General features: G+C 42.7%; 3 protein-coding genes across 6 annotated transcripts in view; 2 read left to right on the top strand and 1 right to left on the bottom strand.

Moving 5' to 3' along the window:
• The first annotated feature begins 2023 nt into the window (after positions 1–2023).
• LOC311023216 (leukocyte surface antigen CD53) lies at positions 2024–5374 on the top strand. 3 transcript variants are annotated; one of them, XM_084024920.1, is made up of 9 exons: positions 2024–2134; positions 2646–2734; positions 3242–3430; positions 3713–3787; positions 4038–4148; positions 4244–4351; positions 4436–4519; positions 4858–4944; positions 5040–5374. In XM_084024920.1, exons 2-8 carry the CDS (start codon positions 2672–2674, stop codon positions 4924–4926), a joined length of 699 nt encoding a protein of 232 aa, XP_083881046.1. In that variant the 5' UTR covers positions 2024–2134; positions 2646–2671; the 3' UTR covers positions 4927–4944; positions 5040–5374. The 3 variants fall into 3 exon arrangements, with proteins under 3 accessions (XP_083881046.1, XP_083881045.1, XP_083881047.1); XM_084024919.1 differs by having other exon boundaries at positions 4858–5374; XM_084024921.1 differs by lacking the exon at positions 2024–2134 and adding an exon at positions 2179–2562 and having other exon boundaries at positions 4858–5374.
• A 15451-nt stretch (positions 5375–20825) lies between these two features.
• On the top strand, positions 20826–45931 carry nsmfb (NMDA receptor synaptonuclear signaling and neuronal migration factor b). 2 transcript variants are annotated; one of them, XM_084024622.1, is made up of 15 exons: positions 20826–20996; positions 28533–28594; positions 29434–30198; positions 30329–30401; positions 34132–34200; positions 37839–37891; positions 38662–38751; positions 39653–39780; positions 39878–39961; positions 40337–40370; positions 40649–40719; positions 41020–41099; positions 41444–41546; positions 44853–44928; positions 45662–45931. In XM_084024622.1, exons 1-15 carry the CDS (start codon positions 20926–20928, stop codon positions 45757–45759), a joined length of 1857 nt encoding a protein of 618 aa, XP_083880748.1. In that variant the 5' UTR covers positions 20826–20925; the 3' UTR covers positions 45760–45931. The 2 variants fall into 2 exon arrangements, with proteins under 2 accessions (XP_083880748.1, XP_083880749.1); XM_084024623.1 differs by lacking the exon at positions 34132–34200 and having other exon boundaries at positions 45662–45930.
• A 15366-nt stretch (positions 45932–61297) lies between these two features.
• Positions 61298–72089, bottom strand: part of LOC311023006 (dual specificity testis-specific protein kinase 1) — a 17547-nt gene continuing 6755 nt past the window's right edge. Inside the window, exons 3-10 of the mRNA XM_084024642.1 lie at positions 69473–69666; positions 68939–69060; positions 67445–67493; positions 67079–67228; positions 63987–64160; positions 63626–63709; positions 63074–63160; positions 61298–62516 (exon numbers count right to left, since the gene is read on the bottom strand). Coding sequence (XP_083880768.1) covers positions 62412–62516; positions 63074–63160; positions 63626–63709; positions 63987–64160; positions 67079–67228; positions 67445–67493; positions 68939–69060; positions 69473–69666 — 965 coding nt within the window. The 3' untranslated portion in view covers positions 61298–62411. The remainder of the gene's footprint in view (positions 62517–63073; positions 63161–63625; positions 63710–63986; positions 64161–67078; positions 67229–67444; positions 67494–68938; positions 69061–69472; positions 69667–72089) is intronic.

The following is a 72089-nucleotide window of genomic DNA, read 5'->3' as shown; positions in this document are numbered from 1 at the left end:
TATGAATAATACATACATTCTTTATACACTCAACAAAAATATAAACGCAACACTTTTGTTTTTGCTCCCATTTTTCATGAGATGGACTTAAAGATCTAAAATTCATTCCAGATACACAATATTACCATTTCTCTCAAACATTGTTCACAAATCTGTCTAAATGTGTGATAGTGAGCACTTCTGCTTTGCTGAGATAATCCATCCCACCTCACAGGTGTGCCACATCAAGATGCTGATCTGACATCATGATTAGTGCACAGGTGTACCTTATACTGCCCACAATAAAAGGCCACTCTGAAATGTGCAGTTTTGTCTCACAGCAAAATGCCACAGATGCCACAAGCATTGAGGGAGCGTGCAATTGGCATGCTGACAGCAGGAATGTCAACCAGATCTGTTGCTCGTGCATTGAACGTTCATTTCTCCACCATAAGCCGTCTCCAAAGGCGTTTCAGAGAATATGGCAGTACATCCAACCGGCCTCTCAACCGCAGACCACGTGTAACCACACCAGCCCAGGACCTCCACATCCAGCAGGTTCACCTCCAAGATCGTCTGAGACCAGCCACTCAGACAGCTGCTGAAACAATTGGTTTGCATAACCAAACAATTTCTGCACAAACTGTCAGAAACCGTCTCAGGGAAGCTCAACTGCATGCTCGTCGTCCTCATCGGGGTCTTGACCTGACTCCAGCTCGTCGCCGTAACAGACTTGAGTGGGCAAATGCTCACATTCGATGGCGTCTGGCACGTTGGAGAGGTGTTCTCTTCACGGATGAATCTCGGTTTACATTGTTCAGGGCAGATGGCAGACAGCGTGTGTGGCGTCGTGTGGGTGAGCGCTTTGCTGATGTCAATGTTGTGGATCGAGTGGCCCATGGTGGTGGTGGGGTTATGGTATGGGCAGGCATCTGTTATGGACGAAGAACACAGGTGCATTTTATTGATGGCATTTTGAATGCACAGAGATACCGTGATGAGATCCTGAGGCCCATTGTTGTGCCATACATCCATGAACATCACCTCATGTTTCAGCAAGATAATGCACGGCCCCATGTTGCAAGGATCTGTACACAATTCTTGGAAGCTAAAAATGTCCCAGTTCTTGCATGGCCAGCATACTCACCGGACATGTCACCCATTGAGCATGTTTGGGATGTGCTTGACCGGCGTATACGACAGCGTGTACCAGTTCCCACTAATATCCAGCAACTTCGCACAGCCATTGAAGAGGAGTGGACCAACATTCCACAGGCCACAATTGACAATCTGATAAACTCTATGCGAAGAAGATGTGTTGCACTGCATGAGGCAAATGGTGGTCACACCAGATACTGACTGGTTCTATGTCCCCAGACCCCCAATAAAGCAAAAAAATGCACATTTCAGGGTGGCCTTTTATTGTGGACAGTCTAAGGCACACCTGTGCACTAATCATGATGTCAGATCAGCATCTTGATGTGGCACACCTGTGAGGTGGGATGGATTATCTCAGCAAAGCAGAAGTGCTCACTATCACACATTTAGACAGATTTGTGAACAATGTTTGAGAGAAATGGTAATATTGTGTATCTGGAATGAATTTTAGATCTTTAAGTCCATCTCATGAAAAATGGGAGCAAAAACAAAAGTGTTGCGTTTATATTTTTGTTGAGTGTATATAAAATACAAACATATGGGTCAGTTCAAGTTTCTATAGACCTATACAATGTGTGTGTGTGTGTGTGTGTGTGTGTGTGTGTGTGTGTGTGTGTGTGTGTATGATAAACTGGGATATGTACCTTCATTAGTTACAGTGTAACAGCATCTCCAACGCTAGAGGATTTGATCAGAGGAAGTAAAGCAGCCGGAGAAACTGGTGATACATTTAACACATTTATCTAGACGCTCACTTTTTAAAGCTACATTCTCATGACAAACCTGACTTCAGCTCATCTTCACTGAAGTGTGGACGCCCCTCCTCTTCAGTGTCGATCATGTAGATCTCTCTAACTGCTGGTTGGTGGACAGAAGCCACAGTTGTCTTTCCTCCTCCTCTCCTTCCTCATACCTGTCTGTCGTCAGTTAACACCGGGGATGTTAGGAACAACACCCAAACACTGCTCACTGCATCTCTGGATACAGTGTCGATAAGGTAAGCACATTGGTTCACTTTTATTGTGATGGAGGAGCTAAAACCGGCAATTACACTATGAGTGTTTGTATATAAAAAAGAACATACATAAAGAAAAATCAGTAATGAACATATGTACGATGTTGCTGGTGTTTTAAAAAGGAAGACACTTTCAAGAATATTGATCATCTAAAATACTGGTGGTTGTGTAGCAAAGTCTCAGCAGACAGAAAAAATTTACTAATCTACTTTAACAAAACACAATCTCAGATATGAAGATACAAACTTGCAACAAGTGGATCACCTGGAGATAAGAGCAAGTAATAATGATTAACCGGAGCATGAATAGGTCATTGTGCCTCATGGCTCAGTGTTGCCATATCAAACAGTGGTGTCCTGTAAACATGAGCAGCAGCAGCAGCTTCACTTGTTCTACTTCGCAGGGAAATGTCAGGGTAACATTTTGATCTGAAAATCTGTAATCCTGGATGTAATTAACTTGTATGTTAAATAAATGACTTGAGTCTTACAGATCTGGCAGGACGATCATCAGGAAGGATGAACCGCTCCTGTGTGAACCGCTTTAAAAGTCTGGTTATAATGCTCAACTTCCTGTGCTGGGTAGGTGATTAAAGTGCTGGCATTATGTGGTTAGGCTTAAATGTTGGAAAGGACTGATGGGTATCAAATAGAGACATGGCATTGGACCACATACATATTACCCAGCAATCATTGCTGTATTGAGTGGTGCAGGGACGATGACCTTTTGTAGGCTAACACAAGAAGTAAGCATCGCACTGGTTCCCTCGACAGAAAAACTGTATTTTTTCAACTCAATTTTGAAATATTATCATTTGTCAAACACGAGATTATGATACTTGCACTATTTGCTTCACAAGATAATCATATTCCCAAAGGTTATGTGAGAATTATGGGAAGACATAAACACATTTTGCTGTAAGTTGCACATATTGTCTTAAATATAATAAGAATAAAATGATTGAATCCAGATCATCTGGTTTCATTTTCATGCCAGCTTCCACTGGACATTTACAGTGCCTTAGAACTGTGCAGTTAAACCTAAACTCCCAGAATAACAACGTGACGTCTCTCCTTTGTGTGCTGGAGCTGTGCGGCGCTTTCGTGGTGGCGTTCGGGGAATTCCAGATGATCCACTCCAAATTCGCCTCCCTCATCACCTCCTTCTGGCCCATCTACCCAGCCAACACCCTGGTGGTCACCGGGACCATAGTGACCTGTGTGTGTTACCTGGGAGTGTTGGGAGGCATGAAGGAGAACCACTGCATGCTCATCAGCGTGAGTATGAGGCGTGACGTTAAGGGGTTAAGTTATTTCTGGCGGATGGAAGAAGCTGCATGTTATTGGTACATTCAGTACATTCCCTACCTCGCTCATGTTAGCAAACAAACTTACCTGAAACAAGGTGGGTTCTGCAAAGAACACCGGAAACCCCAATCTGGCCCTTTATACTGTATATATATATATATATATTATATTCAATGTCAATGTTGCGGTGATGTTCCTGTGTAGTTTAATAACATAATAATAATGTTTGAATCTGCATTTCACCGGTTCCAGTTTTTCGTGCTGCTGTTCATCCTGATGCTGGTGGAGCTCGCCATGGCCTGCGTGTTCCTGGTCTACAGCAGAGAGGTAGGGGACTTTATGTCTGATACATTATTACTACACTGTTTGCATTGTAGGTTTTAATTTGATTGATGTGGCACCCGTTTTTGCAATTTTTCAAACGGAAATTCTCCAAATAAACAAATTGAAGGTTCATGACATCAGTAGCTGATGGCACCTCTGCCGACACGTACTTCCATAAGAGGCCGCTGTCTTAACTGCACCGCAGGCAGCTGTATGTTGCAGATGTGACGTATGTTGCTCGTCTGTTGTGCAGATTGACACCTACTTTGAGAAAGACCTGATGCGAAGCCTCGAGATCTACAGACAGTCCAGTCCAAGAATCAACACGACCCTGAAGGATGACTTCGATGCTGTCCAATACCTGGTAATCGGCATTTAACAGCTGATATGTCACACCTCTGCCTGTAGATTTAAGTATTATGGCATGAAATGCATCTTCATTCTGTGGTTTGTGTACAGTTTAGGTGCTGTGGTGTTCATGGTGCGGCGGACTGGCAGGATGCCGTCCCAATCTCCTGTTGTAGGAAGGACCCCTGTAACAGCTCCCCCTTCCCCACCTGGCAAGAGGTGACTCCCCGAGTCATCAATGCATTTAATTAGCCTATGTGCTCTTCATGAATAAGGGATGACTATGCATATGTTGTCTTTTAGGGTTGTCTCGTGAAACTGAGGGATTGGTTTGCCAGTAACTATCTGAGCACGGGCGCAGGCGTTGTGACAATGTTTATCATACAGGTACAGTACCGCTTATCCGGCTTACAAGGATAATTCAACATTTAAATGTATTTTTTATCTCTTTGCATGTTTTGTCTTGTACTATAAACTGAAACAGTAAAGTTGTGGTGCGTAAAACAAAAACGCACAAAGAAAATTATTTGAGTTAAACGATGATAATAGCAGCTTTTAGATTTCACATTTGGCTAATATTCTGTAATTACCAGCTGACATTAATATATTTTGTACAGAATAATGTATGTTATACTATTTTGTTTGTCCGGTTTTATATTTTGTGTCTTTGTATAAAACATTTCATAGGAGTTGAATGATATTCTTTTTCTTGTCTTTGTTTACAGTTTATTTGTCTGTCGATCACCGTCCCCCTCTTCTGCCACTTTAGACGACATGGACTCGGTTACAAGTGAAAAAAGGCCAATAAAAGGGTATCTGCTGCTCCTCCCTCTATCAGAAGAGCTGCGTTTTGTTTTTATTACGCCGTTTCAAATGCCCCAAATGTTAACATCACTGCCATTTCCAGGAGAAATGTCTTCTTTGGCCAGAGACGAGCTGAGGATGGCTGGTCCGAACCCAGAAAGACCCTCAGACATCTGTCCCCCCCAATGAGTGCTCTCCTATGACCAGAACATCTGCTTTTCACTCACATAGTTGGAATCCAAGAACATTTTGAACCCTCAAACATAAATTCCGTAGGATTTTTCCATGTTGTCATTATCAAACCCCTCATCTATTTTGAGTTTTCAATCTTTTATTTAAAAAAAAAAAAAGATTTTATTTTTGTTTTTTCACTTGTTTTGAGCAAAAGACAGTTGAACTTGTAAATACTAATTAACTCTGCTTAATAAACCAAATTATTTAAACCAAGCGGTTTCCATTTGTCCTTTTGTTGTTACCAAGTAGGCCTACTTGTTTTTTGTCATAAGAAATTTGGAAAACCCTTTTGAATCAACCTTCAAATATGTACCTGATTTAGTCTCTGTGTAAATAAGTCCAAGGTGTTTCTGTTTCATAATAGAACAGAAGACTAGAAACCCAGGCAATGTAAGGGGACCAGGGAGGAGCATTTCAACACATTTAAATACAGTCACATTCAATCAAGTAAGCTTGAACACAACAACTAGCTTAATTATCTAAAAATTGTCTTTTTACAAATAAAAAATGGATTGTTCTTCCTCTTCAAGAACCCCAACCCTGCGTGGAATCAAAACCTCAGGTATTTAAAAAAAGTTATGAGAGCTAAACCAGTTTTTTTTTTAAACTTGGCTAAGCTAGCTAGTTAGCCTAGCACAAAACAAGTCATTAGAACATTGTTCTGCTAGCTCTATTACATATCACGAGTTACTCTAGCTAACCAAACTTATAATGTTATTAAAATAGGAATGGTAAGACTTTGTGTGGGTGAGCTAAGCTACATGTAGCTACATGCTAAATGGCAACAGTGACATGTTAGCCTTGTGTTATGGCTAACATGCTAATCCTCCATGAGCCAAGCAACTGTTCAACTATTGTACAATTGTATAATACTAGCCCCTACATCATAAAAGTCCCATCAAGTAAAGTAATGTCCTCCATAAAATCAGTTTTGAGACAAAACATTATAGAGTAACATGTTAGGTTTTATGAATACACTTATTGTTCAAATCTCAAACAGAGCTCCATTTCTAGAGAAACAGACTGAAGCAGAGGACAAGGCAGCAAAACAGGCCTGGGACGGCCACGACAAACTAACATTGTCCCAACCCGGACAACCTCATTCCCCTTTATTAGACATGAATATACTTACTGTTCATTAGCAATAGCGTCTTAAACTGGGAAATGTTGAATTTAATGCGTTGAATTTAATGCATTTTATTTTCCTGCCAATCAGAAAAACATTGAACAGCAGAGGCGGGAGAGGCATCGCCTGATCAATTAGCACAACAGACTGAAGGAAAGAGAAGCTTATTTGAATGAGCTGCATGAGTCGCTGAAAGGAACAAACCTTCATCAGGAGGATGCGAGCAGCGTGAGTAGGCATACGGGAGACATTTCTGCCGAAAACTTTTGAAGTGTGGGCCTTTTACTTCACATATCAGTCATTTGGACCATCATTGATATGAAATGATTGTTGCAAGTCCGTACTGAAAGACTCACATTATTATCTACCACTGCCTCTTAGTGTCTGGGTATATTTGACATAGTACTCCCCCATGTCCACAACTATCTCCCTCCTATCACGTTGCACACTTAAACTGTTTTGCTTCATTTTCCACTGTTAGCGTATACGACAGCTGGCGAACAGTGTTGACAAGATGAAGATGAAAATCTCAGAAGCTACGCAAATCCAGTCCACCTATCAACACATTCGTCCTGCAGCAGGTGAGCCACATTGTTGTATAAAATATACTTTATCATTGCATACTGATAAGAGGACACGGATGTTGTGAAATAAATTACCATTATTAAAATTTTTGGGCAATTGTTTATGTTTTAAAGATAGTGCTTCGAGAATCACTGATAGTGTTTTATCATTTTAATGTATTGCATAGAAATGTAACGTGTCAATAGAAAACCAGCGTCTCATTCAGATGATGTTTGTTATATGTAACATGGTTAGGAGATCCATGGTATGTACATATACCATACCAATATAAGCAGCTGCTCTCAGTATAAAAACACTTGTGTCTTGTCAGGTCTAATTTGTCTGCTTGTTGCTCATACATCATTCTGTTATTCTTCAGTGTTTGCCCGATGCATCCAGTACTGACACGGCAGGCCAACTGGAGGACATTTGTGCCGTACTACCAACAATACTGCAAAGAGCGTCGGAGCAGAAACCTGAGATCAGTGGCCAAGAGGACCAAGAGAAGGTATAAGTCTCTTATACTATTTATATGCTCAATTTCTGACCAAAACCATTTTTTAAAAAGATGGATGTGCCATTGAATAAATGTAGCATTTATTATTTTTTTACGGTATTTATTGTAGTTTTACACTTTGTTATTGTAGTTTTGAAACTGCCAACACCCAGATTTTGCACAGACTGTCAGTAACTTTAAATTAGATTAATTTCCAATAATGTCCACAAATTCTACTCTACATCACAGCAACATGAGTAGATACAGAATATCTTCTTTTTCTTCTTTAGGTTTACAGTTTGTTCGAACAACTCAACAGCATGGATTCAAGGAACGTCAAGAGACCAACCACCACTATACGAGTAGCAACCTTTTCCCACCAAAACAGCATGTAAGTGCAGCTTACTGTATATAACAATGGAAAAACACACTGAAAATAGGGGATTTATTTCCCGTTGCCAGGAGACAAGTAGGCTAAGCCTTTCTGTTTAGTTTTTTGGGTAACGTCTGGCATGAAAAAATGCGGCGGAAATCAGGGTTAGCAAACAGCGATGTCTTGTCTTCACGGTTACTTCTTTTATATAATTTCAAACTCATATCAGAGATGCTGATTGTCGGTTGTTGGTTTGGTTTTGAGAAGTGTGTTTCACAATCAGCAATGTCAATCTGGTTGCATTGACAAATGTATATGAGAGTTTCATTTTGTTTCTTGAGTGAAGCTAAAATGACTTTTGTATGAATGGAGTCTGGTGGCTTCGAGGAGAGCATGATAATAGTTTTGAGCATTAATAAATTGGTCAATTTTATTGGACAATTATAATAATTGTTGAATCTTTGTTTGGAGGACCATGCAATCGGTTGTAAGCTATATGAGTGAATGTGTAAGTGAGTGCGGACCTGTCTGTCCACGCTAATATTGCATTCTTGTATCTTGTGCCGTTATCATTCAAATTTCAACTTAGTGTTCAAAATATTCTACTGCTTTTGCACCCTTGTAGAAATAGAATAGTCAACTGTGTGTGACAATGATTTACAGGGCCTCAGAGGTTCACATCCCCCTGCAACGGCCCCTGTCCATCTTAGAAGCTACTGGAACACAGTCGATGGTTTATTTAGGGCGGATTAGGGTTAGATGTTACTATGCATAATGGTATTTGAAGGATGTACTCTTAAAACGTATACCTATGTATACCTTTAAAAATTGTATGTATCAGAAATGCATTTGATGCTGTGCGTCATTTGTTCAGATGTCTTGACTGAGAATCTGTTTCTCACAAAGACAGCTTAGTGATGATGAAGACGAGAGCTCTCTGTCCCGCGAGGACATCAAACACTGCAGTCTTAGACTGACTGAATCAGAGCAGCAGAAGTCCTCGAAGAGAACCAAGAAGTAGCCGTAGAGATACAAACCACACAGTGGGTTTGATACGGCTAATGAAATAAACAAGAGAACAGCGGGACTTTTCTGCTTCTGTTTGGTGTCACTGATCCACTGTGTACCGAATCAACAACATACTGATGAAAGAGGGATTTTGGAATTCTTTCTCTATGCTGTAAAAAAATAAATGTGGCTTGAATATCCAATAGGGAGCTTAACATTTTTATTTTAGGTGCTTAAAAGATCCTTTTAGCTGATATCCAATTGCGTACTCAATAATTTGAAATTACATTGATGTAACCGTCCTGTAGGATGAGGTTTTAATGATGAAATTAATGTGAATTATTTGGGGGCTTTAATGCCTCAATATGTCTTCGATGAATACACTTAATACCCTTCGATGAAAATGCTTCTTAAATTTAGCAAATAGCGCACCATGTAAGCGAGGCACAGAGTCAACCTTGGGTCAGAACTTGCTTAAAACAGCACCACATATATTGAGCCTCTAGGTGGGAGCATTGTGTAACCAGTTTAAATGTATGATTGCTTTGGCTTAGTTTTCTCCATAGTATTTGCAGAACTCTTGCCACAAACACAGATGCGAGACACCTCAGATCTGGCTGTTGCCATGTCACAGTAATTCCCACATTCAAACATACAAATTTAGCTTTTAATCTGACAGAGCAGATTACATGCTGACCCATGATCACGGCCACCTGAGTGTAGAAGTGGGTCAGGTTAACAAGGAGAACTGTTACTACTGGACTGCAGAAAGATAGAAATAGAAAGGTGTGCTACTGAAACACTTGGTTTTAATGTGTTCAAGACAAGATATAAGGCATCACTGCCAAGATCTCAATTGATTTCAGGGTCTACTTTATGGAAAGGTAACGTCTAAACAAAGAAACATGACTCTCCCATGACGCTCCTGTGTACTGTGATATTTTAAAGTACACATTGTTCTTCACAGACATTCTAAATAAAGTTTTTTTGCACACTTTTTGCAGTGTGGATCTAGGGCAGCGTTTCCCAAATGTGAGACCCACTTTTTAAAAAAGACAAACCATCGCGGCCCAATTGTGAGAACACCGTATTTGTGTGTAATTGAATGCTCCCTGGTCATTTTTGTACTGCCATTACCACATCACATTATCTAAAACAGCCATTTGAAATAAAAAATATACATGATCATTTTTTACATGCTCTATTTAAAACATACATGTGTTTAATACTTTATACATGTTGAATACAACTATGGAAGAAATTCTGCCAATTTATTTGGCGACCCTGATGAAATGTCCTGCGACCCACCCGTGGGTCCAGACCCAGTCTTTGGGAATGACTGATCTAGGACATGATGTGACTTATTTTCTGTAGAGACTAGTTGTTGCCAGGAGAGAGGCTGAAAAGTGGAAGGAGATGAACCAGCTTGTGGAAAAGACAGATGAAGGAAAATCAGAAAGATTGACTATTTATTTGTGTATGTGAAATATAAGCAGCTGCTCACGTTGAAGAAACTCAAAATGAAGGAAGATGAAGGCCAGATGCACAGCATACGAATATATTGATTTCATTGAATTTGTAATAGTGGCCTGCCTCCATCTGCAAATTATTTCTCATTATTTTTTATGTCAGCGCTCCTCCTCCTCCACCAGGGTTTTTGCGTCATCCATTTTTAACGTGGAGCAAAGCGGGTCACACAGGTAAGTAGGTCATTGCACAGCTGAGGTTGCGAATCCCTCTGGCTTCTGCACATGCGATGTGCTGCGCGTGTGGCCGCTCACCGAAGACATCAAACATGTGCAGACGGTTCACGTTTCTCAACAGGAAACTGGATCAATGTGCCAACAAGTGACCTGTTCCTAATCCAATCATCACAGTGGCCTTAATCCAGTTCATTTTCACGTATTGTTTTCCCGTTAACCATCACCTTGTTGAGGATTTTCACTGTAAGTAAATGTGTTGTCATTATATTACTTTTCTGGCTGCAGTTTACGTAAACTTTTTTATCTTGACCGTCCTCCTCCAAACTCTGGTCTTTTCACAGAGGACTGAAAACAAGAATCTGGATTTTGCAAAACACTTCAGCCTCTTAGTTACATGACCTGTTCATCGTGAAATTATCACGATATGATAATAGTTTAATCAACGAAAGTATGCTTTGGGTGGGGAAACATTTGCAACAGATTTACACTAATCTAATGCTTAGGGCTGTTGTGAGCTGGCCCTGGATTCATCGTGTCATGGTGGAGGATTTCATTTCAGCAAAGGACCCGGCAAGGTCCCAGTGGGAGAAACTCCAGGTGGCTGGGTCTGTTTAAGGCTAGTTTAATAATAAAGCTCAGGATATCGATGTTGAAATAATGACTAGTCCTACTGTAACTGTCTGAAAAGCGGCAACAGAGTCAATGGAACACTATGTGAATCCACTGGGAGCGTTCAGTTCAGCCATGAAGCTAAAATGCACTTTTTAAAAAGCAGAAATAATAAACTGCAGACAGCAGTGGAATATTGCGGTTATTGGTGCACTGATGGGAATGTATGGTAATTTGGTATGATTTACATAGTAATAGTCCAACTCACTGTCTGGACCCAGGGGCAGTTTAGCCAAGTTATGACTTGATTGACAGGTGGATAGAAAACAGAAGTAAACAGTCGGGGAGGTTTTTCTTTTGAGTGTTGAAGTCTCTCGTGGAGCCGCAGGGATCTTTGGTGGAGGAGCTGAATCAGTTAAATGATAAATAATTATTTATACGCAGACGAAATCATCTTGTGAGCTATACAAGTTGTTTTCATATGAATAATTGCAGATGAATTATGGATAATTGAATGTTGGCATTTACTGTAGCTTTTATATAAGAGTATATATTTCAGATTGGAGTTCCTTTCCATGTTTTTAAGTTGCTTCACGTGTTATTTTCATTTGTCTGTACTTCCCTTTCCCTTTTTGTCTCAGGAGGCATTACACCTAACCGAAATTTCAATTCTATTTCATTTTTAACACCAGTCAAAAAGGATTTTAACTTCTTGTTTTACTGGAGAGTTTACTCAGTGTCCCATTGGGGTTTCAATCATATTTCAGATATATTCCCACCAAGGACATAATAATCTCCTGGGTAGAATGCTTAAAATCAATATTGTTTAGAGCAAACCTTGTCTGTGTTCTTGGCCACTGGCAGGCACACGTAGACCTTCTGCTGTCGATGAAGGAAAATAGCTAAATCTGAGTTATAGACATATTTATAGCAGCAGATGTGAGTCTGACTATTTTAGTTCAGGCTGAGTTGAGGTGTTGGAGGGGTGATGTGCGTCACCTGCTCGTCAGACATCTAAAAACGGCACCATAAAAAATCCGTGAGCGACACCTCTAGTCTTCCGTGTGGATAATCTGAATCCTGCAGCTGTCCGGCTAATTATGATGGAACACCTCCACTCACAAGTTCAATATCACCATGCAGAAAGGATGAAAGACGGATCGCTTGAGGCCACGTGTGACGAAAGACTGCAGGACAGATGTTGTGATGAATTATGTTCTGATTCAAGATGCTCAGGGATCAGCAACTGTACTCAGAGTATCGATTATAAAGTGTGCAGGTGGACTATTTATTTTAACCTTGAAACTCTACAGAGTTTAGGAGCCACACAAGCTCATCGTTGGGGTTGAGTCCAGGTCCAAGAGGAAAAATGAATGTGAAACGATGGAGATGGGAGCGTGACTTTTGTTAAAGACTATCCAGTATTAAATGAAGCTTTAGTTTAGTCACAGACATAATAAAACAGTTTAAATCAGCAACTTCCCTCCAGTTCATTGGAGGTTGTTGAAAGTCACGAGAAGATGTAGGAGCCAGCCAGATACTTAATCCCAACATCGTTCCTGGCATGCATTCAACGTCACAGATTGATGATATGAACACATTAGTACAAGGGTATCCAAGGTGGGAATTTCCCTTTTAAAATCAATTAAATACAAATAGATTACACATGCATGCAGTCTCTTTTCAAAATAAATGTTCGGTAAGTTTACTTGATAAGAGTTGAGGCAACAACACTACTTGGTTATGTTAAGGAAAAGATGGTGTTGGGTATGCTTGTTATTTAACTGGGGTAAAGTAACAAATAACGAAACAAAACTACGTTAAAACAAGTCAACGTTGACATTTGGTTTCACCCAGACAGTGGTCTCCCGGGTGAAAGTCTATTTGTTTGAACCCATCTGAACACCCTACGGGACTCTTTATTAGTTGAAAACCCCGGTGCTCTTACAGACGCCTCGGTGCGCGGGTACCAGATGGCGAGGGGTTGGGCACAAACTTCCATTGCATATTTTGCCTTTGTGTGCAGCCAAAGAGACCCCTAATATCCTATAAGATCATCAAGGACATTATGATTTCGTCTTCTGCTCTGACCCTGCCTTCACCTGTCATGACTTGAGAAAGCTACACCCATTGCAACAACAGGCTGCCATTTGAGCGGCTATATCGGCAAATGAGTGTTGCCGAGCTGTTGTGTGATTACACCTTTAAACAACTCCAACGCATCCAGCCGCATTCGGCCTGGGGCGAGAGAGGGAGAGAGAGAGTGTGTGAGAAACCCTCTTGACATTGATGGCTCACTGACTTCCAGGCCTGCCAGAAGGCGGAGCCAATTATCCCCACTACAGTGTGAACACAATCAGTACCCGCTGGTGGGGCGGCATCCTGCATCCCGCTTCCATCAGTCTGTGCACGTGTTGTTCACGACACACACCCATCCCCCTCCCCATCCAATCACATCCCTTGGCGTGGCTGGTAAACGGTAACTAACTGTTGGGAGCACCAGGAAGTCATCGGGGCCCAATCCGTCATCGGGGCCCAATCCATCACCGGGGCGTGTCGGCTTCGGCCGGGAGGAGTGGTGGCGTTGGTGGGGAGGGAGGGGCTTGATGAGGAAGGGGATGGGGGGGAAATTGTATTTAAATGGCTGCTCAAAATGTTCTCCAAGCAGCTGACTGGAGATTGGATTGTACAGTGTGTCCTTGAGCAAGGTCAGAATTGTAACGAGCCCGGATATAAGAGCAGCTTTAATGTGCAGATGAACAGATGAAGGGGGGATCCTTCAACGTGATGTGCAGACTCTGTCTTCAGATGTCTTCTTCTTGCTTCTCCACTTTGCGTGTCATACAAGGCACTTAATAGAGCTTCTTAAATGATTATGATTATAATATCCATCGTCCACTGGTATTTGACAGTAAAAATGGATAGAAATAAATGTAATGTGTAAAACCAAAATTATCCATCATCTGTAGTCCATTACCTGTAACCATTATCCTTTAGTCGGTCAAAGGGGGGAGGGGGCAGGTGCACTTGGACCTGAACAAGTCGCCAAATACCAAGGTTGATACATTTAGAGCTTTTCGTTTGGCACTTTTAGCCACGCCACGCCGATTTGTATTTACACAATGAGCTTTAGAGCTTCCTTAAGAAAAGTGGGCGTCGATCATTTGTTGGATATAAATCGTCATTCTGCCGATCTCGTGTGATGAATGCTGGATTTCTCGGGCTTGTTTCCATTTTCTGGCAAAAGTGGCTTTTCATGATTTATTCTTGGAATGGATTACAAATCAGTGAATTACAATCAATCCTTTCAAACTCAACTTTAATAGAAACGATGACCGTTCTGGCCTCTGGCTGCGGATTTGGGGAGTGTTTCCATGTTCACTGAGCGTTGTTCCTCTGCCTGAGTGGCAGATATCAGTATGACAGGTCCCACGGGGACGACATGACAAAACACAGGACGACGAGGTCGTGACTGCAAGACAGCAGACTCCGTGGTGCATCAGGACGACGGGTAACTCAGCCCAGTTTATTGGGATTGTTCTAGATTATTAAAACACAGGGCTGTAAAATCACTTGGCTGGAGTATCAAACAGGTAGAATGCAGAAAAAAGTTGCGGTCTGCACACATTAGGACCTGCCTCTCTAGTAATCAGCCTGCAGAGGCTTCTCCTCGATGTCTCGAACCGGGGATCCGATGTGGCTCCAAGACGGGACTCCGCCTCACATTTCTCTGTTCTCGACTTTTATATTCGGGATTATAGTTTGTGTTTCATGTGCTGTAGAATAAGATACATTTTCCCCAAAGTCTTGGGGTGTTTGATGTGTGTCTGTTGTCCAGAGGGGTTTAAAAAAAATTAGAAGGCATACCTACTGATATCCATTCCTCTATATCCATCCATCCATGTTGGTTTTTTAGTGACTTAAAAAAAAGTTGTGTTTTTAATAATGAAGTTCAGTTTTGCGTTCAGATGTCGAGATATACCAGTATTGACGATCATTTTATGATTATTATATTATTTTTTAATGATGTCGTAAATAATCAAGCGCCCCTTAATACAGTTTATATGCCAAAAAGACATAAAAGTCAAAAGGTAAAGTTCACATTAATATTGTGAATTATTTTGACGGCAATATTAGTATAATGAGAGTTTGCCCTAGTTTGTGTTAGGAATGTAACAGAAAGCATAAAAACGAAGGTCACTCCACTAAGTTAATAAAAGGTTTTTATGTTGCACTTAAAACTCCTTGATTTATATTAGAGACAGGTGGATATTATTATTTTATTTTTCCATTTTTGCAGGTTGGAATGTTTATTCCAGTGTGTTCTGTTTTCTCATGTACACAGCCGATACATCCACAGGCCCTTTTCATTACTGTCCTCTCCCCCATGAGCATTACATTTTACAGCCCCATACATACATACCTTCCACAGCAGTGTGCTATATTACAGCCATAAACCCGTTTTATCATGGGAGGGTTGTTCATGGCCACAGAGTGGAAGCATGTCATTGCTTACTCCCGTGCGCTACACTCCCACATTTCCATGTATATTATGTGGCCCGGGTTAATCCATGTTGTTATGGACCGTATGGGATTTTAGATGAGGTCGTTTCCAATGTGGATGCTGTAATATGTAAGAACAGGGAACGCTCCTGCTACCCGCTTTCTTTGTATCAAAAGCAACTTTGAGCTGAACCGTTGTGCATTTGAAGACAAATATACATGTCAAATGTCATATTAAATATTTACTAAATGGCTGAAAAGCCTTGATGTAGACATTCTGTTTCACCTTTTATGTTTGTTTTATTCACAGACAGCTATAAAAAGGACTTCCTTAGTAACGAGGACATCTGACACGTGGCAGTTAAGAAGAGAAGGTCCACACACCTGGACCACGATGGAAGCAAACGTTGTTATGCTTACTCCCGATACCAGATAAAGCTCCCAGGCTACTGGGAACACCGTGTGCTGCTAATGCTGCAGTCACATACACTGGGTATCATTTTGAAATTAGGTGAGGCTGGATTGGTTGAATTTGCCCTCATGAAAGCCTGACAGCACCTTGAATCCTCCACAGTGGAGCTGGCAGCAATATAACTCTTCTAATGGTAAGAGTCCAGCCTCAACCTGGTGGGTTGTTTTGAGTTTATTGCCCATAACCATAGCACAAGTTTTATCACGCAGGAGTAGAAATTAACATTGTGGAAATGCAGAGCAGCTGTGTTCAAGGTCAAATTAAGAGAGGGATTGTGGAGTTTAAAAAAAAAAACCTGGACAAGAACATACAGCACGCTACCCAACAAGCATGATCTGGCGGTGTGGTCGAGTGAAGACCAGGCTTTTGTGGACAGGCTGATGAGGCGAGAACAGGTGACTCGTTAACTGCAGCAGGAGAAGCCACGCCTCCTCTCACTCACACGCGCTCTGCAAACAACCAACCAATCTAAATACAGAACACTGTGTATGTTCTAAGTTCACATGGGAATTTAATTTTGTATTTCACAAGGTTGATACACATTTTTTTAGGTTGAGGAATCTTTTATGTTTAACCCTGCGTAACCCTGAGGAGATTTCTGTCAGAAGCCCTGAGGGTAAACTTCTCCCATGTGCACTTGGACTGAAGATTTAGACCTGAACGTAAACCTCGCTCAAACCCAAATCCTGCTCCGGCCCTCTGCTGTCTTTTTCCCTTTCCCTAATTAATTTTTAGCTGAAAGTTACTATTCCAGTGAGTTGATGGAGGGATTCAGATCACCTGCTGTGTGGGGACCTCCTAATTAAGAATCGGGAACAGCTTGGTGCGTTTCTCCTCTCGGCCACTCGGGGTGCGACAGCGCTTTCTTTAGGACTGAAGAGAGTCGGGGCATTTCACGCCGAGGGCGTTTGGCGCCGTCCTTGACACAATGCAGACCTCATTTAAAAAATCCAGCCAGAAACTCACCTGAGACTTCTCTGCTGTCTTTACTTTTCTGATTGAGATATTTTTGAGCATTCTGAATATTAAAAAAAAAAAAAAAAACACCAGCAGGCTTTATTTTCATTGAAAACCTCTTCACACATATGTCCCTATTAAGGAGAGGAGGCATCTTTCCAGATCATCATAATCATGATTATTTATTATGGAGCTTATCTTTTATTGTGAAAGAACATGTGAGATTTGTTTCTACAAGTAAATATTTGTGCTTTATGTGGAGCTGCTTGTAATGAATCTGATGGAATCGGTAGCACCACATTATGATTTTTCCTCGTGGTTAATAAGGTTTAGTGTAGTATGGATCTATGCAAAGCATGCAGGTATCGACTTCATCCTATGTGAATAAATTACACTTTATAGATAATGATTAATAGGCAACATCACTCATTTCATAAATTAACCATAAGCATTTACTTTGTTGAATAGTTTAAAAAATGCACCATACAGTTTCTAAAATGTGTAAATTGTAGATTAATTGCCGTGGAAAATTGCATTTCAAGACCTGAAGCAGCAGCAGCTCCTGATGAATTGACACACTTGGAGTCACTTAAAGTAAACCAACTCGGCAGGCGGTTGAATATTGAATTCTACATTCATGAGTATGGATTTTTCTAATGCATGTTGATTAATTTCATAATTATCGTGGCATCGATCGGCACTCTCTGAGACACGGATCTGTTTTCACAGGAGAAACGTGGACGTATAAAGATCCCATGTTCATTCCTGGACCCAGAAGTAATAATTCTGGTTTAGCCACCATGTCAGGCTTGAGGGTCTGCCCGTCGAGGTTGAGAGTACGAAACCTTCCCGGTGGGCTCAGCCCCTGGCAACGCAGTGCTTCTGGTTATGTTTACCTGAAATCCCTGGATACTCGTGTAGCTCCAGATAAGTCGACTGCTGTGCCAGTCCGTCTGCTTCAGCTCCCTCCCCTCATTAGTCCACCTGCTCGTGGGTGGTGTGGACTACATAGATGACAGCTGATCAGTTTATCAACCTTTGCAGCCACTGCTGATGCATGATTGATACGTCCTCTCAGACGGCAACCCGTCATTTTTATTATTAGAGATTTGAAAGGATTGCGGTGTCCTTGTCAATGTTTGACTGCAGGCATTGGACGTTCCTCACATGAGAGACGCCTCTTGTCGGTATTTAAAGCAGCGTTGAGGATTTCAGCTGCAGACACACACGAAATCCTTCACTGTCTCTGCAGAGTTTCCTCTACGTTGAGCACTCTCTTTTAGCACTATAGTGGATCCTCTGTGTGTGTGTGTGTGTGTGTGTTAGTGTGTGGGAGCATGCATGTCCCTATGCGGTGATCGTGTGACTGGGTGGTGTAGAGCTGTCACCGTGGACTACCATGGGAGATGTACAGCAGCAAAGAGCAGCCGGCTGCTTAAATATTCACACAGTCGATTTGTCAACGTGCTCAGCGCTGTCCAACCGGCCTCACGTGCTGGAGGAGGGAGGGAGGCGGAGCGAGGGAAGAGCGAAGACGAGGAAGACGGCGAGATCAATAGGAGGGGAAGTTTAGGCATTGTAAGGGATGGATGGATGGATGGATGGGGGTTGAGGGATTCGGTCTCCCTGCTTCATGGAGGTCAGGTTGGCTGTTGTGCTACATTCTCCCTCTTCGGCTGTTTGCTACTGTTGTCATCAGCATGGGAACGTTGATATCTGAGTCATACCTTCACAAAGGAACACTAAAGAGGTTTATATTGTGTACACGTTTTCCTCCCGGATTGACTTTGTGGATTTGGGCTCTGAAACTAATATCACACTTCTTCAGCTGCGACTGGGAATCTGATAAAGAAGCTCCAATCACTTAAAGAGATTTATGACTCGCAGTAGTTAAATTTAATATGTATCTGTACCGTGAAGGTGGTCCAATCCCTTGGCACAAGTTAGTGCTTTCAGCGTACGCGTTAGCCTTAATTGAACTTCTATTCGATTTGTTACTGATTTTTAAAAAAAAATCTTCTCATGAGATTAGCATTGTTTTACATTAGTGTGGTTACACTAATCTCTCAAGGGTTCTCGTCGCTGTGTTATTGACGACTGTTACTGAAGAGACGGATGTGAATTCCTGAACTCAAAAACGCGATGAGCGTTGTGTATGACATGAAGCCGGTACTATGGATGTTGTATGTAAAACAACCGCTTTCATCATCCCACTAAGGTTCGGTTATAGTGTGACTAATAGGAAGAGCTGAGTGACTCTCGGGGGATTGGAAATGAAAGTCAAATGATCTCTCTTTCTAATGCAGCCGCCTCACACAGCACCATCCAATTGGCTGCACTTCACAAGTGATATCAACACTGACGGATAATAGGGTTCAGTTCAAGTACTTAAACTGCAAAGGAAGAGGGCGAGAGATGTGACCCGAAACCCGATTTTGTTTTAGACATTTAATTACACAAAAGCATTTAAACAACATGTTCTCTTGGTGCAAATCTATATCGATGTGTGCCCTGAAAAGGTGTCGGTCGATAGCCTGATGAGATTTTGTGTGTGAGGAAACATCTCTGTGACTGCCTTTGTTTTGTTGGGATTCAGATCAACCTTTTTATTCCACACGGGGGAAATTGGTTTGGTCCGGTGCTCCAGAACACGAGGACTCCATAAAGTCCACAGTAAAAACGACAAAAAAGACCACAACCTATACTCCTCTATGATTGGATGGAAAGTGATGCGTTTTTTTCCCCCAAAGCTGAATATTTTTCACATGTCGGAGAGCAGGAAAAAAAAGAAGCCAAACATGCAGCTCTCGGTAGGAAAAACACCTCGGTGGACACGACACCTTCATGTCTGCAGATGCTTCAGACGTGTTTTAAGAGCAGCCGGGGAGAGAGGTGTGAAAGTGTTTGGACCACTGAGTATAAGGCTGACTAACAAGTTTTTAAAAACACATTTAAAGACACATCACGGATAAGGGAGAAACCAAGTCACTGACATAGGCTCCTCAGCTTTCTGGTTTATTTGACTCGAAATGGACCATAGGCAAGGCAAGGCAAGGCAACTTTATTTGTATAGCACATTTCATACACAAGGCAGTCTCAAAGTGCTTCACATTATAAAAATGTCATACAATAAAGTGAATTTTTTTTTTTAAGGAATTAAAAGAAAATAAAAGCAAAATTAAAATGCATAGAAAAACCCTCATTAAAACCAGCCAATAATAAAATAAAGTTGAACATTTAATAATAATAAAATAAAATAAAAATAACCATAATTTACTAAAAGAACATCATTCTGGCTTAAAGAAGACCATAAACTCATGTTTACACTGTTTACTGAGATAATAAACCCAGTGAGGGTCATTTTCTCATAGACTTCCATCTAATCAGACTTATTTTTTGCAACCAGTGGAGTCGCCCCCTGATGGCCAGCAGAGAGAATGTCATTTTAAGGCACTTCTTCGTTGGCTTCACATTTCAGAACCTGGTTTGTCCCCAGATTCCCACCAAACTTGTTTGTTAATGTATTTATTTGTCCCACAGCGCTGCATTGTTTTAGCCTGATCACTGACGACAAGCTGCAAGATTACTTCTGGACTCAAGTGTCCACACCTCCCTGATATCCAATATACACCCATATAATGAGCCAGCGTGTTTATCATACCCTGCTAACGCACGGGAGGCGATGAGGGGGGGGGGCGTCCTTCCTTTTATGGTCTCGGTTTCCTTCCTGGAGGCTTCAGTTGGATGAGGAGAGGGAAGCAGAGCGCAGCGCAACGCACTCGGTCCGCATCCTCCAGCCGCGCCGCTGCGCTCTCATAACCGGAGAAATATTAACGTTATTACGGTCGTCCCTCGTTGGATACGGATGATTTCTCTTGTTGACTCTCGCCGACCAGTGTGTGGAATGGTCTGCGTTTTGTCCCCGGGGTCGTTTCCACTTCAGCATGGGAACTGCGGTGTCCAAAAGGAAGAATCTGAGGAGTGACGCGATATCTTCCGTGGCCGCGAAAGTCAGGTGAGTGCAGCCGGAGGAAGGTGGACCACCAAAGTAGCACCGTTTCACTGTGTTTCCAGCTTTTACGAGTAAACAGGATTCACCCTAAATGGACAAAAAAACGTTGAAGCTGGTTTTGAACACTTTTCAATGTTTTCATAAGCTATTTATCTATTGTTTTTTTGTGTGTGATAAATATGCACTTTAGTGAACATATTTTTTAAAACGACATACCAGTGGGAAAAAGGTTAATTTGGAGCTTCAGGGATTATCTGTGACACAACAAGACCTTTTGGATATTTCCCCTTGCATTCTGAGAAACCGTGATGGACATTTAAAAAAATCAAATAATATGAAGTGATATATTAACATTAGTTGTGGCCTCAGCAAAAAATAATGAAGTAACTCACTGTTTTACACCATCCAATAGTGATAGATTATACAACATTGCAAAAATTAAACGCGTGGTGTTTTATCATATTTGACATATCCTAGTTATCGTGCATGTATCCCTCTTCATAACGATGCTCTGAAGTGCACCGTTTACACTAATGGTGTGAGGAGAAGCGTTGTCCTGTTAGTGCACGCTATGTTCAGACACAGCGTGACTTCCCGTCTACAGACTTCCAGCTGCACTCGCTGGACTTTGACTAATTCTAATGGCATTTAACTCTGAGCGTATGAGTCACGCTCCTGGGTGTCAGATCAGCGTGTCGTCCGTCCGAAGGCTGCAGGGATGACTAATGTTCCTGTAGGAGATGCAGGTCTGCATCGCCCACTTGCTGACCCCCAGAAGCCACAACGCTCCTGCTCTCAGTCATGTGTGTGCGTGCAGCTGCTTCGTGATCCAGTGGACAGCCAGTCTGCAGTGAAATATGCCCGAGCTCACGCCGTGCGACCCTTTCATCGGCTCACACATTCGCCACCACGCTCCCCAAAGCAACTCCATTTGTCTCTGTCGTCCTTCTGCTGTTCATCTGTTTATCACCTCGCACTTAACTCTCCACGCACACTGGCTGGTCTACGGCACGTGGACCGCTGCCAAGGCGACGGCGTGCTCCGAGCGGATCAGCCGCCAGCTGACGAGGAGTTTAACGGCTCTCAGCGAACAATGGGCACTTCCACAGAATCCCGAGCTGAGCAGAGCCGGGATCAGCGATTGTTGCTGATCGTCTGAGAGTTTGACCTCACTAACTAATCCAATCCCACCTCTTTGTATTTGGGCGAGTGTGAATAGAAATTGAGTGGAAGGATAATCCTGGAAGTGAGCGTGATCCTCTTCTCCCAGCACTCTCCTCTCTGACCCCACAGCTGTCCCTTGGAGTATCACTCCATTCATGTTTCACTTGAAAGTACGGCAGAGATCAGCACCTCACTTTCTCAGATCCAACGCCTAAGGATCGTATGCTAAATGACAAATGGACCTACATTTACCGAAATGCTTCATATGGTGGTCTTCCCACCATGCACAGCACTTTTTACTACATGTCAGTATTCAAACACACATGCTGATATTACACTGATGCCACCTGCCCATCAGGATCTAATGCATCACAGTCACCAACACATTCTCACACCGACGGCACAGAACTTGGACCCATGGACACTTTGACATGTGGACTAGAGGAGAATCATGTTGCCAGATCCCAACCCCAAACTATGTTTATGGTGTTTTGCCAAAGAGAGAGTGGTGGAGTGAGACATAAAAAAAAGATAATGTCGTTGGATCCAAATATAAGAACCTTTCCTATGAGTATCTGCTTGTAAAACACTTGGAATCATCATAAATTTACTCTTCAAATCGACATTTCCATGAAACCAAAACTAACAACCTCTAAATACAAATTCAAAACTTAGTGTTTGTGTCACGAGTGCACTTTAAACAGTCTCCCCATGCAGAAGGGCGCTCGCTGCCCTGAGCAACTTGCGGTTAAGCCTCGTTCAGTCTCATCCCGAAGCTTTCCTTTGAATCACACACCAGCCGAGTTGGCAACGGTGAGCTGCTGCAGAGTAAACTGTCCACACCTTGCGTTTGGAAACTGGTCAGGAATCAGGCATCAAGCATGCAAACCATGCCTCTGTGCGTCCTCTGAATACTGTCATTTACCTGAAGTTAAACATGGAATTAATTGGTTCCAGTCAGGCCTTCCAGCTATTTTCCATTGTTGTGTGCCAAACCCTGGTGATGCCAGCTGCTGTCTGTATTGACTTGCTCCTTAAGTACTGTTATTATGGTAAGGATGGAGCGAGGCAAAGGTCCTAACAGATACATACATGCCGTCTTTCATCTTTGTGATCTTTTATAAACATAAATGAATAAATCTGAATGTCGTAGAAGTTACAGGAAAGAAGAATCATGTTTAACTGTACGCGTCACTGTCACGTTTTACCCAGCTGGAAAATTAGCCTATACCACAAAGATGCAATCAAATGTGTTTTCACAAGAGAGCCTGTCTCTCCCCTACGTTTTATCTCAGATATGTACCCATCTCCACCAGCTCTGTAATTACCTTCCCTTGTGCCGTCGTAGATTTGTAATACATTGTCTTTTTCCCTTTGGTCCATTATAATGGTTGAACAGTCTCGACACTGGTTCTGTTTTAAAACGCCAAGAGGATTGTGTAAAGGTTAAAAAAAGTGGATGCATTTCTTTTTTACTGTGCACTTAATTTGGATGTCTCTGTTTTGAGGGGAAGTGGGGAGAACATGAGTTTTCTTTTTCGCCCTCTCCCTGAAGCACTTACTGCTTCCCTGTCCCGTTTATGACAGGTATTTGAAGAACAGCGCACTAAAACCCCCCCTGTAGGAAGGATTACAAGCTCCGTGGGGCTACGTCACCTTTTTTTCCCCTGGATTTCAAGAATGTTTGAGTCACTTTTGAAAGTAAATGCGCAGCAGTTTCCGGGCATTAATAGATTCCACTTTGGGGAAAATGTGATTTCATGCGTCGCTTCCCATAAGACTGTGTGACCAGAAGCGACCCCGTCCTCATCACAGTACAGATTAGCTGGAGCCACGGTCCAGTGTGGCTGAACAAAACCATAACTGAGAGTTCAAACGGGACACAAGATGTTTAAACCGACGGAGTTGATAGATTATATTGAGCTTTTTTTTGCAGCACATCTTTATTATTTGATTTTGATAGAAACATTAGAGAGAGGGATGCTTATAGTTTCATACTGTTACTGTTAAAATCACACAACTTTAGAATTGTTTGTAAGGCCATTTCATTCCTTTTTTGATAGCCAGAAGAGAGAAATAGCACACCAAGAGGACCGGTTGCAAAATTGTCCAATATCAACATTTCTATCCAGCAATAGTTGGGACAAATATTCAATATTCAATTTTACAGAGATAAATGTTTTCATCAGGACAGACGGTGTTTCTCGGGCTGCTCTTAAAGCACCATAAACTCCCCATTCTAACAAGACGAATATATTTTAGGTGAGGCGTTCGGGTTTCACTTCAGATTTTCCACACTGGAGATTAAAATTGCAGCACAGCAATAACGGTACAAACAGTTATTGACATCACAATCATAGTCACATTCTCATGAGGAAGGAGTCATCTCGTCAAATAGAGCAGAGGTCTGACAACAAAACGTCTTGTGGGAAGATGACACAGGTGTGTTCGGGGACTCCGGGAGCATCTAGACCCACCAGTTGATGACGAGATTGGGGAGAATGGGATGGAGAGTGAGTTTTGAAGGTTGGAAAACTCATAACCTGCCCAAACCTCGAGAGAAATATATTATGGTCATTTACTGCTTAAGGGCAACAAAGCTGATGTAGTGTCCCTTTAATAAAAGCCCAACCAGGCGTGTCTCACACGGTCTGAACCCTGACCAATGGATCCTCGACGACGATGAGATACTGAGATACACGTATGTTTCTTCCCCTCCAGCACGGGTAATGAACCCACTTATAGCCTCTTGGGAAATATGGATAATTATGTGACTCATGGCCTTTGTTGTCAGTGGAGTGAAGCGGAGCGAGTGTCTCTTAATGAAGTCATCAGACTTTGACTAGCCAACCTTCACACGATGCTCTATAAATCTTTAAGTATATGGATGCACGATCGTTATCGATCGATGGATTGTCGGTCGATAATGTAAACTTAATTGATTTCTCTTTTCCTCTTTACGTTTACTTTTTAATTTTGTTCCAATTTGGCAATTTGACTCCTACGTTATACGTTATAATGATCCTCTCATGTTCGAAGCAGGTAGGTGACTCATTATGGTCTGTGTCACTGATCAGCCCCCGGTGGGCGGATGGAACATGGAGGGCACAGCGGGGTTAAAAACGAACCACCTCCATCAGGAGGAGCTGAGCAGACTGCACTCATCTTCGAGCCTCACTGTCACAGACTACATGATGACACTTAAAGGGGAAACCATCTGCTTTATCAACTAGTAATATATATCTGACTACGTGATACATCTGGGCTGATATTGTGTTTTTATTGAAGATCATCCATCGGTGTCGTCTACTTCTGGTGTGATTGCTTTTTGTCGCTGCAGTCAGGCAGAAACATAAACACATATTCACCTCCTGAATAATATTTCTTTTAAGTCGTCTTTGATTTAAAGGTTCTATAATGAACACGGAGCCGTCACAGTGGGGCGAATGGCCCCGATCCTCCTCCTTTTAAATAACATCCTGCATAGCTGTTTAATGAGAGGTACCCAAGACATTGTTTGCAACTGTTTCAACCGCATACAAGAGGTCAAAGTTCACTGCGTGATTTTTTTTTCTTATTAAAGCTGGCAGAGAGTTACTCCGCCCCCCAGGAATACATCACCTTTGAAATTTACATTTAAATGACTCACTGCGTGTTACCTTGAATTCCTGATGAAAACCTTGTTTTTCTCAGATGAAAATGAAGTAAATCCTTGATGTGTTCAAGTTTAATCCAAGTCGTATGTTAACGACCCTCTCAAGGTACGTGTCCACAGGCAGCGTAATTTCTACGCTTCCCATTCATTGCTTACGTGAGAAGCCGTGCGATGCATTCTGGTAGCGTCGCGGCGAGTTTTGAGAGACGCCGCGTCGTCATTTGCATAAAGTTGAGGTCGAATCTACTTTATGCAAATCAGAGGCGTCCAGCTGTTGTCGATCTAAAAAAAAGACAGATTCAGCAACTGCATAGCTTATTTCTCGCATAAAATGTTTTCAGAAACACGTTTCAGTGAACTATTTTCAAAAATAAGAGAACGTTTCCAAACGAGCTGCCATGTTGGGCTGCGTGAACTCTGGGCCACCAGTGAAAGCGTTCGTCCAATCAGGTGCAGCCAAGAAGTGTGCGCATGATTGTATGAAGTCTGAGCGCCTGTCAATCATCATCGTCCTGTGCCAGCCCACCAAGCGTGCAATACTGGCAAGCGGCGCGTCAACTAGTGTTTAAAAACGCCCCTGTGGACACGTAGCATCAGGCCGGCACAGTCATGCTGCATTTTTCCCCGTTTTTGGATCCAGGGATCATATTTCTTCTTCAACTATGAACGTCTTTGCAGGGTAGATGTTGCACAACCGCTTATCTACTCATGCTCCTTTTGTCAAAATGCCAACATTAGTAGACACATAATGGCACGCTTGAGGCAACCATGAATAGTTGGCATGTATATACGTACAAGAGCCTATACACTCTGGACACACGGGCAAAAGCACTTAGTCAGACTGGAAGAGGGCGCCTTTTTATTCCCTAGCCATTAGACGTGAGCGTTTCCCCCGGGCGTCTGAAGCCGGCATCATCCCTCACATGTACAGTCATCTCACTCGTTCACACAGAGGGAGAAGGCACATCTTCTTTCTGGATCATCTTCTCTCCGGCCCTCCGCTCCGTACTCGATACTCTTTAGTTCCTCTGCCTCCCTCCTTCATCCCACTTCCTCCTTTCTTTCTATGTTGGTCTGATAAACACATCTCCTCGATGTCACAATCTTTCTTCTTCTCCCCCTCCCCCGCCTGAAGTCACAAGGCTGAACATATGCAGAAGGAGAAAACTTGAGGCAAGAGGTCGGTCGGAGCTCAGAGGAGTCCGTCCATCATCTATAATTCATGCGTTAAACATCCCCAAGACCCGAGTGTTTTGTGTTTCAAAGTCTTTAAATGAAAGCAGTTTACAAGTGAGGCTAGCTTCAGATAGTTGAGCCTGAGGAGCATGTCCAGCCTTTGACCCCCCTTCTTATACATATGGAGGTTCTGCACACCAAGCCTTTTAAATGAGGATTAAGAAGAGTATCAGGGTAAACATGCAGACTTAATTACTTCACGGTCAAAAAGTTATTAATTTTTGAGAAAAAATATGAACAGCCGACATTCAGAGTGTCTTTCTGTTCAGCTTAATATTGATATTATATCAATATTGTGGTATAAGACTAAATATTGTCATAGATTGTGAAGTGTTTTACCTGGCTTTAAATGTTGCATTACAGTGAAGTGATGGACATTTATTAATAAGCGACTGATATTTACCTTTACCCACGTAGTCATTATTATCCCCATCGCTGATGATTATTAATCTCAATGTGTAACGTTTTGTAAAAGCATTATTGCCTCACACTGCCTCGCATTATTGCCAAGCATTCTGTCCTATTGTACTCTAAATGGGACCATAATTCACTGGATGAACATTATCATTAAAAATGCATCGTTTATCAAAGATTTATTGAACTCACATGAAGAGTTTGGGCTAAAGCTCTTTGCTTTAAACATTAGTTTAAACATTTATAAGTGACTGCAGAGTCCTTGTTTGTTTTCTGTCCTCTGAAAACAGTGACATGTACTGTCATCCCTCGCTCCCTCTCGCTCTCTTTATTGAAAGGGAAGCTCGATAAATCAGACGGTTGCATTTTCTTCCTTGTTTGCTCCCTCCCCCTCCTCACCCATCATCCACAGAAGGGAGGGGGGGGGGGGGGGGGGGGTTCACAGGGAGCGGCGCCGCTGCACGTGCCGCCTAATATTTAATTACTTAGAGTATCTTTGCAGGCGGCGTTCAGGATACAGCAACATTTCAATGCATGCAGCCCCCCTGAGATTCAGCCCTGTGTGTGTGTGTGTGTGTGTGTGTGTGTGTGTGTGTGTGTAATGTAATGTAGCCTGTTTCTTTGCGTGCTGTTCCCACATGCACTCTGACAACGTGGGCGTCTGTCTGTGTGTGTGTGTCTGTCTGTCTGTGTGTGCAGATGGCAGCAATGAAGGTTGGAGTGTGTGGGAGGTGAATGATTGTAGGCCTTGCCGTTTCTCTATAGGAATGTGTGTGTGGCCTACATCTTTCATGGTGTGTGTGTATGTGGCAGGAGAAACCTCGAGCTGAATATACAACAAGAATGTTTCAAACAGTTATAGTACATCTGGGCTCGTCTCCAGGACAGACGATACAACTGTTTCATCCTGTAGAGACTACAAACGCTGATACAAAACCCAGAGATGGTACATCCATGCCATCAATTTTTTGGCCCAAAAAGTATGATTTTGATGCAGAATGTGGAGTGAAGGTTGACTCTTTGTGAGTCACTTCTCAGGGTTAACGGCTGCACTTGTTTTGTCTCTACAGAGCAGCCAGAGCATTTGGAGAATATCTGTCTAACACCAATCCAGAGAACCGCAACGGAGCAGGTAGGTGAAGCCTTAAAACCCTCATCTAGCACCCGACACTCAACGTCATCAAGAACACCAAAACCAAAAAAAAAAAAATCTTTAAATATGAGGACGTCGATGTATGGGAACCATGGCAACCTGGGGAGAAATGGGCTACTGGAATACGACATACTTGGAGATGGAAGGATGCAGCATTCATGAACCAGACCTGCGAGTTGTCACCATGTCTTTAGCCTTTAGCCTCCAACTATGCAAGGATGCTTGGCTGAAGTTTGCTTTGCCACTTTCTGGAGTGAAACAAGCTTTTTTTGCTCCTTAAAATAAAAATAAAAAATCCCACCCAAAATAATAAACCTGCAATCAATGCAACATATCTAAGAATCTAATAAACAGAGCTCAGTTCCACTCTAACAAGCATGCCCCGTACTGTTCCACAGCTCAGCTATCATGAAAGAAAACACTTACTTGCAAGACTTCAGCATCGTAGCTGCCTACACCGAGGAGGAGCATCTCTCCTCCATGACCCCACAGGACGAGGAGGCTTTTTGTTTCTGCCAAAACCTCTCATGTACTGTAGCAGCTCATCCCTTTCTAAATCTTTCATCATTCCTCACCTGCTCTTTATTACCACTCAGCCACATCTCCACGTTCCCTTCCCATCCTCCCAGAAAGCTTTGCTGGCTCACAAATGTTTACCTCCCTGCTGCCAGAGCCGTGAATCCCAGAGCACACAAACAAACTCTCTCTGTTCCTTTTATCTCTTTAAACTACAGACGTGATATATCTGTCACTTTGTTTGTTCGTCTTGTTCCTCACTCTCCATCTTCTAACTTTTCCTCTTCTCCCTCTGTCTCCAGATCATTTACTGTCCGACTCTTTCCCCAGCCAGGACTGTGACTCCCCAGACGTCAGCCGTTTGCACAACAACAATCTGGCTCCACAGATCCGCTGCTTGCCCACAGCGAAACCCAACCAGTCCTGCTCCTCCAATCCCAGCGCTCGCCCTCAGCCTCCGCTCCATCCCCTCCAGGCCCAGGCTCCTTTGTGCCCCTCCAAGCGGCGACTCTCCGCTGAGCGCAGCCTCTCCACGGAGGACCCGCCAGGCGACGGAGGCCCGGTGGAGAGTGTGGCGGTGAAGCCGGCTAGGGTGTACACCATTACCAGGGAGGGAGGGATGACCCTGGGGGAGCGCGGCAGCGAGGAGAGCCTGGAGCTGGAGGTGCTGAAGAGCTCCAGGGAGCAGCCTCTGTCCCAGCCGCCCGCCGCGGCCAACCACAACCCGTCCTGCACCAGCCAGCCGTCGACCGCGGCCGCCCGCGGAAGCCATCACCGTAGTAGCCATCACCGCAGCAACCATCACCACGGCCACCAGCATCACGGAGGCCCGCCGTCGTCAGCGCAGCCGCTGCAGAGCTCGGGGAGCGCCAGCAACATCCGGGACTGGGGGATGAGACGAGGGGGGTCGCGGGACGAGGACACCCCGGACTGCGTCGCCTGCATCCGGGCTCCGTGTCAAAGCCAGCGCTCCCTGGACCTGGACTCCTCGCCGCTGGAGGGAGGGAAACCCCGCAAGAAACTGGAGAGGATGTACAGCGAGGACAGACCACCGACGGATGACAAGGGTAAAGACAGACGATACAGTGACTTCACACTCGTTTGACATCAGCGGCCTCCTCCTCCGCTGATTGTAAGGCCTGCACGTTTGAACGCTCTCCTCGCTGATGCCTTGCTTTGTGTTTCCTGTCTTTGTAGAGGACGTTCCTAATAGCTGGTTCCCCAAAGAGAATATGTTCAGCTTCCAGACAGCCACCACCACCATGCAGGCGTGAGTATGGCATGGAAACAACGCCTTCACTCCCACAACATGCACATCACCGCGTCCTACTGCACCATCGCCACGTTGGCAGGAAACGGCTCAGCCTTTTCCTTCCAAGATTTGCGTCTGAAATGTAATGTTCTACTATGAAATCTTAATGAGCATTCACACATTTTCACCAGTATATGAAGCCAGTACAAGTTGTCCCCTTCTGTTCTTCACGTCATGTTCATCTCTGAGGTATGGAAGGCGTTGACTGCTGATACTGAAATTACTTTTGTCACCAAATTTGATGAAGTATAATGCATTTCAAATGAAATGAGCGTTCATATTCATGTTTGAAGATGCATATTTACAAAAATGTTTAAAGAAAACTCCATTGACAAATGTTTTTCTTTGTATTCTTAACCATCAAAAGGCCATAATGGTAAAAAAGTTTCATTTAAATTCATTATTGGCACAAAATGTGAAACCATAAACTTGATATAAAAGTAAACAAAAATAAGTTGGATTATATTCACAATAAGTATACAATATTTCCCACTTCCAGAGTCAGTTATCTAGTAAATACCACTAAATCTTTACTTTTGACCATTTAAACGAAAACAAACGAAACATTAACTTATCAACTTCTGTCCAGAATCTCTCACACACACACACACACACACACACACACACACACACACACACACACACACACACACACACACACACACACACACACACACAGTACCCTAGTTAATTATCACCTCTCACCCAGATCTAATAATTATCACCTTCAGACAGACAAAGCTCTCCGCTCATCTCTCCCACGCTCCCTCATGTCGCCGTCTCTCTCCTCCCTGTTCCCATCCGTTCCCATCCGTTCCCATCCGTTCCCATCTGTTCTTAGTGAGCTCATACTGATGCATGAGCCTCACACCGCCCTTTAATTGAAATAACTGGCCAGTCAGCATCTTTCACCTCAACATGATGTTTAATTAATGACACATCTGTAGACGTCCTTAATCTGAACTTTTCCAACGAGGCATTTTGATCCGATCAGGTAGGTTTGTGCATCATCATCATCATCAGTCTTGTTACTGTTCCTCACTTCCTGTCGCCCCTGATATCCAACGTGTACGCACTGATTAGATTCTCACTGATATTTGACTTGTTACTCTCCGTTTGAGGTGTTTTTGTGTTGCTCATTGTGTTCCTCCGTGAAACACAAAGACGTCTCTGATACTCGTGTGAGTGGAATATTTGACTGACTTCTCTTTCATGTTCTCTCTCTCTCTCTCTGTCTCTCTGTCTCTCTCTCTCCTTCCTCTCCTCCCTGGCGGCTTTCCGAACCACGACCGTAGAATATCGTGAGTAACTCTTTCAACCGCCCCCACTGTTCTTCCTCGTTGCTCTTCCTCTTGTTGGTTAGGTAACACGTCTCAAACCCTTTCCCCTCATGTGGCTCCGTACTATTCAGTCTGCTGTGTCCGTAACCCCCCCCCCTCCCCCCGAACCTCGGCGTCTGCTGGACCGAGTGTTTGAAGTTATTGTTTCAAATCAACGGTGAAGTGAAGTGCAAGGAAGGTAACGCAGAATCAGCAATATCCCACATTCACGAGATGCCGAATGAGTTATCAAGCTCAAGTGTTGATCTCGTCTGAATAGTGACAGTTGCTTGAAGGTGCTTCGCCAGCTACTACTGGGTCCATACAATCCACATGTAGTCATCAACTACTAACTACCAGCAGGGCAAGATTATGCAAAATGATTCCAACATTCTCCTCTTTTCCTGTCGCTGAGAATAAACTACGAGGATTTCCATCAGAGCTCCCAAAAACCCCAAACATACTTATTTACTTACTTAATCCTCAATGTGGAACATAAAGCTGCAACTATCTGCTTCCATCTGATCTCCAAGTTGCCGATTTCAGTTCTGAGGTTGAGGTTCTCCTTTGTAGAATTGGAACCAGTTATGGGAACCTGTAAGGAACAGAATGATCAGGACTTTCTTCAATTCCAAACATGAAACCAAAAGTGAAATATTTCTATCTGAAATAAGAAAGTTTCTATATTCAACATCATATTTACGTTTATGGTATTTTGAATAGGAACCGCTGTGACATGTGACATGGTTGCACACGCAGGTTGGATGACGTTACTTCATCTGCTTTGTTTCCTATTTAAACAGTTGAATTGTGTTAAATTGCTTGTTTGGTTCAGAGTTAACTTGCTAGCTTGTTTTGCCTTTTAGGTTTATGTTTCAATGCAACATTATTACGGTAAAATGGACCATGGAAATTAAATTAAATGTGCTTATGTGCTTGTGATACCTCAGATTTGCAAATTAAATCAAACCAAACTTCAGCCCACATTCACACCTAATCCGAATTTACCAAAAGCATGTTTCTGTGTTTGTTTCCAAACTCCCCTGACTCCCATGTGCTATTCTATTTCACACTGCATGCTTAAAAACCTTCATGTATTATATTCTCACCCAAACACAAAAGTGGCCGGCCAGATGTCTGACTTTATTAATCCCTGGGGGGGGGGGGATTTTAAAAAGTGCCAGGAACAAGAAAATGAGACCTCTGGGCAGACGATATTCATTTAAAGCAATAACTATTAAGTGTGTAGAGTTATGAACACATAATGCCAGTTTTATGTATCTTCTATTAAATACTGAGTAAACTGTTGAAAATCTTGTCGGTCCATATGGAATCTGAGGCATATAATCACCATAAACAACCAGGGTTATTGCCGTATTTATTTATTTAGATTTCTTTCTCACCACACGGTTGAATTCGGTGCTAAATCCGTGTTCAGAGTTTCTGCTGATGGCAGATGGTGGAGGGAGTGACAGGCTGAACACGTTGATCTCTTTTCTCGGACGGAAAGCGATGAAAGGTTTGAATAATAAACGGCGTTCGGTCTCCGGTGACCTCGGCCCGCTGTTTGTCGCTCAGCCGCTCGCCAGCCGTCCGTCTGCTGTCAGTCAGAGAAAGCCGGCCGCGGGACGTGACTTCATCTCTGACACACGTCGTCACAGATGATTCTCATGTTGACTGACTTCATGTCAGAGTCGTTACACCGTAACTCCTCTGGGAAAAGGCTCAGCCAGCCTGAAAACCTGCACACCCAGCAGAACGAGGAGCGATGGACACCCAGACAGGCAGGCAAGAAAAACAATGGCTGCATGGACTAGATGATATGAAAGACTCAAAGATGATGGTCAGTAGTAATGTGGCTCATACTGGTGGTGAGTGGGTAGTCACTCACGTTGGATAGGCAGGATGGGTTTCCTGGTTCCTCAGTGTCTCGTCTCGTAGATGCTATCTTTTGTGCTCCTACTGTGTGTGTGTGTGTGTGTGTGTGTGTGTGTGTGTGTGTGTGTACTAAATGCGTCTTCTCCTCTGGTGGATACCCCCCCCCCTCCCCCACTTACCCTAATGGACATCCTCGTCTTGAACCCTTTATTGTTGCCCCTCCCCCAACCGGAACATCATATTTATGCCCGAACCCAACTAGACCCAAAGGGCTTCAATCAGGTACTTTTCTGCATTTTTAGGCCTCGTTTAAAAAAAAAACCCAAATAGTTCAAAACCAAAAAGTGATAGAACGACTGTATAAATGATCTTTTAGCTAAAGCAGGTAAGTTCTGTAAAGAGCGTTTCCCCCTTGGGTCGGATTGGGTTCCGACAAAACATCCAATTTTATTCCCCAAACGAATCCACTTAACGCTTTGACGTCCTGGCAGGGCTTTCCGAGGCATTGCTGAGAGAAAGAGGCGGAAAAGAGAGCAGGAGTCAGCCACCACGATGGAGAGGTACTGTGTCCTGGCTGTCCTGTCCTGTCCTGTGTGGTGCTGTCCCTGTTACAGTTCCCCTATGTGACACAGCAACAAGACGCCTCTCTTAACAAGCCTCAGATCAGATCCGAAAATCTCCTTTATTCCCTTCATAGCCCACTTGGCTGACTGGGGCTTTCCCCCTTGTATTCTGCTCCCAGTACGTTGATGTCGTTAAATGGTTTCTTATTGTTGTTTTAATTGTACTCCGCAGACAAAGTGAATACTGTTAAAAGTGAAATTATGAACAGCGTGGATGAAAGATGTCTGACTGCAGTGATGTGATACTTTGGGAAGCATGCAAAGGATGTTTATTTAGGAAATTGACCAGATGATCTAGCCATTCCTATTTCTGCTCAATCTGCTCAGTGCAGCGTTCCCGTGTCACAAAAGCAGACAGCACAGCTGCACGCTTTGTCACATCTGGTGGAATCACAAGAACTGGTAGAGCGGCCACAACCACTCTGGCGGTTGTGGGAATTCCTGAGGTTATTTTTTTTAAATCAACATGAAGCTGGTGATGACAGATCCATGACATGTTTAGTTAACTGGTGCATAACGCCTCCCGATAGCCAGCAATGGGATACAAAAACAATGTATAGCCAACACCACTTATGGTGGATACATGAAACTTAATTTAAATTGATTAAAAGTAAGTAAAATTATGTCATATTAAAGGAAGATTCAGATATCGGTGAATTGTTTCGGTGCTTTTACACAAGAGAGAAAACATTCCCAGAGCTCTTATCTTCAAGAGATGCCATCACAATCCTTGTAGCTGTATTCTGTGTGTGTGTGTGTGTGTGTGTGTGTGTGTGTGTGTGTGTGTGTGTGTGTTTGCGTTGGCTGCAGTTTGAACCTCCACACTGAGCACTGAAGTGTGAAAGTGGGGGTCTATCAATACACTCAGCTGCCTGAGCCTCCAAGTGAACAAATCAATCAATATTTGGAAACACACCTCACGTCCACCACAGCTGAACGCTGTTTGCCTGCGTGTTTGTGTGTGTGTGTCTGTGTTGCAAGTTTGAGTTTGTCGAACAGCATTTTCTTTTTAATGTGCGACTGTGTCACATTCTTTCAGAATGCCGTGCTTTTAATAGAAAGATACATCTCAGTGAGGAGTCACCCCCCAAATCAAATTATGCATGTTTGAATAAGCAAGACATTTTTGTCGGGGGGGGCGGGGGTTGTTTGGCAAAGTATTTGGAAAGGTCACAGCCGGATCAGGGGGGATAGTTGCACACACACACACACACACACACACACACACACACACACACACACACACACACACACACACACACACACACACACACACACACACACACACACACACACATATATATATCGACTTGTTTGTCTCGGTGATTATAAAAGCTGTTGTCACAAAGTATGAAAATAATACGCCGGCTGACGGATGGATCCCCCTCTATGAGTCATCCCTCTATTTCAGGCTCTGCCTTCACGACTCTGCAGCTGATGCGCCTGAGATTCTGAAAAAAGAAAATGCACGTGTGATCTGCATTTTACCGCGGCACGTTGAGGACTCTCTGGTTAGCTGATACGCCAGGTTGATATTCTTATTAACGAGGCTTTGGTTTGACAGCGACGCCTTTTCGCTGTGACACAAAGTGGCACAAACAGCAGTGACGATGTGGGAGATGTAGGAATAAACTGACTACAGGTGTGTCTTGTTAAAAATAATGAGCTGTGGGGTTTTGTGGGCCGTTGTCACCGACCTCATCACGGTTTCACGGAAACACAGGTTTGTTTCAGTCCGCCGCAGAGCTCCGTTAGCCGCTAAGCTCAACAGCTCCTGTTAAATTGTGTCCAATGTTATCTTCATAACGAGGAAAACGTCAGAACAGTTTCAAATATCTTATAATTGGAACGGCCAAAAAGACAGTTCATCGATGTTAAGTTCCAACTGAAGATAACCTCCATGTATATTCTTTATTTTAATCACGCGTTAATTACATGGTAAATCCCAGCTCCCGTTTGTTCTTTATCCTTCAGTGAAGTTGGGGAGTTAAAAGAGACAAAGTTGTTGAATCCTATATTTCAGAATATCTGGAAGAATCCAGAATGAACTCTTGATTAAGCCTCAGACTCTCACATTTGTATTCCTTTTGAAAGGAACAAAAGTGTGTCCAAACTGTGATAACCCGTGATGACATCACCGGGCTTATTTTCTCTTCAGAAGGTCCTTCCAGGGCCACTGTAAGGCCATCACACAGCTGTTGAGTACTCCCATCGGTAAACTGATCCTCGCTAGTTAAATGTCCCATAAATAAACTATTCATTTTGGCTCCAGTCATTTTACAAAACTCCTGCGGAGGCGACGCGTACCGTCTGCGTCATATCTTCCCTTAGAGATTGAGGAATGAAAGAGAACATATTAGAGCTATATCTATTTTTATGCAGCAGTGGCAGTACAAAGACAAATATACAGATTTAAAAATATAATTCAGGATGCAAATAGATATATAGACATTCACGACAAGTGGAACATAGCTGTTTAGGGATGAGCGACAAAACATGTAAGGAAGTGCGAGGCCGACTTGCAGAACACTGAACCAGCAGTCAGACGAGCCTGGATGAATAATAGAAAGCTGTGTTTTAGGCCACACATTGTTCTACTTGCTACCACTTAGGACTTTATTCCGATCCCCATCCTGTTCCTCATTTCCTATTCTCTCTCGTTTTTTTTCTCCAGTAGTACGAATGAATCACACAATGTTTTTGATGAAGAAACTAGACATCCAGGCAGGGAGAGAGAGGGAAGATGAAGAAGGAAAAGAGTCCAAAAAAAGAGGAAAATTCACTGAGCTTTCCCGTAATGATGATGGAACCTGCATTTACCTTCAAACGCATTTAAATGAGCGCTTGCTTTTAAAGACGTCTTCTCTTCAAAGTGTTTGAGTAACTTCAAACACTCATAATGGGAAGCGTGACACTCACCGGCTTCTGTTTGGCCTGATGTCATTATCAAACCACCAAAACCACCTCGCTAATGCTAACATGTTAGCACACAGTGTGCAGCAAAGACTGAGATTGACTGTCTACACATACAGATCGTGTCTCGACATGAATAACCTGATTAATAACATTGAGATCGCGGCTCAAACAAGCGGACGGCACATCGCGAACATGGGGATTTTCATATGATTGCTTTTTATTATTTTCTGTATAAAATCCTGGAAAGTTGAAGCATGTGGACAACTTGATGAAACTATTTTGGTTGATGTTCTACAAATGAATCAAGGATAAACATAATTTCCAGCGAACATCATTGTTAATTAGGAAATAGCGTATCATGGGAAAAGTCTAATTTTGCAGCAGATGAAATTTTTGATTGCAGAGCATTAGTTTTGTGCATTAATGGACGCTTAATAATACATGATGTACTTTGCGATGCTTGTTAGCGTGATGCATGCTAACACATTAGCATACGCACAACGCAAAGCTACATACCGGAGACTTCCTGCCACAGCTCCGCCTCGACCTTTGACTGTATTCTTTTTATCCATCCCTGTAACTTGAAGACATTGTTTAATAACCCGACTCTGTTCAGATCCTCATGCTCGATGTCTCTGTCTCCTTCTTTCAAACGGTAGAAACTTCCGCAAACACCTCCGGATGGTGGGCAGCCGCAGGATGAAGGTCCAGAGTAAGTCCATATACAGTGTATGTCTATGCATGTATGTGCAGGACACTGATGTCACTACGGTTTCATGCATTCATGCTCATAACGGTGGAATGTATGTGTGCTTCATGGAGCTGCATTATTATGCATGTTTATGGCAATTTTGTGTTTTTTTCCCTTGATGTCCTTGTTGAAGGTGGTTTGGTCGTTCTACACTGTGGTGTGTGTGTAGGTGTGTTTGTGTGTGTCTGTTATGGTGACTTTAAGTTTGCTTTAGGAAAAGGAATTGTCATTTTTATCATATTGATTGTGTATTGGAAAATTCAAAGGCCATTTTTATCGAAGCCGAATGAGTTGCGTGTCGATACATTTATTTGGTCGCTGTGCTTCTATTTGGTTTACAAGTGAATTTTAGTCAAACATTTTTGAAAGGTTTGCAAAAAATAAATGAATGAATGCATTATCTCGTATAGAGCAAAAAACTGAGGAATTTTTCAATTTTTTCTAATCCAATATTTCAAAATGTGCATAAAATACATGGATGGAAACATGGCTACAGCTCCTTTTCTTTTATTTATTTGGTTCTGAGTAAACTTTATGGAGGAAAGTAGTGCTTCACAAGTGAAATATGGCTGACACATGACTGGGTGAGGAAGCTTCGAAAAGGATTCTGCAGGGAAGTGTGTTAGTTCGGTTGAGTTAGTTTTCACTTGCCTTCACTTCTGGGGTTGATGGTCTTCTGGAGAGTGTGTGTGAGTGTGTGAGTGACTCTCTTTCCCCCCTAACTCCATCAGCCTTTGCCGACCGCCGAGCCAAGAGCTTCAGCCGCTCGTGGAGTGACCCGACACCCGTCAAGCCCGACTCCCTGCACGACTCCAGAGACAGTGAGTCCACGACACACTACCAAATACACACACACACACACACACACACACACACACACACACACACACACACACACACACACAAACTATACAAATACAACACAGCCCGACCGATATGGGATTTTGGGTCTCAAGTCGATTCTGAAATCTTTCAATCGATCAGCTGATATTCATGTTTATATAAAATACACACACTAGCATGCACCAGCATTATTATACAAATACATGCACATAGACACAACTTTAGATGTATTTTTTGCTAACATGTAGGGACTCATGCTCACAAATACACATAAAAACACATGCATACCCTTCAACTTGTAGGAGAATAAAGATCTACACACAACATATGACTTCAATGTTACAGACAACATGACAAATGCTTCCCTTGCTTAAGGAGACAGAAAGGAAGCAGTAAAGCATCCTTTCCTTTTAGAGATGGGTCATTTCTGTCAGTTAGGAGCCTTCCAAAGCAGAAATGTCTACCATGCACTCTCTTATTGTAGCTTTCTGGTTGTGTGTCTGCTCCGATTATTCTGTGTGTCTGCACTGAGCTGTCTCCATCCGTCCACTCAGCCGTCCTCGTCTTTCAACCAGTCGTCCATCTGCTTGCTGCTTTGTGTCGTAGCTGGCCGTGTGCGTGCCCAGAGTGTTATTGTGTTCTTATTGTGTTGTTATTGTGTCGTTCCGTCTTGTCTGCTCTGTTCCTCCCGTCTGTGCTGGAAAAATGGACTAACAGGTGCAACGTTTTAAATGGAGCATCCTCTTCTCTAATCTTGTTTGTGTGTCATCCTTTCATCTCACCCTTTTATTCCTGCTTTTGTGTGTGTGTGTGTGTGTGTGTGTGTGTGCGTGTGTGTGTGTGTGTGTGTGTGTGTGCGTGCGTGCGTGTGTGTGCCAGGTGGTGAGCTTCAGACCTCCTCAGGGACACTAGATGAAGGGCTGGATGAGGACACCGACTGGGAGGAGGAGAGGGAGATGGAGAGAGCGGCCTGTGAAGGAGACGACTTCATCCCCCCTAAAATCATGGTGACGATGTTGGCAATCAACTTACAATGAAGAATCATTATTTGTCATGCAGCCAAGGGTATTAAGGGTTTCTTTGCGCATGTCCTATTTCCCACAGCTGATATCCTCCAAGGTCCCAAAAGCTGAATATGTTCCCAACATCATTCGGAGGGACGACCCCTCCATCATCCCCATTCTCTACGTGAGTAGCAGCACTTTGGTTTAGGTTTCAGCACATGTATTCATTTATTGAGCCTTTTATTGCATGCAAAGAATCAAAACATTTTTTTACGTGGCTGGAACATTGAGACGCTGACCAGCAGAACAGAACAGAATGGACAGCTGGCATATTTTTTTAGTTTTCCAATCATAAGTGAAGATCAGTAATAGCCCAGTAAGTGATGTAGTGATGGAGTGAAGAAGAGCAGTCAGTCATCCTCTCGAAATGACGTTTCTCTTTTTTTTCCATTAACGGCTGCAAATTAGAAAATGCAGTGGCTCGTTCAGTTTGACCAAAAAGTTCTGGTCAGTGGGGTTTTAATGAAATACTAACTCTGTTTTAATCTTCCATTTAAAGGACCACGAACACGCCACGTTTGACGATATCCTCGGTGAGTGTGACATGAGTTGTTCTGTGTTTTTTTTTTGTTTTTTTTTTTAACGTAAGCTCTCAAGTGTAAATTACTCTCCAAGTGTAAATGCGGAGAAGAAGGCGGAATAAGTTTCAGCTTGGAGAGCAGAGATGACTCATAGTGTGTGTGTGTGTCTCGAGGGACAGCCAATTTATATATCTCACCATTACGGCTGAGTGGGAAAAGTGACACCTCTCTCTCTTTCTCTCTCTCTCTCTCTGTCTCTCTCTCTCTCTCCCCCCCTGTCACTCGTCCAGAGGAGATAGAGAAGAAGCTGGCTGCCTACAGAAAAGGCTGTAAAATCTGGAACCTGCTCATTTTCTGCCAGGTGAGTGACAGGAGAGGAACACTGTGACATTATTGAACCGTTGTCCTTTCATTTATTACCGGCTTGCAATAAGTCAGAGTGCTACTCTAACTAGTAGTTATGGATTGAAGGATACACTTGTTAAATATATCAATATGTTTAGACTAGCTTTGAAGAGAAGCACAAGCCTCTCGTCTCACTGCGGCATGCTGGTAGTAATGGACTCGGGTATCCGACTTAATTTGTTTAGGCAGTTTCAATTCTGCAGCATATGAAGGAAGGATTACCAGAATCTATACTAACACAGACACATTTCCCCAGGGAGGTCCGGGACATTTGTACCTGCTGAAGAATAAAGTCGCCACCTTTGCAAAAGTGGAGAAGGAAGACGACATGATCCAGTAAGACTTCGTTCATGTGGATGCTCATGCTACATACAGACACTTCCAGTGTTAACATTCCTGTCAGCCACGCTTCACTGGACGGTACCAGATTCAAAAAGAATTGCTTGAATGGTTCAAAAATTCAGCTTTTCCTTTTTTCATGATTAGATTTGAATAATTGCAGGTATCATGAATTCACGAGGTGGAAATCCCATAATGTGTTCAGAATTGTCACTATCATGCGGTTCCTCTCATCAAATCATCCAGTTCTGACCGGAACCCTCTTACTAACTCATTTCCTCAGCAGCCCTCGCCCATTTGCCGCCGGTTTTAATAACTCCTCTCCCCTCCTGCGTGTCCAGGTTCTGGCGGCGGCTCAGCAGGCTGATGAGTAAGCTGAACCCGAAGCCCAACCTCATCCACATCATGGGCTGCTACGTGCTGGGCAGCGCTAACGGAGAAAAGGTAGTTGTCTTAGTACTCGTCTGTACTGAAGTTCACTTTCCACTGTATGTTGACATGCAGCACTTGTACCTCAATATCTGTCTGTAGCACGTCGCAGATAAATCATTTACACAATGTGTTGCCTCTGAGTGCCGCTGCACTTTTTGTAAAAGCAGCGTAAAAATAACGAAAGAGTGAGCAGTTTGGGGGCATGTGAAAGATAAAATAATATAAATGAGTTATAACCTGACCACCTTCTGCTGCCGGACTGCAGCTCTGACCCTGAAGCTCTGACCCTGCAGTCAAGTTGACTCACACGCTGCACTTTGGAAAGACAAGGAAAATATACTCCTTGACACCCACTCACGATGATGTCACACCCACTCACCCTCACTGCAATTACACACTCACACATTGACTAACGCAATCATACCCCCCCCCCCCCCCCCCCCCCCCCCCCACCGCCATGACCCCACCGCCCCCACAGACCGATGCACACTCGCTGTATGCAGACGCACTTGCATGCAACGTATGCACACGAACATGCCCACGCACTAAAATATTAATACTTTCTCACGCAGAACCACTCTACTACAGCTTCTCATGATTGCTTACTGCTGTAACAGACATTGTTCTGCACTTTGGTGGTGAAATTAAATGTAGAGCGTCTTCTACTCACCAAAAAATGCCAACAATTAATAGTCCTAATATCAGAGAGCGGTGCAGGGTGAAGAGCATTTATACCATGCATATTGTATGTTTGTGAACCATTGAACTCCTTGCTGAGTAACAAAGTGTTAAATGCAGTCTGAAGCTACAGTGCTTGTAATTTGGATATAGGACGTTTGTATTAATAGCAAAAAGGAGCAGATCCAAAACAAACAAACAAACACATGACCTGGACCCAGGAGATACGCTGTTCATGTCCCATGTGAAACCAAAAGTGTTCGCTGATTTAAATTTATGTCCTAACTTAAATAATGTAACAAATTATTTTCAGCCAGATCATGATATTTTATGAAACCTCACCAAGTAGTTTTGTTTACACTATTTACCATGTGTTTAAACCTGTGAACATTATCCAAGAAAAAATATGTTTCCGTACTTAATTGAGAACGCAGTTTAGTTGTGAATGTGCTTTCGTTGGAGATGGGCTGACACATTTGCAACAGTCGTTGTTTGCTTGTGCCTTGGGCTCGTACCTTCTAGAAGAAACCCGAGCAGTGCACTGTGACATTTGGCATCTTCTGCCCAGCGATTCGGTACGAAGCACACAAGGGAGGAACAGGGAAGCTGCTGCCTGTTTGTGCTCCTGCAAGCTCAGCTGGAGAGCCACTATTAATAGACTGAGCTACCTTCACATGATGCTCGCTCCACTCCACCCAGCATCACCCTTCCAGCTCCATCAGCCATCATACACGGCATGCATATCCCTAAGAACACCATTTTTCCTTTAAAAAAAGGTGAATAACAGATTAGAACTGCATGTAGTGTCAATTAATACCCATTTGCAACCTGTTGTCACTCAGTTTCTTTTTTGTCTGTTTGGTGCGTCCGGGCTTTAACAGCAATTTTCTTTCGGTTGCGCATTATTCTCATGCAGATGGGCTCCATAATCTTTACTTCTTAGCATTAGCATACACAGCGCTGAGCCCCGCTTCGTAAACGTCACGGTGTATCGATGGCCCGCCGCTCCATACGAGCCTCAGGGAAATGTCGAGGTTAAGCACCAGAGCAGGTTGCATTAGCAGCACAGTGACCTTTCACCTTTCTACCTGAGATCCAGTTACACCCACCATCCCCTTGCGTTCAATACGCCTATTATTATAAACAGTATTTCTGCCTATTGTGCCCCTGGTTCACATTCAGAGCTGTAATATTTTAGTGTGATAATCTACAATTTGTCTTTATTTCTTTTTGTTTATTTATGCCTCCAAACATATTTCATCCTCCATATTTAGAGTTACAAAACCATAGACGTTACCTGGCAACCTCGTCAAAGAGTCCGGGACACTACCCCCCTGTAAGACCACCACTTATGAAATAACCTGGACATATTGGAGCTGGCAGGCAGATTTTGTAACCTTTACACGGAGCTAAGCTCAGCGTTCCCCCTCGTTTCCAGTCTTCTTGCCAAGCTAAACATGACATAACATCAATATTCTATTCTAAAATGCATACATTTTTATGGTGAAACTCTGAGAAGTCTAATATTCTCAATAAAAGAAGAAAACCAAAAAAGGCTAAAAAAGTATTCCTCTTTGAAGTGACGGATGCACTGCTTGCAGCCCTGTGGAGATGAAACCTGCCCATGCCCTTTGGTCGCTAGGCTCCGTGTGTGATGGCACAACAGCTGGCACCAGATCAGCCCCCAGAGGGTGAAGGAAGGGACGGGGCCGGAGGGGTGGAACAAGAGGGAGGGGGAGACGAGTGCGGAGCCAAAGGAAGGAGTGTCAACTGTATAGGATAATACAGTTGTATTTGAGAGAGTCCACAGTGAAGGCGATGATCGGGGATCACAGACTTACGTCCCGTTTCAGAAGCGGCCATCCATCAAATCCACACCACTTTGATTTAGCGGTTTGTTTAACAGGGGCAGTGCTCATTGATAAGCATTGCTATAAATGAGACGTAGCCAGGAGTGGCCATCAATCAACGGCAGAGAGCCTCTCAGCTATGAAGGAAGCCTCCGGTGACATCACTCATTTTAAATGGAGCCCAGAGAAACTCTGTCAGTGTCTTAAAAGACAGCATGAGCGACTGATGACGCTCCGATGAATCATCCGTCTTATTGATGACACACGTGACACTGTTGGATGCTAACAGCGGTTCGGCAAGCAGGCAAGGTACACGTATAGTCTGGGGAAGAGCAAGTAACCTCAACTATACAGCATTTCATCCACAATACCTTTTTATCGTATAAAGACTGGTGTTAGCTCATCAATTTAGAAATAAGTCATCCTTTCAAGGCCCCGAGTTAAGGCGCCCGTCCTCCGTGTCGCCGCTGTATGTGACCCTGCTCTGCCCCCCCCCTCCCGACCTCGCCATAGATCCACTCTGACTGATGCCTCTCCTCGGACAGAAAACATTACCATAAGTGCCTTTCACCTATACTCAGCCGGTGGCACATTGACCTTTTTTCTCCCGTACGCTCGGCTGCAGCGCTGCATGAACAGTACAAAGTGCCGCAGGGCGCCCTCCTCCCGCACACAGTCACACGTCTGCACCATCAACGCTTTGTTTGTTTTCCCTTTTTGTCGAATGCCTGATGGCACTCGGAACGAAGAGACTCTAACGCTCTCGCTCTCTCTCCCTCGCTGCCTGCAGCTGATTCAAACGCTGAAGAGGCTGATGAGACCCTCCGCGGTGGATTTCAAGTCCCCACTAGAGCTGTCTGCAGAGGGTGAGAGCAACGATAATCACACACTCGCACACACTCCATTCTCTGCTGTCTTTATACATGCATTGTATTCCACACGCGCCACAACACACACACACACACACACACGTGTTGATCCTGTATTGGACTCAACTGTGCACTTGCTGAATAGCCATCGATCAACGGCAGTAAGCCTCTCAGCGACGCAGAAAGCAAATATTCAGATGTGAACTCATCATCACTCATGTTCTATCGATGCAACGCTAATTATTTTCCTATTAAAATGTCACAAAAATGACAGGATTCACTTTCCCTAGAAAAAAAAATACACTTTGCTGTCAGTAATGCGAAGACGACCTTTTATTTTGAAAATATCAATGCAGTGACTGACGACAGAAAATCCTCCGCTGGTCAATGACCCTGATCCTTCTCCTGCCACAATCACAGTATTGACGACGTTCACATCAATAATCTCACAGGCACTGAGTATGTATATTGATCTCCCATAATAATTGTAGTAAACCTTAACAGAAAACCGATCTGACTGTAACAACACTAAAAGCAGACACGCTGTTTCCTGGAATCGTTACCAAAGTTGTAAGTTGAATGGGAATCAGCAGCTGCTCGAAGGAAGATCCATATATAGTCATCAGCAGGACTCGGGATTTGTGGTCACTAGTTTCCTGCTGCAGAGCTCAGGGTTTCCCAGCGGTGCACAGGTGTGTGATCTCCATCTTGTTTTCTCCATCATCTGCAGGCAAAGAGATGATCGAGCTCTACTTTGACTTCCGTCTGTTCCGCCTGTGGAAAAGCCGCCAGCACTCCAAGCTGCTGGACTACGACGACCTCTTGTGACTCGACCCGCGTCCCGCCGGCCCGGTTGGCCGGCTATCTCACATCTGAGCCCGCTGTACGATGACAGGGCGTTTGGTTGAAGGGGCCCCCGAGAGGCTCCTGGATGGGCTCCGTGGTGGAGCTGGAAAAGTAGCAGCAGTTGGGTCTTTTTATGCCCTCCCCCACCCCCACCCATCCGTCTGACAGGGTGGCCCTGTAGATTCAGCTGGACTTTTCCTCCCTTATCCATTTTCACTTTCTGCCTCTCTCTCCGAGATAAGAAAAAGAATGGGACAAGAAAAAGCAGGAAAAAGCAAGCGACTGATCATCCGAACCTAAATGTGTCAGAAGATGCTAACAGGAGTTCAGAGGATGTGAAGGAGCGACGGCTGAGATCAGAAAGAAAAGGGGGGAGGGGTTTGCAGTTTAGCCGACCTATCTGCTCTTTCAAGATGGTGGCTTTTAAGGATGAAACTGTTTTCTTCATCAGGTGTGGAAATTATTCACAAGGGAATTAGAGCTTATATGTAAATAAACAAGTGCTTACTGGAGCCTTAGAGAATAGATTTCCAGCATTTCTCTCCATACTGTCGTGTGAAAAATCTAGACTTTGAATTAGTCTTTCAGATAAATGTGTTAGTATTTCGTACAGACTGTTGTATTAACTCAGGTGAAATCCCTTGTTTGATACTAGGACTCGCTGTGGGCAACATACTGTAGACCAGAATCTGAGGCCTTCGCCGCCACACAAAGTCATCCTCCTGTCAGGGATGTCATGTTTTAACACGTGTGCGAAGAGCCGAGGTGTTTTTTTCTTCTATATTTTCATATAGTCTATCGAGTCGACTGTAGCGGAAACAGAAAGCTGTATTCCACGCATGTTTCATAACATTACGACCCCGCCGAGCCGACGCTAGATGTTCTTTTCCTCCGAACTGTTGGTTCGCAGCCGCTTTGTGTTTCGTATGGCATGTGTGTCCATAGTGAACTCGCAGTTTGTCACGAGAGGTCACAAGTAAAGTCTAACTCTTTATGGCGTCTTTATGATAGGTAGATAGAATACATGCTGTATATTCATTCAACACTTGATTTGCTCACATTCTTCTGAGGAAGTTAGATTTTCAAATCACTCAAAGTAGCAACGGAGTGGCGGTGGTGATATGAGCTATATTTTCAGTTCTCTTCACCACCAAATTGTTTAAGTTTTTATGATACTCCGGCATTGCGGAGACATCCTGACTTTAACCCCATTAATATGCGTCAGCATTTATAGCGTCTTGTTATTACCCTCCCACACTGGTCGTGTCTTTCAACCCCAATATTTGTTGCCCAAGATTTTTGTTAAACAAACAAAAAATGTTAATAAATTGAAACCCAAACGGAGACTCCAACTTTAAAGGGAGCTGATCTTTATGTGTACTGAAGCTAATTGGTAGAGTCGCCTTTTAAAACCTCGCCAGGCTGATGTCATTCATCAATCAGATCAGATTTGGGGTATTGTAAGCCATTATTCAACAAAGGCCAGTATTAGTCTGATCCTGCATTATTGGCCCAATCTATATTTATTCAAATGTATTTTTTTTTCCATTGCACCGTATAGCCGAACAACATTCTCACTAAAATAACTCACTGCTGGATGAAGTTGCTTTAAACTATAGGTTAAAGCTTTGCGGAAGAATGTTGTTTTTTTAAAAAGCTTTTGGAACAGTGTACTCGCTGGTATTGTTACTGATGAAGCGTATCGTCAGATAGGACGAGCGCCCCCCCCCCCCTCTGCAAATACGCAGCTTCATCACTTGATAAAACACACAAGTTCTTGACTTTATATCTTCTCACAACGATGGGGAAGACTTTTTATTACTTGTTTAAGTTGAGTTAAGGGATGATTCAGTCCAGGAATTTCCAGTGTAGTGATTCGTCCACATATGCTTCCTAACTTTATATCTAAGCTTCCCTGCACACTGTAACATGTGTGTCATGACCTTGGCTCACTGTCTGTAGATCCGCGTCTCGTGTTGCTGTTGCGTCCCGATTCATGCGATTCAACTGAAGACGTGTTCATTGTATCGGAGTGTTTGAGGGATTAGGATGGGGGGATTCATGCATCTTAATGCAGGACACAGGGGCTGGACCATCTCCTTATTTCCAGGGAGGATGTAAACCATAATTGAAGGTCGTAACCGATGCCAAGACCGGTGTCTGGGATTGGATATTTTGGAGAAACCCAGGCGTATTTTGGTCGGTATCGGCCCGATATCTGATAACGGCATCGGATCGGTGCACCCCTAGGAACCGTCTTAGGAACACTGTTTTATGGTATACGTGCTTTTTACAAAGCAATAATTACTGCTTTTTAGAAGTGAGTGAAGTGAAAGTTTAATCTGTTTTATCCAAAATGACTGAATGGACTGAAGCCCTTTAAGTGGATTAAGGACCGGACAACGTTCATGCTCTCCTTTTATAAGAGTGGGCTGCTGCTGTTGTTTTTCTGTAAATTATTGTATTACTGTCAATTATGATTTAGTTCTGTGTTAGTGCTGCATAAACATGCTGAAAGACTGCAGTCTAAGTAGAACATTAACTATCAAATTAACTTTGATCATTCTGTATAATTACTGTAAACAACTAAGACAAAGAGTGGCAAGACAATTTATTTAACAAAATGTGTTAAATGAATAATAATAGACTCAAAAGCAGCAAAGGTTTTATAACACCCTCCTCCTGGTTTGTGCTATAAAGTGAACCAACATTCGAGTATAATGTATTATATTTTGGTATAGTTCTCTTCTTATTTTTTCTGTCAATACAAAAGATTAAACTTTTTCTATTTTCACTTTTTTTTATTGGTTCATTTCCAATGGCTTCCACTTGTCATGTTTTGTTTGTTACCATTAATAATAATAATAATAATAATAATAAAAACTCAACACTTCCTGCAGCATTGTTTCACGTTAAAAGCCTCCCGGCCGCTGACATGACACAATCTTATGTATTCCTGGTGGGTGTCTAATCTGTTACGTCTGCAGTAAGTGTTTGAATTTCATACAATTAAATAATAGCCAGCAGGTGCTGCCACTCTTGCTTGTTCACAGTATTTATACCAATCAAAATGAACGTAATAACCATTTGTGTTAAAATCACAGATTGTTCTTGTGCATTGTAGCCCAGAGGTACATTTCTAAAAGGTTTTATATCCTGACTGTATCATGTGAGTAGAACCTCGTGGCTCGTGTTTAACTATCTTTACTTAGAGGAACGATATCTGTCATTCTGAACTGTCGTACATTCATATGTTTTGCTTCATGCTGATATGTATTTGTTTAAACATCTACCTTCTCTAAGAGACATTCTTCTGTAGCAATATACTGTGTGTGAATATTGATGTATGGTTAATTAAATCTGTAGACTGTACACGATAGGAGACATTGTTCACGGTATTGTATTTGTCTGTAATACCGATTTTAAATGATTGATTGAAAACAAAGTCCTTTTTTATTCTACTGGAGTGCCGAGTTTAAGTAAAAGCCAGAGAGAGTTTCATTACAAGCCTTCACGTTTGTTGTAACCGCAACTCAAGTCGATGGAGTTAATCCTGCCGCCGTGTTGGCTTTAATTGCAAGTTGACTTACGCTTACAAATTGACACAAGCTTAATGGATTCCTACTGATTGTTTGAGCTCAATGAAAACGAAGATCTTGGACTCTCGTGATGAAAACCAAAGCTATGAGCTCACAGAGGCCAAGAGGAACCGCAGAGTTCACAACGATATCGACTATTGCAGCTGTAGGCTGAGAAGTGATCAGCAGACAGGATGAGCAGGAGACCAAACGATGTTTGTTTGTTTTTTCTTACAAGAAATTAGTTAGTCAAGGACGGCCTTCCCAATCTTTTCTTGGTACCGGCAAGTTTGTAGACGATCTCCAGTCAGGAGGAGATAACTGAGATGTTGAGGCTGTTATAATGAGGATGTTAGTGCTTATCGATTACACCCGAGTTCACCGAGCAGAACACAAAGTTTGTCCCGTCGTTTCTGACTCACTGAGTTTTCTCAAAACATAATTTCACAAATAAAAGAGATTGAATGCTGTTATTCTCCAAATTAAACTATGTCACCAGTTTGGATAATTAATTAGCTCTTGCCGGTTCCCGTTACGATTACCGGGGCTCAGCTGGGAGCATGATTGAGTTTGATGCGGATGACGGATTGATTCCGCTCTTGATTGCTCCGACACCTCCGGTCGGGGGGGAAGAGCGGGAAAACGTCATGTGTTATGTAACATCTGTTTCACTTTGCATCGACGTCTCATTACGTTTCGGACACACAGCTGAGACTTACAGTTACAATAGGGTTCAAAAACAGGTTTACATATGTGTGTGTGTGTCATTTATTGTGGAAGGCGTGATTAACATTTAACATTTCTGTGTTTCTGATTTGATATTATGGAAAGTCAAGAATATATATGGGTAGCTTTTCTGAGCTTTTGGGTTCTTCCTTAGAATAGACGTTGTAGATGGAACTTACTAACAAAGACATTATTTTGCATTGCACAATGTTGGTAATAACCTGTGAGAAAAATGATGTTTTTTTAAAGCATTTATTTTCCCTCATTAAACTCTACACAACATAGTTCATCGTGTTTTTGATTGAGTGACGGCATTAAGAATCAATGAGCAGACAAATTCATGTTCTCCTTTCGTGCAAGTTTTCATGTAGTACATTGCATTAAAACTTTATTAATCTCTGTGGAGAATTGAGATCATTGCAGCAAAGATGAGTCTTAGATACTAAGAGTGCAATAATATGAATATTTTCAATAATCATCAGATGACACCTACAGCTATTGACCATGTTTATAAAGATGGATGACATGTTAAAACAGTTAGTAATAGAACTAACCACAAGGTAACGCTCTCTTTGTAGTTAGACAGAAACAACGAGAATAAATATAATACGAGTACCTTATCTAAGTACCTTTCCAGGTAGAAATAGTTAGACTGGAGGAAGGCTTACAACTAAAATATGTTATGAAATGGAGAGAGTTCTGGTTAGCTTATGGATAAAAAGCCAGAGAGGGAGAGATTTGTGAATAAATGAGAGCAAGAGGGTAAAAAAAGAAAGATTGAACTTCTCCCAAGCTTCATTAGACATGACCAGACACGGTGGAGATGTGGAGGCGCTCCGCTGGCTCCCCCGTCGTTAGGATGCTAATAAGAACATCATAACACATGAGGCCTGTTAAATGGAGTATAAGGCCCACGAGGAGCGCCTGGTGAAGACACCAGAAATGAGGTCCGTCCAGTAGAAGTGCTGGATTCTGATTAATGCTGGAGAGCAACACAAATATAGGCCTCCGTGTTTATTTGATTGCAGAGCGAGGGAAGAATATTGTGTTCCTTAAAGCATTTTACTGAGCTGCTGTTTATCTTTAGCTGCAAGGCTGCTCTGCAAGTTGTGACGCTCATATAACTTTGAATTCAATCTGTTTTTCTAAGAAGGGGGCCTGAATCCTAAAACCTGGTCTGCTGTTTGTTTTCCCTTCTGCAGTACTTTATTTCATAGGTCCCATTGTTTCCAAACAGGCTCCTGATGTGTAACTGTAAAGTCTCAGGGAGGTTATGGGAGACTCGTGACATTCAATTTTAGCACTGAAAATAAAACCTGGCTTTGAAAACAAAACTAAAGAAGGAAACATCAGCGTTGGGAAACAAGGATGCTGACTTTCTTTAAACTGAAAACAACTGCAAAGGCCTTTTTTAGTTGTGAATGATGCCTCAGCTATTGCTAAAAAAAGGCATTAGTTATGACTTATAAACCATTTATACAGCTGGCGTGTTCTTATCTTGGATTGTTAAAAACTGCATCGCCACGTAGCTAAAAACAACACTGTTGTGCTTTTGCGGGTGTGTTTGAGCGGCGTTGGACTCCTCTGCACCGTCAGCGCTCCACCTGTCTTTGTTGTGAAACCTGCATCAGCAGCACGACGTCATCGGACCCTCGGGAGCTCAGAGGGGGAAACAGAAAATCAGCTGAACTCGTGCACCTGCTGTTCTGTTGCACCGCTGCTGCTGCTGCTGCTGCTGCAGTGCAATTTTCTTCCTCTCTGGTTTTGGGTTTTCTTGTGAAAGATAAAAGGGTTTAGATCCCCGACTCCCTTCAGCATTTCCCCAATGTGAGTTAAACACGTGCTCGGCTAGTTTACATGGAAAACATTTAATCAGCTCCAGCTTTGAAAGCCATGCGTTGGTGCACATTATTATAGTAAATAATACTACGATATGTAAAATAAAGACAACAATAGAAGACATCATAGTGAGAATGATGTTTATGGATTAATAAATGTTATTGCATTTCGTGTGAACAACCTTTCCGACTTGGGAAGAAAAGATTATGCAAGTAGCAAGTAAGAACATTTAGTCCGTTGGTTGATTGCACTGCTGATTTATGGACTCACGCTGCTTGTGACTGTGGTGATACGGGCAGGCAGACAGGAGGTGGAGGTGAGACAGGGAGGCCTCCTGGGCCCAGGTCCATTTCTGCCCTGGGATCAGGCTGGGGGGGTTTCACTGGGCCAGGAGTGAGGACTGAACACATTTCCTGTTGCAAATGTACGGATTTTTGTAAAATAGAGATTAGTTCAAGGCCACTTACCAATGAGAGACATTTATTCCTTACTTTTGATGAATGTATGAAACTTTCACTGTGAGAATGAACCACATTAGACTCAAGTGATTTGACTGTATGTTGATTTCTTTCGAACCTCCGTGAGCTCCAGGATCTCCTGTCAGAAAGGCATCATGCACCTGCTGAGTGCCGGCATTTTAATCCATTTCATGAAGGCTTTGTTATCCTGATGACGACCACCAACCAGCTGCCGTAGTCGGAGCTTTTTCTAAGTGCATCAGGGTTTGTTAGACCCGACCTGCCTTCTCCGGGCGCCACGCCGCCACGTGTGAGCCGGCGTGTCAGAGGAATTACTCACTTGTATCTGAGCAGTTTGGCAGGAAGATTACATGAGCGGCTATCGGGTGACAGGTGGGTGTTATTTCTTGCTGTGAGTTGACCTCGCTGACCTCGACTCCACACGTTGAGACCACAGGCAAATGTATCCTTCAGCTACAGCTCCTTTACTAGCCGGAATATATATTGAATTTTCAGAATATGTTGTGATTCTCATTAGTAATAACAATGTGCATCGTACTATGACAAAACAAATGATTTAAATGCCTGGGTGATGTAAAAAGAAATGTGCTGACATCATATCAAGACTGTCATCACACCTGTAAAGTTGCTTTTAAACGCTCCTATGTGACCATAGCAAGGGAAAAGATACAGGAGCAGATTTTCTGAAGCTCCCTGAATTGTATGTTTCACCCGCTGTGGACCGATTACCAGCAACTCCAGCTTCGAAGAGGGCCAGTAAACGCTTTTTTGCTGACAACTGAGAGGAGTCAACCTTCAATTTGTCTTTGCAACTTTTTTTACAGTACCTCGCCCCACTTTGTGTCCTCCTGTTTTATTGTTTTAGCTCTTCATTTTTTCTTTCTTTCAGTGCTGCCAAACAAAACGACCTCTAACTGCGACAGAGGAGGGTTTTAGCCTCACAGACCGTCGTGACTGTGCGAAGTCACTTCCCGACAAACTCTGTTATCATCAACGGCCTCTGGTATTTTTTATTGCCGTCTGAGTTCAGCTGACCGCAGATTCATCGGTTGTAGCAAATCGTCTCCTTGAACAAAATTCAGGTTCCCAAACCTCAAGTTTTGTAACATTTATATCACCAGCTTTTTATAAATAATATGTACGACGGCGTATTAGGGCCACTGTCAAAAAAAAAAAAAAAAACGGAGCCGAGAGAGGTGGGCAATATTCTGAGATTAAAAGTCACAAATTTGCTAGTTTTAAAGTCGCAAATTTGCTAGTTTTAAAGTCGCAAATTTGCCACTTTAAAATTAGCAAATTTGCGAGTTTTAAAGTGGCAAATTTGCTAGTTTATTACGATGCTAACAACCTGCATTTATGCTAGCTAACTTCGCTTCCGAATGTCGCTTTTATCTTTCTAATTATTTAATCCCAACGTGTGACGCTTTGCTAAGGCCCTTAAGGTAATGACTGTTGATGGTTATTGTTGGTTAATTTTATATGGGCCAAATTGTCATCTTATTTGTGTTTATTGAGCAGGTAGTTTGCCTAAGCTAGCAGTAGCTTTCACTTGTTGTCATCCGGGTCAAGCTACGTGATTACTTCCTCTATGACCACTAGCTTAGCCAAACCACCCGATCAACAAACACACATACCGTAAGATGACAATTTGGCCCATATAAAATTAACCAACACTAACCATCAAGAGCCATCACCCTAAGGACCTTAGCAAAGCATTACACACGGGATGGATTAATTAGAAAGATATAAAAGCTACATTCATGGGAAGTTAGCTAGCATAAGCTAGCATAGCAAATTTGTCACTTTAAAACTAGCAAATTTGTGACTTTTAATCTCAGAATATTGCCCACCTCTCTCAGCTCCGTTTTTTTTTTTTTTTTTCGACAGTGGCCCTAATACGCCGTCGTAAATATGAAATTGGATGCTTTGTAATAAATCTACAAACATCTGGCAAAATAAAATAAGAGCATTTGTAAGAACAGGATAATAGACAGTGTATCTGCTTGTTCAGCCAAAGCATCGGGTATTTTCTTGGTCAGAGAAGCAATTCATATTTTAGAAGCAGGTTGCATAACTCATCATAACTGTCATGTGTGTGTTTGACCTTTGACCACACCAACAATCAACCCACCGTAGCTCCTCCACTGCACTGCGTGAGGTGCAGAGGCAATCATCACTGGGTTCATACACGAACACATCTGATTAGGACACTGGGGATGTAATCCATAACCATATATATCATGCAATATCATAAATGTAATCCAATTACTTCTCCATTATAAAGCACCCTGCCTGTAACAGAGTTCTGGTGTTGAAGAGAGCATCACAAATCTCACTGTCTGTAATGCATGTCACTCACTGAGATGCAGCAGCTCAGAAAAAGGAGAAGAAATGTGTGTTTACATTTGAGTTCATACAGAATAGAAGAAAGTTTATCATTACATTATTTGTTTTCAACCTGGTGATCAGAGCCTAATATACAATATTTCTACTCATACTACTGAATAAATTAGCATGAAAAATCAAGACTCTCTCAAACTTTTCCAGACTTTATAGGACAAAAGGACTTTTATGCACAAAATGCCCCTAGACACTATGTTTTTCATGTTTACACTTTCGTATTTCCCGTATTAAAAATTAAAGTTGATTTTGGAGAACAGCGACACAGAGAACGGTGTTGACGCTCCACAATTTCCCACAATTTCTTAAAGATGGATCAAATGAGTTTAACTTGCCTTCATTGCTATGTCGAAAACAAACAAAAAAACATGACACAGGGGCACTATAACAACTTTATTAATATTAATATTAAAATGAAGGGATTTTTCTCTGAGGGGAATTGGAACTGTCACCTGCTGCCTGAATTTTGTATTTTCCTTTTACATAAAAAATGCCAGTTATACCATAAATTGGTGCTTGATGCCCAGAAGTTCCTTTGGGAGGACCCCCCCTCCCCCCCACACACGGACCCTCCTGCCTGGATGATGAATGTCATCTACTCCTTTTTGTTGAGTTCGGATCTTCTTCCACGTCCTCTCACCGAAATTCCTTCAAGGAGACGTGCACATTTTCTCAAAACTGCAGCAGTAATTAATCCAAACTTCTCCTCCTGTTACCAAGCTTCTCTCTGTCCACCAGTAATTCCACTTTCATAACATAATCATAATAGCAATATTTTTACAAATCTAGATGAAAAGCAATATTTTACGGTAATTTACCGTAATGAAGCGACTTTAAATTGTACTTGCCGTTGACTTACTGGAGTGCACTGAGTTTGTGTATTACCTTGATTTAGTGACTGACTCTGAATCAGACAACGTCCCCGTGTCCCCGGAGTCCTCCTTATTCATCGCCAATTAATCAGCATGATGACATCATCGCTACGGTCTCTCTTCATTAAAGGAGGGACTTGTTCGAAATCACCTGAGATGCACCACAAAATAATGAATTTAAGTTCCACTTAAGAGTCAATCCTCTCCTTTATTGGGACCTTAGGACAGTGGCATTGTGGCATATTTTATGGTGATTGTATGTGCAAGTACCAGAGCATCCACAAGTCAACCTGCAAAACGACCCCCCTTTGGTTCATCTTCCTCCTGCTGCAGCCACTTTAAAAACCTGTCTCGCCTGCACTTCATCACTGTTTGCTCACACTTCCCTCCACGGAGTCATCAATCGTCTCCGGCTGCTGGTCAGCGGATAACAAACCGCTCCGTTGCCGAGGCCCCCAACGACAAACTGCTGCCGCTCTGCCAGCCCTCGGATCTGGTCTTCACCGCCAGTAAGTCTTCAATCAGCGGGCGCACTCCAATTACAGGAAACAACAGTAATGTACAAGCCATTTTACACCCGCTGAGAGTCAGAGGAGAGCTCTCCCAGAATACTGATGGAGTCCTCCTGGGGGGTTGGGGGAGGCTGGGTGGGACTAGGAAGTGGCGATGTCATTCGTACTGTATGACCTCCAGGATTGGCCAGACTCCAGGATCGGGCCAGACCGCGTCCCTTACATTACTGCACACTTTACAGATGCTTCCTTCAAACCGTCCATTAACGGCACGCCTTCACAGTCAGACGCGTTCCCTTTAGCCTCCCGGCTCTCTCAGCACTTTAAGGGTCAGTCCTTTCTACCAGCAGATAAATGAATGAGCAATAAAAACGGATGGCTGGTTCCCTGAGGAGCTCCACGGGCGACGGCTCCCCCAGCATGGTGAGCAGTTTCCTGGATAAACCTTCCGTTCACGCGGTCCCGATCATTAAGTCTGATTGAGCTGACAGACTCTGATTACACCGTGTGCACTCGAGTTCTGCAGACATGTGATTATGTGACGCCTATGAAAATGTATGGTCACGTTTGGTCTGTTGAAATTACTATTTTATGTGATTTTATAATCAATAATTTTATATTCAGGATGCACAAATCCATCTTTTTCACCCTTGATTCTCACTTCAAGACCCAAAGTCAGTGTATTGGCTGATACCAGTTAGATCCAGGTCCAACGGCCCGTTGCATGGCTGACCTGAGCCCCTTATTTTTCACTTGAGCCAGTCTATCTGATCCTTTTATTAACTTGGGTTCATGGTTTAATTTCTGTCTAGTCCAAATAAATAGTTGTTTCACTTTGAACCTGTTTCCCGTTTATGTTATTTTCCTCCTGTGGATTTTGACCTGGTAGCCATAATGGCGGAGTTGGTCCCAATAAGAGGACTGGTTTCACTTCCAACTGCGTTTCAGGGTTACACAAAAAACAAAGCGCACGCTGCTGGTCTGAGAGCTGCCTCACCTGACACAAATGCCCTTCCAAAAATCCATCCTCCACAATCAATTTGTGCTTCATTCTTTGATATTAGGTCACCTTTACTGATCCCCCTCCCTGCAGATCACAGTCTCTTCCTGGCCTAGTTCAGTCACACACACATACACACACACACACACACACACACACACACACACACACACACACACACACAATGGGAATGCAAGCCCCAAAATAGTACATGGCATGTTCACTGACATGCTTCAGTAAATAAGAAGGACACACAGAGTAACGATCCAAACCAACGTCACTAATCAGTGTCGTTCTAATCAGCCGGAGATTTATTGATCATTCTGCACGAAACATCGGCAGAACTATTGATCGAAAAACTCTCTTTCTCTCACCTTCATGCTCTATTTCACAGTCTCTCCATCTGAAGGAATCATGCAGGCCATTCGTTGTGAATCTGTTGGGAACCCGAAGCGGTGCCATGCAGAACCCCACCGTATCCCGCGGCCCAACATTTCTAGGCTGTTCCCTGAACGAGCTCGGGCTCCGAGTATCGGTTGATATTTTGAGAGAGCCGGGCACATGCTGGCAGAGGTGCAGACACGACTGGAAATGGAGATTAAAGTGTAATTTGTGCGAAAGGAATACAGAGAAACGTGTTTTTTGGTAGTTATTGTTGAAGAGGATTTTGTTATTGTAATTCTGTCAATACTTAAAAATTTGTTTCACTGTTTTTAAAAGTTTGAATGATTCATTGCTTTTAGACTGACTAAAACGGTGTGCTGGAGGGCCTAATGTAGCACCACACACACACACACACACACACACACACACACACACACACACACACACACACACACACACACACACACACATGCACAAACAGCTTTCACACAGATGGGTGCAGACAGTACAGACTGTCCTCCTGCACAAAGCTTTGCTGTTACTTCGGTTACACAAACACACTTATCCTCACAAACAAACACACACACATACACACAAACACACTTATCCTCACAAACAAACACACACAGACCCTCAAACTCTGGGTTTTTTATAGCTTTTGCATTAGTTCAGTGACACAGAAGAGAGTCTCACCCGCAGACAGTCATTAAGCCCACTATGTAAAGTGTCAAGGAGGCAGTGCAAACACACACACACACACACACAGAAACACAAACACACATATCTGCTTTGCAAACTGTAACCACCTCACATCCAAATGAGAAACAGACTCGACCTCCTTGTAGGTAATAACTAGGACGAATGTGATGAAGGCTAAATCTGGGCAGAGCTCATGTCTTACAATCAAAGTGGAGGGACACACACACGTACACACACACACGTACACACTAAACAGATTTTTAATCACTTTGCAAAACATTGGTAATGAGGATGAGCCTGCAAGTCATAAGAAGGGCTGTATTGTGTGTAAGGAATCATTGATATTCTATATCTTCTTTAAAGTCTTTGATTCTGCGATTACAGATTTGATTGGCAACAGAAGCATGTTGGGTTTTAGTGGGAAAGATGCCATCTTGCAGACAGGCAGACAGAGTCTTGTCTGAGCAAACACCTCCACTCTGTGGACAGTCAGTGTAAAGCCTGAGTGTCTCGGAGTTCAGGATGTGAGTGGGTTTTTTGGCTGCAGGAGAGAGGGGTGTGTGGAGGCGGCGTCAGCTGATTGATGCAGCTGCAGGTGATCTGGGTGATTGATTGGCGTCCCTATATATGCTCCTCAACAGTCGGCTGCCGTGTGGTAGAGGAGAGAGAGCAGCACTCTGGAGGAGGAAGCTGAGAAAGCATTTAATGTTGTCTGTGTAACGATCAGCCTCTGCCTTAGTGATCTCTGATCGCGGAGCATTCTTAAAAAATAACCAGAAACCATTTCAGGTGACACCTGGCAGTTGATTTCTTTTGTTTGTTTATTGAGAGACGTTACTCCAGAATAGGGAGGATGGAGTTTTTGAGATGTTGGTTGGAAGTTGGTTGTAATGTTGTGTTTTACCATCATGGTATTATAGGCTATTTCTCTCCTAAATGTCTGTATCCTTGAGGAAAAATTATTGAATTTTGTAACTCCAAAAATATGATGATAATCTCGAGCAGAGGCACTTCTGCTGTTACAAAAGCCCCTCACACAAAGTAAATTATTTAAAGCAAAAGATTTTAACGTTTTTATCAGTTGTTTGCTCCATCGTCACCACAATCCTTTATTAATGCATTCAGAATGTTTTCTCTGTAAGAAACAACAAGGAGCTGCGCTGACTCATCGCCGCTGTCTAAAGGAAGTCAGCAGGGTGAAAAACAGGGTCGTGGAGGGCCCATCTCGCCCCCGCCACTATTCCTGTCAGGTTTCCTGCAGGTCACAGATACTCAAAGCCTCAAAGGAAGAACATTTTTATACCCGCTACAAAAGCTCTGCACTTTACTAACCGTGTCTTTACCTTGTGGACAAGATCTCCGTACTGGAAGTCACTCCTGTTTCCATTTGTGGTCCGATTGACCAATCACGTTCATGCAAGGTCAATGCAGGAAATCAATCCATATGGAGGGCAAAATGCAACCTCAGAGCCCATCAGCTACAGTCGGACAATTCATGATTTGGCCTTTTTTTAAATCTTTTTTTAAATCAGCTAGTAAACTGGCAGCTACACTATCGGGTCGTACTTGCCGTCTCTTGAGTCCGACTCCGGTGTCACGTCTCAAGTTCCGATTCGGACGTTAAACAATGAGCAGCGAATGGAAAGAGGAAGTCTTGGCCTCGATATCGGCGGACCTCAGGAAACCAGCTCCTTGCCCCATGAGGCTAATCCGCCGCCAGACTGATAGCAATCGGGTTCTGAGGTTAATTAACCATTTTTGGAATGATTCCAGAGTAGCTACATTACAACTCCCATATAGTGGTTTTGTAGCCATATATGGTCCTTCCCTTCTTCTTGCCCTGTCGGACCTCCACACAGCCTCCTCATCCCACAAAACATACCCACAAAAAAAACACATCTGTGTCTGGATAATTGGTAACATTAACCTATTCTTATTATTCTGATGTTGTGGGAGGGGTGGGGAGGCAGAAGGAGCGTGTTGGGATGGAGCCTGAATGGAGCCACTGAATCTTTCATGATCTTTTGATGTGCCTTTATGTAAAAAAAAACAAGCACAGCGGCGACTGAGGGAGGGAGGTTCGACAGTATCGAGAGACCTGAACATCCAAGTGTTTCATGAGGGGTTCAAAGGGCCGCCTCGCTTTGGTGTACTAATTAGAAAGTGTTTCCTTTATTATGCCGCACTGATTATGCTAAGAAAAACACTTAATAAACATGGTCAAAAGCCTCCTCAAAGGTAGGCATATTATATCTAAAGAAGAGTTATTAAAAACAAGTAAGGAGACGGGTGCCCTGCTCTGCTTCAAAAGGCATAATACAGTGTGTCATTAAAAATGTCCTAAAAGTGATAGTAAAGCATGATGAAAAATGGCATGGTATAGTATGTCATAATAAATAAAAAAATAAAAATAGTCAAATAGCAGTTTGTCTATGAAAAAAGTAAAAAAATAAATAAATAAAATCCATGGTATTACATGTGAAAAAAAAGTGTGTCATAAAAAGTCATCATATAGGATGATATAAAAATGTCGAAACTCCCCAAATAGTGTAGCATATCGACAAAAAGTCAGAATATTATGTCTCAATAATATTCATGAAAAAGAATTGTATAGTTTGTTTAAAAGATGTGTAGACAATGTATATAATATGACATAAATAATCCATTAAAAAGTAAAGTAGTAAAATGAATTACAATTAAATTAAAATAGAGCTGAACCTAACTTACACATTTTGTTGCTTCAACCTTAACTATGTACTTTTATAGCTAACATTCAGTCCGGAAAAAAAATATTCCCCTAAAAAAGCAGTAGGAAGTGCAGTTTAGTAATAATTTGCCATAATGCAATTAAGAATTTAGTGTTAAAGATGCTATAATGCATGTGCAGACAATATCCTTCCATCTTCATCCTTTCATTCGAGCACCACCATTCAGTTCCAGGAGTTGGTGTTCCCTTCTGCAGTTTTATTATCAATGCAGTTGAATGTAGAAAGTCTCACAATAAATGACACAGTTTTTATTTGACATGGGACTGAAATTTTATTTGTATTTAAGGAGATTAAATGTAATGACTTCTAAATGCAGGTGAATATTTACACAGTCACTCTGAGCAAATGATCTTCCTTTAATGGTAAATTACATTTTATTTGTATTTCTACTAATTGGTGAGTCTGTTTCTGTGTTGTCGTTTATATTTTCCCCTGGTTTATGATTTATGTATAATAAAACTAAACATATATGTCTCACCTTTCATAACTAACTAAAACGCTGGATTCAGTTTCATATGAAAAAATCAAATGTGCCTTTGTGCGAAAGTTAATATTGTATTTAAGCTGCCTTAAAGAAAAATCACGGAGGCATGCACAAACCGCAAAGTAGTCAATACTGGTCAACTTAAAGGAATGTGGACAATTTCAATCCCCCCAAAAAGGTGGCAGAATTTAAAAAGATATAAACAAAAGAAAATAAGTAATTAAATATTTACACGCACATGTTGAGTTCAAAGTAACAACGACAAAATATAACAAAGCGAGAAAAGACACAAGGACATTAAACTGAGAATATACAGAAAAGAACTGCTTTTTGTGATTTCATTAAGAGATGTTTGGTTCTTTTATGCAAAATCCACCAAATAACTAAAATAATTTGTTACTCTGAATAAAGGCCTGAAAGTTATATGTCTCTTTAGCATCAGAAAAATATTACTTTAAGAAGAAGCTCAAAATTACTCCAAACTTCAAATGTCTTCAGCTTCATATTTTTGTTGTGTCCCGTCTTATATATAAAGTGATGTGTTCGTTAAAGTCCTGGTAGAGACGGAGAAGAGGCAGAAAACACATGAACAGACAGGAAGGAGTTCAGGAAGGACGAGAGGACAAGACCCCAGAACATTATGTTCAAATCCATCCTACGAGTCAAACTTCTGTTTGTCTGCAAAGTGTCCGTGAGACGTCGGGAGAGTTTCCACTCCCCTCCCCAAAAACACACATCTAGTACATCTGCACCACCTCAGTTAAGTTCAGCCACGGTTGTGTGTCGTGCAGCGGAGGAGAGCGATGCCCATTTCCTGTCCAGACGGTCGCCCAATCAATCCCAGACACTCGCTTGCTGCCACTGGGTGGGCGGGGCTCCCCGGGGCAGACGACTCAGCTCGTGGTCTCGTCGGGTTTGGCTGGTGGCTCCAGACTCTCGGCGACTTCTCCCAACTCATCGAGCAACTCGGCGAACGCCGGCCGCCTGAAGGACTCCAGCTGTGATTGGAGGAGAAGAGAGTGGCTGAGGGACATTTAACTGTTTGTCTGTTAACCATCTCAATTTATAAACGATAAACCACCCACTTTTTCTTCACTTGTCTGAATGCTGTAACCTGGTTTTTGTTGTAATACACATTTTATGTATATTTATTTATTATTATATTATGATTATTTTTATTATATATTATTATTTATTATGATATTATATATTATTATATTATTTTTTGCCTCTATTGAGAGACAGGACAGAGTGAAAGGGGGAGAGAGGGGACGACATGCAGAAAGGGCTGCCGGTCGGATTCGAACACGGAGCCGCTGCAGTGGGGACTTAGCCTTGGTACATGGTGCACCAACTCTACTGGCGCCCCTTTATCATATATTATTATGTATTATTTTTATATAATTTGTATTATATATTATTCATATACTGTATTATTAATATTGTTTTAATTATATTATTATTATTTGTTATATTTATTTATATATTATATTCATGTATATTTTATGTATTTTATCCATTGTATTTTAATAGGTAGGTTCTCCTGTGTACCTACCATACAGCAGCTGGCTGCTAGCTCCAGAAGACGCTGAGGACAGTCGGTCACCAGCTCCCTGAACGCGTTCACATCCAGCCCGTAGTCCTGAAATACATTCATATCCACAAATGTCACACTAGAGGGCATATTTAACAAAACCTACCAAGGATGTGTCAAGTTCAACACATCCGATGCTGCAACTGGAACAGTGAACATTGTCTTTTTCACACTTTCTGGGATGAGTTGATAAGTTTGATGTGACAACGAGACGACATATGCTGCTATTCACACGCTGCCAGGAAGAGGAACATGAGTTTGTGTCGGCGGGGTTTGACTCATCAGTGTTGATTGTTCTGCCAATACTGAATATTCATGCATGTTACCATTTCCACGTCCTTACATCAAGTAAAATCTGTTTTCATGTAATGCGTCAATAGTACGGCTGCACGATATCAGCTATAAAGAATCCACTGATTTACAGAAACTTAAGCATCACAACCATAATCTATGATCAAACATTCTAAACTGTGTGTGTGTGTGTGTGTGTGTGTATTCCTCATGGAGCTCTACCTGTGTTCTGGGTAGTATCTCTGGGTCGGCAGCGATCCTGGCCAGGATCTCACAGAGCACGATGCCGAAGGAGAAAACATCCACCTTGAAGTAGTATGACATGATGCAGTTATTGATCCCGAGTTTTGAAAAGCAACAAGCTGCAAAAAAATATACTTTTAAAGATAAACATACTCAACGTATGTACTGTTTGGAGCCTCTATCTTGGGCTTTCGGATATTGTAATCGGTATTTAATATTTTCTGACATCTAATAAACCCTTCAATGTATCAATTAATTGATTTATCAAGAAGATAATTAGTAGACCGATCCATAGTGAAACTAATAAACATAAATGTGCATCCAGCTGAAGCAAGAGTACCTTGCGGTCATACGGCTCTCCTCGGAGCATCTCGGGGGCCATCCAGAAGGCCGAGCCCACCAGAGAGAGCTTCCTGCCGGGGTCTTTGACCGCTGGCTCCACCACCTCCCTGGCCAGGCCGAAGTCCGTCACCAGGGCCTCCCGACCCCGAGACGTCACCCGGATCAGGCAGTTCTGCACAGATTGAACAGGATATAAGAATACAGCTGCAGTGCTATGTTTTAGCCAACAGGGGGCAGTGTGAGCTTGATATCTGGGGGGAAAATGGCAGGCGGCATCAAAAGTTCCTTTTGTTGTCTTTAATAGTGAAGTCTCATCTCTGAATGGGCTTCCATTGAGTGAACATGTTGCCTGGAAAGTGAACATCCAGCAGCTTTCTTGGCCTCGCCACTTATCAACCAGCTCAATAGGATCCGTTGTCGGCGCCTCTCCAGGGCACTAAATAATTCACCCAGACCCCACGTGTAGAGACTCAATGTGGCTGACTTTTAAGTTACTACACGGGCTAGCCTCCATCACACCGACCAGCCGGCTGTCATCAGATTTGTATGAAAAGTTCATAATCTCTGTGGAACAAAGTGGAAGCACGGTTCATTGATTCCTCCAGGCTGAGAGCCGGAGGTGTGATGACAGGACAGACAGTGGGAGCGCTGTCGTTGCATAACAAAGGTGGGTGGCCCCTAGTGTGTGTATAAGTGTACATGTGTGGTTTAATATGTGGGATGTTGATGCATGAGTGCTGGTGATCTGATAGAAACATGTAATTCTTGTGTATGAATGCAAATAAATCCTGCAAGCGACCGTTTCTCTTTGCAAGGATCTCTGCATGTGTGTTTGTGTGTGAAAGAGACGAGTCAGCATCTGGCTCCCATTGCAGTGAAGCCTGTTTCCATCCAGTAGCCTGTTATTAGGAGGCTCTCCGGGGGAAAACGTCCCGATCCCACACTTCGACTCTAAATTTAGTCCTAATTCGCTGAGGAAAGCAAACGGTTTGGGGACCAAAAGTGGAAAGCGTTTGCAGATAAAGAAAGAGAGGCGCTAATTATTAAAAGGGGCCACAACGTTTCCAGGAACGTTAAGTTACCGAGGCACAACGGCTGCATTGGATAAGAGGTCCCTGTGATGTAATTAGCCTTTTGGAACGTCCCAAAAAGCTTCAGAAGCTTCACGTCCAGCCACGAATGACTCAATGCAAGTTTCTTTGCACAAAAGGCCAAAGTCTTTAAAATAGTCCTATTAATGGAGCTTTTAATTTATCTCCAAATCAGGATTCATTCAGTCATCACTACTGAATGATATGGACCAACTTTCTGCACGCATCAATCCCGTTTCTGTGGCCAGATCATGATGTAATCCAACCTCCGTGTCAATAAAGTCAATTGGGACGCGGCCAAATGAGTTGCCTCAGGGTAAAGTGCGTGTTGGGACCCCCCCCCCCCACTCTCACACAGATCCACAAAGTTCTGTGTGCAGCAACAGCACTGAGTTGGCAACGAGCTATTAACATGACAATGGAATGACTGCCATGTTGCCGTGACTCTCTGCATTACTGACTTTTTCATCTGTGAAGCCTGGCAACAGGAGAGACAGCACCTACACACACACACACGCACGCACACACAGAGGCACACAAGCATTCCCACGCATGAGAACATGGATGAGGATCTGCAATCGAGGCATGATCGCTAGTTAATCACGAAGTAAACTGGAATGTCTACGTCAGTAAAATGTGTTTTATGGGAAAAATAATAACAGAAACTGAAAAAAATATTTTAAACCTCTTATTTTTGATGTAGAACTTGTATTACTTTGTAGAATGCAAGCGATTGATTGAATGCTTTTTCTGGGAGGATAAGGGTGATATATTGATTTAAAATCTTCAAAAACCTAAACCTAAATCATGTTTATGCTCGGCAATAATACAGAAGTTGTGTGGTAGACTATTGAGGTCTATCAGACCCACACACACTCTCTTTTCCTTATTTTACTGCCATTGTTTTCACGCTGACACTCATTTGTTTCTTCTATGGGACAAGCCCAAATCATTTGGTAGTTAAAGAGACTATAAATAGAATTACAGGCCACCTGGGCTCTCTTAACCCGCGGTCTCCCATCAGTCTGTTCCATCAGGCCTTTCAGATCCTCATTATCACACATCAGTACGGTCAGATGTGGTTTCTGGGTAAACTCCTTCAAAGTTAGAATGTAAGTCAGAAAACATAACATCCCGAAGTTCGTTTGCTTGTCAGTCTCACAATAGTTATAGAAAAGGCCAAATGTTTGGTGTTACCAATCATATTTAGGATGGCTCCATTCCATTTCAACTGTTTGACCCTGAAACTGAAGCAGCTAAATTTAATTCAGCCATCGTTCATTATATGTGCTTTTCTTCTGTGAAAACATATTGTTTTATTTAGAGAGGAGGTTCAGGATCTCCAGTCTCAATCGCTTCCCCTTATCACCTCAGCACCCTTCAATGTTTAATGTGTTTACAGCAGGAGGTCGGCCGTTCAGTCAGCCGTCTGTGTGTTTCCTTTGCCGCGAACTGGATGGTTCGTAGCTGGGTCAATAGTTTTGGATGAAAGTGGCAGAAACAAAAATATTTCCATTTTGTCCTACCTGCTGCTAATTAGCGGTTAGCTGTAGCAACTCAAATTCAGCCACCGCACTGGTGCTGGGTGTCACCTGTGTAACAGCAGCACCAGAGAGTTTGCTGATCTGGCGGGGAGCCGGGAATCAAACCCTCGGTGCTGAGGTTCGCACTGGCAGAATGTAACTAAATAGCTGAAGGTCCGTCTGATCTCGTCTCCCGCTGGTGGGAAGGACATTTCCACATTTTCTTGTTCTTAACCAACAAATGGGCCGCAAAGAACTTCTCGATTCTCAAGTTCTAAATCTCTCACCGGTGGCCTCATATTCTGGATGTTGAGCGATGGCGTGCAGGTATCAACTACAGTGCCTCCCCTGTGTGGTCTACGTGGTGGTCGCTGTGAGAGCAGCTGATGAGCGACGAGATGAGACGCTAACGAGCCCTGTGGCAACACTGGGTGTCATAGCAACGGGCCGGAGCCTGAGGAGGCTGAGGGTCTCACCTTGGAGTTGAGGTCTCTGTGGTAAATGTTCTTGTAGTGCAGGTAGATCATCCCTCTGCTTACATCACAGGCCAGGTCTACCTTCTCCCTCCAGCACAGAGGGACATCCTTCCTGGCTAGAAGCTCCTCCAGACATCCACCGTTTACGTACTGGAACAGCCAACATATACATATGTATGTGTTCTACACAGCGGCAAGAAAATATAATTTCCTGACATTTACATGCCCGGCTCGACGCTCACCATTCCTTTATCACTATCAACTCCTATCAGTGTAATCCGGTGTGTTTTCTCACACCAACGTGCACAGCGACGATGACTCAGAGGTGCAAAATGGAAAAAAAAGGGAAAAAGATGTATGACTCACCTCTAAGATTGGATACAGTTTGTCTTCTTTGACACAAATACCCAGATATCTAGAAACGGAGGAAATGTCTTCATGAGATGGGTTTGTTGAGGGAGTCATGTTAGCATGTTAGCTCAAAGCGCTACTGCTTCACAGAGTGGCTAGCATGAAATAACACAGATACAAAAGTATACTTTTTTTCAAAAAGGCCATTATATTTTCTATCAAATTCATATTGAAACAAATATAATAAAAAGTCTGTCGTATACTTTTTGACTTTGCTACCCTGTCTCACTTGTTTTTATCAAGCGTTACTTAAACTCATCCATTTGTTAGGAACTATTTTCAGCGGTGTATGAATCCACCTTTAGTGAGTATTTGAGTCAAACATCTGTGTGTCTGTGTTCATGGTGATGAAAAACATGTCGCCGGAACAACAAAGAGTCTCAGTGAGGTGCTTTTGTACTGAACATTTACTAACCCATTTATTTGATTGCAGTTTATTATCAAAGCTCACGTTTCGGAGAACAATGACGCAACAATTTTGCGTCGAGTCTCGGGAACAATGCACACACCCTGTGTTTGGTTTCTGCCTACGCCGTGTGAGCAGGTCGGTGTGTGTACACAGGTACTTAGAGTGTGAGCGCTGCTTTCAACGCTGTTAGCAGTGACCTCAGCAGATAAGCTGCACTCTGATAACCTCACCACCGTGACCTTGCTAAATGGCTAAAATAAGATTGCTCATGCAAACATTATGTCCGCCTGGTTTCACATCTTATGTAAGTCCTGTAGATGACATATCTGGTGTTAATAGCACCAAGGTCTCATTACCCCGCTGCAGCGAAGCTGTGCTTCAGCCATGTCACAACTACAAAACTACCTGAGATGAACAACATTTTTTTTTTTATGATTTAGCTGGAGCACATAGCGAAACGTTTAGCAGCTAAACAGACAGATATTTCCCTCAGGAGTTGGTGGAGAACGAAAATAATTTACATTCATCAGATGGATGGATGGATGCATGGCTAATGTTGGCCTCTGTCTGCTGGATGTTTAATTAATAACACAAAGTCAAATGGCTCTTGAAACTTGCTTGAGTTTGTCAAAGTCAGAGTACAATAATGAAAACAAATCATCTAAATCAACTAAACAGTGCAAAGTGACAAAAATCCATATGATCCCTACATTCACCGTGATGGATTACACAACTCAAGGACAGATTAGGAGTCTGCTAATAGATTTTCATATTGTACGGAAAGGAACGGCTTCCTGCAAAGAACAAACATGTGTGCTTGTAATAGAAAGTATATCTGATTTGAGTAAATAAGATAGTATGTCTCTTACAAAGCTTCATTAAAGGCCATTAAGCAGATTATTATCTTTAAAGTATTTGCTCACAGTGAAAAACATCTGTGTGGATTTTGCAGAAATATAAATTGTATTTTAAAAGATCTCACCAATGCTCCTGATAACTATATAAACCCATTGGTGAAAGCACGTGAGTGGACCCGTTACCTGACGATGTTGGGGTGGGAGAGCTTCTGCAGCAGGCTGATCTCTCGCACGATGCTGTCTTGGTCCACATCGTTTTTGTAGATCTTCACCACCATCACCTTCCGACTGGTGCTGTGCATCACCTGAAGGACGCCGGTGTAAGTTAGTGGGACAGACAGTGGGAGCAGGGATAGCAGATGCGGATGCAGGAACAGTGATGGGGAGATTCATAAAAGTGTAATCCAGAACCAATTTGTGTTTTTTCTTTGTCGATTAAATTTTAACATCGGTCCAAAATAAGAAAGTGAACGCTTGAAGCCTAAATGTGTGAAAACCAGCTCTCCAGTCCAGCACCGGTGGAGTCACATTCGGAGTTACGTAAGATCTCAGCTGAGGATGAGTATTGCACCACCGCGGTCCCCGATGCTGGTGGGCCAATCACGGAATGGCAGGAATGTTCCAATTAGTGGCCGAAACAAGGCGAGCTTTGATGGCAGCTCACACGGAGGCACTGAGGCAAAACGAGAGAGAGAGAGAGAGGGAGGACAAAAATACCTTATAGACTTTGGAGAAGAAACCGCTCCCGATCAGCTCGGCCGTGAAGTTTTCCCAGAACTCCAGTTTGCGGACGGCGGTGCGTAACTTCTGCCAGCGGTCCACATGGTAGTACTTGTCCGAGGACTCGCCGTACAGGGTGGGACTTGTGGGCTCCGGGGACACGTCCACGTCACACATCCTGGAGATGTCCACTGGGAGAGTAGAGACACACGGACGCAGGTTAGAAGGAAGCTATAAGAAAACCTGGAATCAGTCAGTTAAAGTCAGATTATCAAGGAAATAAAAAGGTGTAGAAAAGAATCATTCAAACAATGTGTTTTTTTTCAACTCATTTGTTTATCCGCAGGTTAATTTAGACATTTTCTAGAAGTCTCTTTGAGGTTTGGAGCTGGAAATACATGATTAAATAGGAATTTCCCTAACACCTCTGATCTGCATGATGTGCAGCTGAAATTAAGGACCTTTCTTTGGCAAAAAGTAGTTCGACTGAAAAGTGTTCATGGCGAGGCCCTGTTATTTATAGTGTCTGCAACAGGTTGTTGATTTTTAAAAAGTAATCTTTTAATGCTTTGAGCTCTGACAGCGGAAGCCCCTTTAATTATTCAATGTGTTTTAAGAGTATGTGGGTTCTATTTTAATTAATTCAAACTAATGACATGTTAGTTTGGTTTGTATTGACAGCCAACCAGAAGAGAGACTTTTTTTTTTTATTTTGCTCATTTTGTGAATAACCTTAAATGAAATGTTTCAAAATCAATCCGATGGTATGAATCATGACATATAACAGCAACACAACAATAGTTATAATAATCATTTCATTGCACACTGCTGCAAAACAGACCCCGCCAACACAAAAGGCCGTGTAACAAAACAAAAAGGGCAATTTATGCATCTAGCAGTATGAAAGCGACCGTGGATGAAAGAGAGGCTCACAAAGGTCTAATTCCACTCCCCCACTTATTAGCCGCGTAGATGAGGCAAAGTGCTTCCACTTCACAGAGTGAAACAAAGACGGAGAATAGAGCGAGGCTTAAAATAGAGGCGGGACTGATGGAGGAACACAGACATTGTCCGGAGTTCCCTAAGAGAGTTGTTTTTCCTCGAGAGAAGGTATCATCTCATTTCTGACACAAAACACATACAGAATAAAAGAGACGGATACACAAGTAAATGTGTTGCTGTCAATGATCTTAAATTTCTAGTATTTATGCAACTCATTATTTCTCTTCACACACAACATAAATTATCTACATTTCGGTACAAGTCGGTATTAAGATACAACACTTCATGATCTGCTGAAACATCTTATTTGGTCTTCAAAGCATTTTTCTTGAAGGGATGGCATTGTTGCCATGCATAGTGTCCTCTCAAAATAAAATTAAACATAGGTTTACATTGTTCTTAGGTTTATTTCGTTACGTATGTTACGTAATGAAGTCACAAAAGTAAGGTGAAATAAGTCAGTGTGGTTCACACAACTCACAAACAGTGGTCTCCTTGGTGAAAGTCCTGGGATTTTATGACCCACCCATGCACCCCGACTTCCTCCCTAAGGGGACTTTCTCACTCTTTATACCACATCGGTTGCTCTGACGTGCATCTGTATCTGACGCTGAGGGGCCACTGACCAAACATCGGCATCTGACGAGTTGTCCGAGGAGGCCCCCGAGACACTACAGCATCTTATAAACTTCACATCCCGTTCTAGTCCTCACAAAGGGGGGTAGTCCTGACCTAATTCCAGCCACGGACGACTGCTGTGACAACACTGAAGGTCAGAGTTTGTTTTACCACGACAACAGCCTCTCTCGCCTTTACAATGACGCCGGTGGAAAGCACACACTGACACCCGAACACAATCGCCAGGGTTTTTTGTCAATCAAGCCGGGGGGAATCAACCCCTTCTATTCATGCTGCTTTTGTTCATTCGGCTCGGGACTAAACAATCAGTACACTTTCAGCTCCGGCAGAGTCAGAGCGAAACGCTTACAGTGCAGCTCTGTCATAGCGGTCTCTCTCTCTCCGTCTACTTACTACTGTCTCAAGCCTTCATCTCTACTTCCCTTCTCCTTCTCAATAGGTATTTACATTCAAAGCTTTAGTTGCCAGTTGAAAGGTCATGCACCAAAACGTGCAAAATACACTTAACAAAAACGCTTTTTGCTCCAATTTTTCATGAGCTGAATTCAAACATCTATAAGACTTTTTCTATGTAACCAAAATACCTATTTCTCTCAAATTGTGTTCACATATTTGTTTAAATCTGTGTTAGCAAGCACTTCTGCTTTGCTGAGATAATCCATCCACCTGACAGGTGTGTCATATTAAGATGCTGATTAGACAGCATGATTGTTGCACAGGTGGTCACAATAAAGGCCACTTTAATCTAGAGAAAACTTGTAGATTTTCCCCCCATAATACAAGATGTTCTTTTGTTGACTACAGCTGGTCTTTCTAGATAAACATGTCCTTTAAGCTTTCATTGATTCCTTAAAAACACAATATTATTCCACTACAATGTAAATATTGTTAACGTGCAAAAAAGGTTTCCCATTTGCACATCGAGCAGAAGAGCAAGATTAGTATTAATTGGAGTCAACCTGATGAATTTAAG

This window comes from Eutrigla gurnardus (genome assembly GCF_963514095.1).
Source record: "Eutrigla gurnardus genome assembly, chromosome: 13".
Classification (NCBI taxonomy): Eukaryota; Metazoa; Chordata; class Actinopteri; order Perciformes; family Triglidae; genus Eutrigla; species Eutrigla gurnardus.
This window is presented reverse-complemented; position numbering and strand designations above follow the sequence as displayed.

Bases quoted from the DNA above. Each gene is read 5' to 3' on its own strand.
- LOC311023216 (XM_084024920.1), top strand. From the start codon at position 2,672: ATGAACCGCTCCTGTGTGAACCGCTTTAAAAGTCTGGTTATAATGCTC. The intron at 3,788-4,037 runs GTAGGGGACTTT...TCTGTTGTGCAG, and splicing joins TCCTGGTCTACAGCAGAGAG to ATTGACACCTACTTTGAGAA. The intron at 4,520-4,857 runs GTACAGTACCGC...CTTTGTTTACAG, and splicing joins TGACAATGTTTATCATACAG to TTTATTTGTCTGTCGATCAC.
- nsmfb (XM_084024622.1), top strand. From the start codon at position 20,926: ATGGGAACTGCGGTGTCCAAAAGGAAGAATCTGAGGAGTGACGCGATA. The intron at 28,595-29,433 runs GTAGGTGAAGCC...CTCTGTCTCCAG, and splicing joins AGAGAACCGCAACGGAGCAG to ATCATTTACTGTCCGACTCT. The intron at 30,199-30,328 runs GTAAAGACAGAC...CTGTCTTTGTAG, and splicing joins ACCACCGACGGATGACAAGG to AGGACGTTCCTAATAGCTGG.